This window comes from Parasteatoda tepidariorum, chromosome 2, assembly GCF_982258835.1.
Source record: "Parasteatoda tepidariorum strain Cologne lab strain chromosome 2, Ptep-v5.0, whole genome shotgun sequence".
In the NCBI taxonomy this organism is placed as follows: Eukaryota; Metazoa; Arthropoda; class Arachnida; order Araneae; family Theridiidae; genus Parasteatoda; species Parasteatoda tepidariorum.
The window spans coordinates 66,812,655-66,874,849 of NC_141756.1; the positions used below are offsets into that span (position 1 = coordinate 66,812,655).

The 62,195-nt window shown below is 28.1% G+C and overlaps 2 protein-coding genes across 2 annotated transcripts; one reads left to right on the forward strand and one right to left on the reverse strand.

Moving 5' to 3' along the window:
• Positions 1–11,078: 11,078 nt before the first annotated feature.
• On the reverse strand, positions 11,079–38,600 carry LOC107457451 (glycosylated lysosomal membrane protein). The gene is made up of 7 exons (XM_087157470.1): positions 38,347–38,600; positions 37,995–38,255; positions 36,122–36,319; positions 35,487–35,720; positions 16,410–16,669; positions 14,232–14,415; positions 11,079–11,615 (listed from the first exon to the last, which is right to left on the reverse strand). The coding sequence occupies exons 1-6, from the start codon at positions 38,422–38,424 to the stop codon at positions 14,238–14,240; spliced, it is 1,209 nt and encodes a 402-aa protein (XP_087013596.1). The 5' UTR covers positions 38,425–38,600; the 3' UTR covers positions 11,079–11,615; positions 14,232–14,237.
• Positions 38,601–39,333: 733 nt separating this feature from the next.
• Positions 39,334–55,507, forward strand: LOC107457450 (uncharacterized). The gene is made up of 11 exons (XM_016075610.4): positions 39,334–39,583; positions 41,788–41,886; positions 43,925–43,982; positions 46,780–46,858; positions 49,521–49,695; positions 50,394–50,454; positions 50,542–50,627; positions 51,436–51,495; positions 51,575–51,679; positions 53,636–53,748; positions 54,646–55,507. Exons 2-11 carry the CDS (start codon positions 41,800–41,802, stop codon positions 55,457–55,459), a joined length of 1,638 nt encoding a protein of 545 aa, XP_015931096.2. The 5' UTR covers positions 39,334–39,583; positions 41,788–41,799; the 3' UTR covers positions 55,460–55,507.
• The last annotated feature ends 6,688 nt before the right edge of the window (positions 55,508–62,195 follow it).

Genomic DNA, 62,195 nt, shown 5'->3' on the forward strand with positions numbered 1-62,195 from the left:
GAAATGCATAATCCAAAACTTATTAGTTTTTAACGAAATGATTTTTTTTTTCCAGCTAAAGTAACTTGTGAAGAATTTCCTTGTTTAAATGGTGCTGAATGCGAAGATACGGATGATGATTATTTTGTTTGTCTTTGTTCGCTAGGATTCATGGGACGTCTTTGTGACATACGTATGCTTAAAAACATTCAACATATTTTTTATGAAGTTTGTTTTTGTTCAGAACTTAAAAAATTCTGTCATCTTATTTCACTGGCAATATAGTTTATTATCTTAATAGCTTTATAAAGTTCTGAATTAGCATAAAATGCGGTGTTAAATTTTTATAAAGAGCAGTACCTCGTCTAAATTTCATAAAATGTCATTGATTTAAAGAGGCAAATGTCGTAACATAACTAATTGAAATAAACATAAATATAATATTTCTGAAATTACTAGTGGGCAAAGCAAAGTTCAGCTGATCCCTCTGTAAAATTCATTTACTAAAAAATAAAAGCTTGAAATTGTGTATAAATTCTCTAAAAAAGTTAAATTTTCCAATTCTCTTGTGTATAAATTCTCTATCTAAATTCTTCTTTTTGAAAGCCTAAGAAATCAGAAAAAAACTTTCACTTCTAAGCGACAGCAAAAAATAAATTAAAACTGGTTAAAAAATAATAATAAAAAATTATAAAAACTTATTTTTTATTATTTTGCGAAGTAAAATTCAGTACCAATTATCATACTTTCATTTTTACTTTCTAAATAATGTTAGCAATCAAATACTAATTATTAAATAATTTAACTTCCCGATTTCTAGTAAAATATTTTTCGAAACTAATGACACAGAACTGTAATAAGATGAGGTGAAAGTTACATAACCATCAAACATGTAAACTAACAAGCAAATGGTACCAAATGGAAGCAATCTTAATATCAAGCAAAAAAAAAATTAACTTTTGAGATATTGTTACCGCCATTTCAGAAATTTCTTAAGTCTTTCCAAAAAAAACATCCTGCATTAAAATATCAAATATTTCACCAAACCTATAATCTCTCAGTGGTACCAAAGAAAGGAATGCGCTTCTTTTTGTCGAAGCTGAGTAAGACCATAAATTTATTGTAAGCTTTTAAAGTGATTTATATTAATAATTTAAAGTTTTTCCCTTTCTTTTTTACTTTTTTTTGTAAAAATATGTAATAATTATTTTTTATTAAATATTTTAATCATATTTGCTTATTAGCATTCTAACTCTTTATTTTCAATTTTTATTTTTCAAATGCTTCATTCACCACAGATCGTAATTTTAACTTGAACCAGAGTACGATCAATCTCCAATCTAGTACCCCTAGAAGCATAATTTGTTATGGGAACATGGAGGACTTTGTGCCCGGACAGATTCAAAGTTCACCAATCACCATTTTACTACACGGGAAACCTTCGGCCGGCTGGATTCGCCCTGCCAACCAGGCTATCCTTGCCATGTGTTTGTATATTAAAACACACAATAGAATCAGAAAAGTAAAAGAAAATAAAAAATTTTAATAAGAGAACGTAAGGTTCTCATTAGGGTTCATTCCTTTACGATGGAGAATAGCGACATTTCAAAATAAAGAATAATTATCATAAGATAAAAAGTCATTCTTTATAATGCGTCTATGTCCTTAAAAAATCGGGAAAAAATGCAATTGAAAATAATTTTATGATATCCTAATTTCAATAGAAATACAATAGTTTTTAACAGCTTAAATAACATTTTAGAAACTATAAAGCTATCTGGCTATCGAATAACATTTATAGAAATAGAATAACATTTTTAGAAATAGAATAACATTTTTAGAAATAGAATAACATTTTTAGAAATATCTTAAATATCATGCAAATGGCACTTAAAATAAAAAAAAAAATAATTTTCAAGAAAATTAAACTTAATTAGAAAAACTTGAAAATTTTAAATACATTTTTTTATATTTTGTCATATAACCCAAATGATTTCAAATATGTAATATATTTAAAAGATAAAAATGTCATAATGATAATAAAAATGACATTTAAAATAAAAAAGTAATCTGAAAGCTGCCTTTTTTATACCATTATAACTTATAATCTGAATATCTCATTTCCTACACTGCAAAAACAATATCGTTTAAAAAGTGTCTTTGCCCATTAAAATTCACGAGCAATCACATTACTTTGCAAAATTATACGAAAACTCATAAGTTAACTGGCATGTTCATTTTGGCTGACTGTGGATTTTAAGCAGTTATATGTAGGCAACAGACAAAACTCAAATTAATTATTTAATTTTTGCATTTTGTTAAATGTGTCTTATTGACTTACTAGAATGAAAATGCTTTCTATCAAAACAAAAGTTGACAAGAAAAATTTAAAAGAAGTTTTAAAATAATACGTAATATTTGTTTTAATTCTTTTTTCTTTTTTTTTATTAAATAACATCAGGCATTAGATGACACTGGTAGAAAGAACATTAATTATTTGACAAAATGTTTTAAAAAAAAGTAATAAATATTTTTTTTTTTTTTAAAAAGTCTCAGCGGAACTTTGATTTCTCTTTCTTTAACCATTTATGTTCTTAATTAGCAGGTTGTAATGAATTTCGAGAAGTAAAATTAAATCCGTTCTTTCTTAAAATCTCGTTAATTAGCTCCACCATTTCTTTTCAGAATGTTTCAAATACTTTTTTTTAATGGAATGTTAAAATTAAAAAGGATGTTATTTAAAGTTTAGAGTTTGTAGGAAAGTAAAACTAACTTTCTATTCCAGCTGAAATAGACATTTTCGTTTAAACAATTTTTATTATGAGGAAGAAAATATATAAAAATTCTGCTTTATGCTGTGTTCCTTTTCTTTGTTCCATCCTAATTATAAGGTGAAAAGCTAAAGAAAATTTTAAATTGAACACTGAACAGTAATGATTATCATTTAAATCATAAACAACGACTTCAATGAAAGGTTTACTTTCTGTCAACAAGCAATAACGCAACTGTTTCTGGGTCTATTTCTAAAAAAAAATTTGAGGAAAGAAACTTCAAAGAGAGAACATAAAAAAAAGAAAATTAGGAGTGTTGTGGAACAAATAACTAAGAAAATGCAGTCTTTTATAACAGTCACCCTTAATACATATTTTTCGAATCAATGTTGGAAAAAGTTAAAAAAAAACATGCCTCTCAGGATATAAGTTAATATTAAAGCAAGGGAAAAAAAACTACCGAAATCTAACGAATCACTACTGAAAAAGGTAGTACTGAAAATATCAAAACCCTTTTGATTGCTGGAAAAAGAAGAAAGAAGTTACGCAATTATTAAAAGCATTTCCAGGTTTCATCAGACAATCAAGCTGGTTTTGATGTTTATCACCTCGATGCTCATTTTTAAATTTATAAGTAGAATTTTCTACTAAAGAAAAAGTATTTTTAAGTATGTCTGTCGTGAAAATAAATATTTGTTAAATTTCAACACAATCTGGAAATCTCAAAAAAGAAAGAAAAAAAAAAAAATTTAAAAAAAAAAAAAAAAAATATTTATATATATATATATATATATATATATATATATATATATATATATATATATATATATATATATATATATATATATATATATATATATATATATATATATATATATATATATATATATATATATATACAAGCTTCAATTAATCTTTTTATGTTATTTCTTTTCTGTAAATTCTTTTCTATTTTATTTTATTATTCTAATCGAAATACTTTCTCGCACTTTTAAATTCACATCCTGTCCTTAAATCTATTTTTTGCTCAAGCATGCATTAAAAGTAAGACATTTTTCCCTTTACTCTTTCGTGGGAATCGCGACCTTTTTAATAAACCAATTGTAATTACTAAGATTTCCCTCTTTAAATTGAGATATTTATGGATTTTCTTTGCAAGATTTTCCCTAACATATAGGCTGAAGCACGTTGAAATCTTCTTCTCTGGTTATTCATCTGAAAATGATTAAATAAAATTAAATTGCTCATTTTTGAAATTCTGTGCCTGTTTTCCTGCTCGCCCGACTGTCTTTCACTATATCTACCACTACCTCGTAATAACAACCGAATGAGATCTACACATTTTCTAAGACGAAACTAAAGATGCCGAGGAAAGAGAGAATGCATGTGTCCACTCTGTTTTAATATAGAGAGGCTATTCAAATATTACACGAGCACATAAAGGGGAGGAGCTTGTGATTTGCTTATTTTTTGATGACAAAGGGAGAAGGAGGGGTATGAGCAAATGCTTCATCAGACATTAAAATCTCCTTACATAAAAAATTTTCTTAGAAAGCAAAATAAAAAATTTAACCAAAAAAATTACAAGTGGAAAACTTTCAAATTTAGTATGAAAGTTAAATTTGGGGGAAGAAAAAAAAATTTCTTCGAAAAGTTTCAGAGGTCAACAATTTTGAACACAAAAAAAAAAAAACAGGAAAGATTCCTAAATAATATTCGACTCAAAATATTGTAATGGGAATTAAATAATAATTAATAATATGAATTAATTAATAAATAATAATATGAATTAATTAAATTACATAAATGTAATTTGTTTTATGCAAAAACTTTATAATATCTTTAATAAAATGATTTGCTGAATTCCCAGCTCTCAAGAGCCTATCAGGTACATGTTGTTTCCAATTAGTCATAAAATTAAAAATATAGAACTATTTTAATGACATTTTATTTAGATTTTAACCCACTTTTAAGAAAATGTTTTGTGTTCTCAAAATATAATTTTTTTGATGACCAGTTTATTTTTGAAATTTATGCTCGATACAGGTGTGCCAGAGTGTGAAGATTCATCGTGCACCAAAGAAGAAATTTGCGTCTCAACGATTACTGGATATAAATGCATCAAAGCTGAAGAAATTGAAGAATTGGAGCTAATGTGATCAGTTTACTGCCGAAATTAGTTAATCCTAATTAGGAATAAACTACAGATATCTATAAATTAAACTTATCTCAATGAGTTGCTTTTAGTCTTACGTTGCAGATTATTATATGGAAACAACTTTTTTAAACCTGTCTTTTACTGTTAAGCACAATTACACAAAGTAATGAAGCTTTATATTTTACTTCCAGGAAATGTACAGAGGGAAATAATTAAATACATATCATACCCTAAATAACTTTTGAATTGATGATCAGATTTTTATGTACTAGCGAAGTATTGGCACCAATTAAAATGTAAAATCTTTATCAAGTAAACTTTTAGGTATACATTTTGAAGAACGGAGTCCCTATTATGTTATCCGTTTTTAGGTGACTTGAATAGTTTCCTCCACAGGAAGAAGGCGCATTCATGAGAACTTCAGTTCAAAACCTACATCGAGCAAGAAAATATTCTGTATTTCAAACTATTAAAAACTTGAGGCAATATAGTGATAAGCCTTTTTCTAAAGGTAACATTTTTTTAACCAAACTGCTCTTTAGTAATTTTCCAAACGTTCGCTTTTCTACTTTTCTATCAAAATACATTAGAAACGAAATAAAAAAGAATACATAAAAAGAGCTAATTTGTTTAGCTTGAAGTGTTAATTTGAAAAAAATATGAATATTCAAGATGAGTAGGTTTTTATGTTGTCATTTTCCTGGCTTCTTGAAACCATTAATAACATAAACTGCATAGATTTATCTGAGTTATTTTAAGAAATCCTGTTGTTTTCTGCAGAATGTAAACGTCTTAGGCCAAAATATTAAATTAAAATAAAGTTATATGCTATAAAATGGCGAATTGGTCATTATCCTGGCTTATGAATTCCAGGACATTGAAGTGTTACCAAAAATGTTTTTTAACTGCTAATACTGTAAGGAGGGAAAGCAAATATTAACCTAATACGAAGTTTACGTATGATTGTAATATGGTTGGATGTAATCAAAGTTATTTATTTATTTAATGATTGATTGTTATACGCAATTTTACTCTGTACATATCAGCAACAACAAAAAAATTTGATTCCTTACACAGTGGATAAAAAGAATTAATTTAAGCAATTCATGGTCCATCTAACATAAAGGCTTAAGTTGATTACTTACTGTTAGCTTAAAATGACTGTTTTTTAAACTTCTAAGCTAATATGTCATTTTCCTGGCATTCAAGATTTGGTGAATCTCTATTTTATTTTTTCTCTCGTGCAAATGTCAATAAACTACACTGCTGTCCAGGGTTTAAGCTGAGTCTAAAAATTCATTAGCAAAAAAGCTAAAATCTGAAAAAAAATTTTAGCAAAATGCTAAAATGCCATTAGGCTTATAAAATTACTTTATATCAAACAAGTACTGTAAGTGTGTAAGTTATCTGACAAAGAATAGCTTAATGTACAAGAATATCAAAAAGAATACCTACAACAAAAAAAAAACACATTTATTATTTATCAAAACATTTTGGTTTATAATTAACAATCTTCCTTTCTTTCATGTTTGCCCATTTTACAAATGCTTCTTGAAAGTTAAATGCACTTTCAGGGCCCTCAATATTAATCATTAACAAATTGTTTACATGGTTGATTAACAACCTGTTTCGAATATTAGTTTTAATCAAATTAAGGCAGCTAAAGCCCCTTTCACAGTCAACAGTGTGCATTGGTATTGTTGCACAATACTCTATAACAGACGTTATTAATGGGTACTGGTTCAGACACATCATTGGTATATAAAATCTTGTCTGATCAATCCTTCTTGTTTGATCAAGTTTTTTTCATGGATGTTAGCGTCATGGTTTTTCGCGAAAGCTTTTTTTTAAATGGAATTTAGTAAAATCCTTTAGCAAAAATGCGAAAATGCTTTGTTGAATTTTAGCATTTTTGAGGGGTCTTTTCGCATTTTGCGAAAAAAGCTACCGTAGCGGAAACCCTGCTGCTGTCTGTGAGATATTAATAAATGTAACTAAAGAAGTATACAAAAAAATTTTAGATTATTTTGAAGACTTTAAATTTGAAGAAATTTTTTGGTCCGAATTGTCATGTTTAAAAAGAATCACCCATATACCATGTATACACTCTTCTAAAAATGATCACAATTCAAAAAAAATAGCAAGCCATTTTTTGTAGTGATCGATAGTTATTCGGCAATTTTTTCTACGAATTTTCATATGATGTTTTTAAGTCCCGACATTTTTAATACATAGAACATGACACGCGAATATGAAATCACTTCTTCGAACAATCGCTTTTTGATAACAGGGTGCGTAGGCAAATTATACAACAAAAAAATAAGCACTTTTTAAGCACTCAAAAAATACTTTTAAGCACTTTAAAAAATATCATAACTGGGCAGGGTTTTAAAGTTTTTGACAATTGACAGTTTTATCTTGTTTTAACCGCCATGTCAAAAAAAAAAAAACTTTTAGCATTGTTTTTGACAATTGTCAAAAATCATTAAATTTTGAATCATGTAAAACGAATGGCGTTTTCATACGCTATGGACTGACAATACGCCGAAATAGATTGAAGTTGAATTAATTGTGAAAACGTTGAATAGAACAATGAGAACCGTGTCTTTTTGCATAATTCGTAGCTAAAATCAACATGGTAAAGGAAAAATCTCATTTTGGGAAAAGGGAAAATTAAGCACTTTTTAAAAACAACCAATGAAAAAAACAGCCTTAAGGGCTTTTAAAAAACGAAAATTAGCACCTTTAAGCACTTCTTAAAAACGCTACGCACCCTGGATAAATACGAAGTGTTGTTACTAAATTTTTTGAGGATTACGAGCACAGATTTTCTCGTGGTTTATAAAATCTCCATATTTTTTATTACGATAAGCGAATTTCAAATTTCGCATCGAAATAATCAATTTTTGATGGACTTGATTCGCAACAATTCCACCATAAATTCAAACAGTCTTGTCAATCACTTTTTCGAGAATTATTAAAAAAAGAATTTAGAAATTAGTTAGAAAGAGTTATTAATTTCAGTTATTTATTTTTTGGGTCTTTTATGTGTATTTTTTTAGAGAAATACAAATTATTAACCACTGAGTTGTAAAATATACAGTTCATACGAGTATATTTTTTAAGTAAATCATTAAATTTAAAAAAACTGATTTACATCAAACATATTGATTTTTATTCTCAAAAGAATTTATTAGATCAACAACCCCGATGCTGTGAATACAGTAATCTACAGACGTGCCAACCTAGCAAAATTAACATTCAGGAGTTTCCCTAACAAGAATTCAGGAGGGGTAAAAAAAGGTGCATGGTATGCAACATTTGGCACTTCTAAGGAATTTTAAGTAAAAAATTTATTAAATATAAGAATGCAAGAAATTTTACACACTAATAGAGCAATAATTGTTTAAAAATATTAAATGGAAATAAAATAATTAAACACAGATTTAGCAACACAAAACTATATTAGGTAGATACTCTTTAAATAAATACCATTTCCTTAATAAAACATTATTCAAAAACCCGACACTGTAATAAAAATACACAAAAACTTTTAAAAAATAAACAAATTGAATAAGTATTTTATTTTAAAAAACCAATTCAATACTAATGTCTGTACAATAAAGAACCAATTATCCGGGATGCTCGGGACCATCGCTATCCCGGATGTCTTAATTTCCCGGTTTCCTGGATCGACAAAAAAGTGTCGTTAATCGATGTTTTATCAAACCCAAATTACAAGGAAAAAATGTAAACACATTTTAAAGTAAGAGAAAAAAGAAAAGCACTCCTAAATCTAAAAAGGAAAAAAATTGTAGAAAAATAAAATTTAAAAGAATAAAAAAATTTGCAAGTTTAGACAAGAAAAACAAGTTTAAAAAATAATTACGATTCCTAAATCAACTAATAAACAAAACCAATGATTAAATAACGCAATATATTTCATGGGGGGGGGCGAAAATAAAAGGAAAACCTATTAATCTAAATAAAAACAACACTTGAAAATTATCGAACCGAAACGATAGTTAAAAAACGGCACTAGCATAAATATTAAAACCTAGAACAAGGCAAGATCAACGGACTTTAAAAAAAAAAAAAAAAACTAATGAAAAAATTTGGTAATACAAATAATTTTATTGAGTGCAAAATTTATCATGAAAAAGAAAAAAAAAACGTAGTGGAATCAGAAAAACGAAACTGCAATCTGCTTCATAAAATAATTGTATGCTTAAATTAATAAACAATTCTCCTTTTTTTTTTTTTATAAAAACGCGATTTTTAATTAAAGCAGGTGTGATTCCACATCAAGAAAAACTTGCGAATGATACCGCACTTCCAAAGAATCAGAATTTATTCAAAAGAAAATCATTTTATTTTTATTAATCGATGTCAAATAGATAAATATATTTTTCTCTTTCATCTTCTGTTCACTGATATGCATGTGCAATGCATTTTCCCCACCCCCTCGTAAATCAAACTAGCAAACGAAATCATCATGCCACTCCTTTGAGTTTAACGACCTAAAAGAGAATAAAGATCTAAAATCTTCAAGGTCGCGGAAGAAATGACGTTTCTCTGGGTAAACGGGGAAAAAAATTCTTCCCTTCCTCACATTTTCCTCTACTCAACTTCAAGGATTAGTCCAGTTTCCGCTTTTTTTTTTTCATATCGTTTTAGTTCAAAATGGCGGGAGAACCGAGCAAATTTTTTTTCCGGATTATCTGGATACCAGATAAATGGTTCTCTACTGTATGCATGAAAAAAAGAGTTGCAGACTTAGCTCTCCGCAATTAAGTCTTGCTAAAGTCATTGGTACATGATTTGTTGAAATTGATCCATACTTCCGTTTCGACTTAAGACATCCTTGAATTTTTTTTTTTTTTTTTAAATATACGAAGACTAAACGAATAATTGATATCACGTTGCTAGTTTACGAGCTTGTTGCCAACCGTGGAAAAATACGCATTAAAAACTATAAAAACAGCAAGATACAATATCAATTCCAACTATCGAGAGTACGAGTTTCCCGACTCCTGAACGGACGTCACTCGATAACGACATGTGACGTCATTGCATTGAACTCCACACGAAAGAAGAGGAAGATTTCACCCGCCCACAGTGGAAGGGGGCGGGTGAAATAGGAGTGTTTTTAGAGGTAACGTTGAAGAGGGGGGAAAATAAAGCATGTTCAGCTACGCTTCAGGCAGATGGTAGTTTGATAAGAGGGGATGGAATTCAAGCTGAAAGAAAAACTTACCTTCGCACTCGCGGAAAAATTAGGTAATTTTGAGTTTGGCCGTCGATCGCAGTAAAATTCGGGAGTTTTTCAAATCAATTCCGGAGGGCGGGAGAATAACTCAAAATTCGGGAGACTCCCGCAAAATGCGGGAGAGTTGGCACGTCTGAATCTAAAAGTGGCTACTGTTCGCAATTTGGTTATCTATAAGATCCTTACTAGCCTGAAAGCTTTGAATTCTACACCAGACCAATGGGTAACAATCATTTTTATATCAATTGGCAAATCTGAGAAAGTGATACAAAATCACAAACAATGAATTTTAGCTTTTTGTTGGTCTGAAAGCTTTAGTTTGGAGAAACATGAAATCAACGTTTGCAAATATCATAAAAGATGAAGAAATTAATTTGTTCTTAGTGTGGTGCAGATGTCAAAGCTTCTAGATCAACAGAAAACTTCAAAGGCCAACATGAGCATCTTAATTGAATCATTGGCAGCATAAATTTCTTGAAGAGAACATTTTAAAGTCATATGTAACTAATCAAACATATGAATTTTTATGACAGTATTGTCAGATAGTATCTATAATGAAGTATTGATAGTAAATTCTTTTTGTCCTTTTGAAGCATGAATGATAAAATAACATGCATTATTAATGAGCAAATATTTCTGCCAATTTTAAAAAAGTAATTGCTAATTTTTAGCAACAATTAATGAAAAAATTTTTTAAAAATTTCTTTTTTTTTTAATAAAAAAAAAATTTTTTTTTTGCTTAAAATAAATTTTATTCCAAAATATTTATTTTTTTAATAAATTGTTTTATTATTATTATATATAAATATATATACACACAAAATATTCTGACCTCTCTTAATATGTATTTTGGCAAATCTTTGATAGAAATTATGTTTAAAAAGTATGAAAACATTAGGTCTTTTATTTCTATAAATATTTTATTTGTTATAAAAATACATACTTTATAGTATTAACAGAAAAGATCTTAAATTAAAAAAAAATTATCACTTATACAATTTATTTACAAAACTGCACAATAAGTCACAAGTGGTTTTACAGAAGAAAAATAAATAAATTAAAAACATAAATATGTTTCCCAAGAAAAATTGTGTATAAATAAAATTTTTCCCTGGAGAACTAAATGTATTATTCCAAAAATAATTTATGTTGCACAAAAAAAAACATCCATATAGTCAGTCAAATCATTAAATAACAGTAGTTTAAATTCAATAATTTTAATTTAATTCAATAATAATAAATTTATCAGCATTTTTTTAATTCACTATTCACAGTTAAATCCAACCATTGGCTTATTTTTTGAAGAACAAATCATGCACTTATTGAAAATATTATGAGACTTTTTTTCAAAAAAAAAAATTTTTTTCAAAGGAAACACACATCTAGTGTAGACTTTTTATTTTTAAGTCTAACTCTCAAAATCTGCTTCTTGTTATATCTAGAAGAAAAGTTATAAGTTTACTAAATGATTTAGTACTTAGTAAATATTTTAGTAAATATCTTTACAAAAAGGTTTATTTTTTCCTTGGAATCCTACAATATTTTTTGGATTTATTGACATTGCATTAGCCTTTAGTATTTTACTTGAATTTATGTTCAAATTAAAAAGATTTTCACTCATAACTTTATTTTTAAATATTTCAATTGTTTTAACAGCTTTTTATAAAATAAAAGATAACTGAAAAATTGCACTATTGAAAATTGGACATTAGTGGATTACTTTTTTCACAACGATTTAAAGTGTAAAAATTTAAAAAACATCAAATATCTCAAAAAATATAGATCGGATTGAAAAAGTAACATTGGCGCATTTAATTTTTAAAAGCTATCCAATGATATCAAAACTCAATATACGAACCCCAACCCCTGGTGCAATTTTTGAAATCTTAAATATGAAACTCTGTTTTCTTTTATTTTAGATTTAGATTCTCCAGAAAAAAGTAACATTATTTGAGTTTAGTATATGCATTTTTTTTCACATATAGTACTTTAACTGGGAAAATTAAAATATGGTACAAACTGTTTAGAAGGGCAAATTTCGGGACTCATCAGATTAAGAATATAAAAATAGACATGTTTCAAATTTTTTTTTCTAATTTTTTTACATCTGTTTAAAAAAAAAAAGATCATGTACCCTATTTTAATTTCCTTGGTTGCAGCACCATCTATGAACAAAATGCATAAACCTATAACTCAAACAGGATTACTTTATTCTGGAGAACTCAAATCTGCAATAAAAAATAGGAATCCATACTTAAGATTTCAAAGTTACCCCAAAGCATGTATATTTTAACTTTTTTTATCCCATGTATATTGGAGATATTTGACCGCATCCACACTTTTTTTTTACACCTCGTATAAACATTTATACACAAAGTGAGCTGCCATTCATCATGAATAATGCCAAATGTTGTGATAACAAATTATGTCAATAAAATTGATACTTTGAAATTCAAAGCAAGATGTTGTAATTCTGCATGAATATATTTTTTCTTTAAATCATAACTGCCTACAGACAACTACAATATAAGTTATGAATTTAAGTAATTGCTACACCATTTAACTATTAAATTTTTCTTAAGATTGAGACAAACAAATTATTGCTACTAAAAAGATAATTAAAAGATAATAATAACATAATAAAGACAATAAAAGATAAATATTTTCTATGAACCATTTCTCATAAATTTAGAAAAATGAAGGTCTGTGATATATAATTAACCCTTTGATGGTTATAAACAGGTTCAGATCACAATCGAATCGTGCTTCATAATGTGCGCAAACGAGTTCCGCTCGGGAGCAAGATTTTGACCGAAATGGTTAGAAACGAGCACTACTCGCATAGTGAAATTTCTCCCCAATGCACGCTGACGAGCTGAGCTCGTACGCCATTATTATTCTGCATTGATTATGTTACAAATGAATCCTACTCGCGAAATTTAGTTAGTTTTACTTTCTACAGATGGCAGTATGGGTTCCGTGAATTTTTTTCATAATGAAGGGGGAATTTTTTTTTTTACCTTGTTTTTATTTTATTTTGGCGTGTTTTTAGGGTGTTTATAAAGTAAAATGGCTCAAAAGCAGAAGTTAGATAATTATGATGCTGATTCTGTTGTGGATACAGAAGGATTATCAAGCTTTGAGTCTGACTGAAGTGTTTTTTAGGTAATTACTGTATTTAAATGCTTCATAAAGTTTTACACTAGTTGTATTTATTTAGACAATTTAATATTTGCCTTATATTTATAATGAACTATTATTATTTATATATTTGATTATACTCATTTATAATTTACTATTTAATAATTCTTATTTATTAATTGTTTTAAAGTACGTAAAAACTGTTATTTATGAACTGCAAATACTTTAAGAAATTTTTAAAATATGTGAGGCGAGCTATCTACAGAATCGCCAGAGAAGGGTGACGTTTTCGGAAGAATGGCAGGGGAAAACAGCTGCCACTTTCGACTACTATTTACTCATAATATTGCGCGAATTAAGTAAACGAAAACTGCATATTTATTATTAGCAAAGGGTTAATAGAAGCCTATAACTATAAACACCAAAAATATCTCAAGTCTAACTATTAAATACTATTAGAAATATAAGACAAAACAATTATAAATTATTGATGTCCTTTATTCTTAATTTTTTCAGTTTAAGAAAAATTCTATGAGTGAGAATCAAATAAAAAAAAATCATATTAATTTTCATAACACTCGAATACACAGAATGGTAAATTCAACACAGAAAATGAAAGCCTTGAGATTGAGCAACATTCAACTAAATGTTAATTATCGGAAAAAATTAAAACAGTTTAACACCAAAAAAGCCTTCAAGTTTCTATATTTATAGCAATAAAGAAAGCACATTCTTATTTAATATGAAACAAATCAAATGTCATTAAATTATTATTATTCATAATATAAATACTGACATGGAAAAAAATTATTAAATATTAATTACATCCTTAATTATATTACAAATAAATAACACATTATATACATATTATTTAAATAAAAAGGGCAAAATCTTAAGTAATAAATCCCTTTACTTTAAATTAGTTGACAGCATCACTCAAAAGTAATTCATCTTTTCTTCGACATTTTTTAACTGCTGTGAAAATCAATCCAGAGATAAGAAAGACAGAAAGAGCTCCAAGACCTACACATAGGAAAATTAATGCAGTAGCTGATAACTTAAATCCTACACTAGATCCAACTCCTGCCATGAATGACCTAAAAATATTAGAATCAAAATGTTAAACAGCAATGCAAATCAAATACTTATATTTGAATTGAATTAATATTAAAATAGTTATTGTACATATTTTCGAATAAAAGTAGAGTATTTTTAGAAAAGTTTCAGAAGCTTAAGTTGTGGGGTCAAATTATAATTGGATCAAGAATATTCTCGGAGGGCATCACCAATAGAAATTAAATAATTCTCTTTCAGCTAAGCATTGTCAATAATCATTAAATATCACAAAACATACATAAAAAACAATAAAAGACATAAAATAATAGTTGAAAACGAAATGCCTAAATATAAAAATTGAAAAAAAAAACACATAAAAAGGCTTTGAATTACAAATTTTTAATTCTCTAATTACAAATTCGGAAAATTCATATTTCTTTTACCCACTATGTAACCGTTACTACAAGAGAGGAAGTAAATTTTTATTTCCAAGTGCAGCATGCCTTATTTTTTTATTTATAACAACTTACATACAAATTTTGAATTTTGGATGAATTCTCAAATAAAAAGCGTGCTTTTCCACTTTAACATGGATTCTGAAATAATATAGTTATTTTGTTTATTGTAATTTTTCAGTAACACTTTCCTCCTTTTATTCATTTTTTTATTTTATTTGCATACATACAAGAAGGCTTGTATGCTTATTACAAAGAGCAACTTAAAAATCTAAAACAGAAAAAAAAAATAGAATAAGATATAGTACCAATTAGAAAAGGTTATCACAAAGATACATTCAGGGCTACACTCTCTATGCTTCCTAGTGGTTTACTAACTGGTGATACGGCCCAGCCCCATAGCCGCTTTATCCTTTTATCACATCAATAACTCTTTTTAAAACATCACTGACTTTTCTAGATTACAGCTTGATTTACTCAGTATTGAGATTCATTTGAAGTTTATAGCAAGTTTTTAATAGTTATTTATTTTTAGTTGCCTTTGTCAAGTTAGCACAAGTAAAATCTAGCTGGACAATTTTCGCACTGCATGAAATTTGTTGATATGAAAAACTTTTAAAATGTCCTTCTTTAACCTAAGCAATGTTAAATAATCAGTAGATAATGAAATTTTCTCAATAAATTTGTATTTATAGGAAAAAAATTTTGAGTGTAGAAAATCTTAGTGGTTGACAACAAACCAGTAACATTACTTTTGGAGGTGAAGAATACTATGCATTAACTTTTCATTTAATAAGTTAAAATTTAAAATCAGATTTTATGCTTATAATGATGTTAAGTTACTAGGAAAGGGAACTATTAAAAAAATAGAAATGAAGTAGTATAAAAGTCAATTCAGCAGAAAAATTATAATTAGGGCTAAAAGAATAAATTTGTAAAATCTTTCTTGAAAAAGAAATCTGTATAAAACAAAACTCAGTACAAAAAACTGGTAACAATTTAACTAGCAACAGTTGTTTATTTCTAATGAATACCCACAAAACATTTATGCTTATATACATTCTTGTTGCAGAGCATTAGACATATTTCTACTCGGTCTATTTTGTTTGCAAAAAATCATTACTTGCAGCAATTACATACTGTTAATGATAATTAATAAATCAAAATGTGTTTTTTAGCCAGAACAAAACCAAGTTCAAAAGCTAATAAATAGTAAAAACAACAATCAGTTTCTTCAAGAGTGATCTGTAAACAGACTGATTTAATCAATTACACAATTAGTTACCTGTTACAGAATTAGTATAATGTCATTAATAATTGTGTAGTATAATGTTACACAATTAGTTACATTAGAGAATATAATCAAATTGTGTTCTGTCTGACTATGTGTATTCAGAATTTTTTGGCCTCAAAACTTTAACATGCAGATTCAAATAAATTGTCTGCTGCAGACCAGCTGGTAACTATAGGCAGCTATTAAAAAATATATACACATCTAAACAATTAGTACTACTATATATAGTTAATATTGTTATTTTCAATGTTAATTAATAATTAACCATGAGAATCAAAAAACTCACCACATTGTGTATTCAGTTTTAGAGTAAAATCCATCTCCTTTGGTTCCAAAAGTCATATTAAACTTGCTTACAGAACTATTTCCAAGATCATTAAAAAATAGTTCGGCAATGCTTTGGATATGACGTTCAACAGATTTAGAGCACTTTGATGTAATTTTAGCATCAGTTGAGTTAGCAACAGACGGTTCATTACTTGTATAAGCAACAGGACGCCACGAAAGAAAAGAATCTTGAGAACATGGTGGTAAAAGTGTAATATCCTATAACAAAAATGAATGAAATATAATATGCAATAACATTTAAAAACATTTGGTTATAATTTATAATAAAATTACTACCTACAAAAATATATAAAGAAAAAATTAATTTTCTTTTAAAGTTAAAAAGTTGTATTGCAAAAAATGGAAATAATCTGTCATGTAAAGTACATATTTTTTGAGAATATTGTGTCATTACTGTACAAAAATAATGCAACACTTGATATAAGTTTACAAAATGTTAGTATAAATTTTAAAAATACTTAAATTGACAGATTTATTACAAACATTACTGTCTGCTTTATTTCAGTTAAATATAATGCATCATTTGTTTAAAAAAAAACTTTTAAACGAAAAAATAATGGATGCGAATAAAAGAAAATGACTTTTAAATGTAGTTATAATTTAAAGTTATGAGTTAGTGTAGTTATAATTTTCATTAAATCTATTAAACTAAGTAGAATGAAATGGGCCGGGCATGTAGTGAGAATGGGCCCAGAACAAACAGCATTAAGAGTTTTTAATGCAACCCCCTCCAACAAAAGGTCAAAAGGAAGACCCAAAAAGAGATGGAAAGACTGTGTGGATGAGGATTTTGCCATCCTAAAATTAAAGAGCTGGAAATCAATTGCTGGGAGAAGGGCAGAATGGGAAAAGCTTCTGAGGAAGGTCCATGCTCACAAAGGGCAGTCACAACAATGCTGATGATGATTTAAAGAAGAAAAAATATTGCATTTAACTCTTAAATAAACAGCAAAAATAAATAAGAAAGGACATGAATAATAAATATAATTCACAGACAAACCTTCCAATCAGGATTAACATTTCACAAAAAAAAAAAAAGTAAGGAAAATCAACTTAGACATAATTATAAACATTAAAATAACATTGTATCCAGGGTATTGTTAATAAGATACTTAATTTAGGTATCGACCATTGTATGTAAAGTAGCATTTTTATTTTATTTTATAACTGTCGTTGAACAAACGAGCCAATTTAGGGTTTACAGCTACTAATGTTCAACTCCGTAACGTTCCCAGGCCATCTTAAGTGTTTAAGGTTTCAAAATGAGGAGAAGACTTTCCAACCTAGTTCCTGCTCACAACCTGCTAGTCCTGATCACCTTTTTTGCCGTGGCGCTTCTTTTAAGTAGCTGCTGGTTGATCAGGACTTTCTGCAGATATATGGGGAACTGACGCGGCCTTCTGGACCTGGTTCAGGTTTTCCTTCTCCAAGGGGATGTTTAACAACAACTCCTGGATCAAGTATTGGGTGAAATTTGCTTTTGTGGAGGACTATTTGAAGAAACTAACCCGCATTTGCGTTAAATGGAGAGAGAAACCACAAAAACCTTGGTTAGCCTAACAGCAAGGGGACTCTAACCCATGATATGTCTACTACTGAGGAAATTTTATGTCATTTATACTGTGGTCGGTGCAAACCGGGGGTGGAATTTGAATTGACCAGCTATTGGGAGATGAGTGCTCTATCCCCTGTCTATCACTCTAGCAGTGGATACCCCATGCCAAGCTCTCTATCGCATGAGCCACTATGGCTCAAGTATTACTTTTAGAAAGTAATTTACAATATAATTAATATGTTGCAATCATTATGCATCTGAAATCTCAAGTAAATGAGAAGGAAAATATTTATGTAGGCTCTATTATATTTTCTGAATTTGTACATCATTAATTTTTCTCTTTTTAAAAATAAAAGAAAAATAAAAGACTTTAATTAAGCAACCTTAGAAAAACATTTAAGCTATTTTTACAATCTTTATAAAATTAATATAAAATAAATTATTACTTTTAAGTTTCCGGTTTATTTTAGATCAATAATAATAATCTTGTAGCTACTTAAAAATCTTTTACTTGAAAATAGATCGATTATTGCTAAACAATAAAAGACAGTAGGGAACCGATTATCCGGAACGGTCGGGACCATTGCAGTAGTATATGGGGGGGGGGCTACAGGACACTTTTGCCCTTCCCTATATACTACTATTAATTTCCCATTTTTAATATTAAAAAAATTTAAAATAGACCAATATTTTACATTTTTATACGAAATATCAGTATATTTAAAAATTCTTATTTTTATATTAATAATTTTTATTTTATTAAAAATCCTGTATTTTATTGAAAATATCGTTTTTTATTTTACATGTAATTCATAATCGTAATATTTATTTTTACCTTTAAAATCAAAAATATATTTTCCACTATTAATTTTTCTTATAGCTTTATCAGATAATTCACCATGACATTTCGAGAGATAAAAATCTTTCTCATCATTGTCTACTTCTAATCTAGCTATAATAGAGTCACCGTATTTTGTATTTATTTTTCTCAGTGATATTAAATTATATTTACCTATCTCGAGTTCATTTAATTTGTATGTTTCAGGAAATCGTTTGAGGTCATTAAATTCTTCCATTTATTTAAGAACATTTTTTGTAATATAATTTCTATAATACATACACTTGTATAATGAACATTTTACTACCTATAAATGGAAAGTATTGAAAAAGAGAGAAATAAAAAGTTGTTAGAGCAATTAAAAAATGATCTAAGATTAGTTAAACTACAATCAGAAATTAGGAAAAATAATGAAATAAAATTAGAAGAAGATATAGGAATACAAAAATCATTGGCCGATTTCCACGAACCTGTACTTCATCAAATGGAAAAACTAGAAACTTCTAGACAACAAAACTTGCTAGGTATAAAAGATGCTGTTGATAATTTATCTTTCACTATGAATGAGACCTATAGATCTTTACCTCAGATAGAGAATCAGTCAGAGGAAGATTATACTGAAGATGTAGGAAGTATGTTTTTAAAAATAGATATAGACAAAAATTTAGATAAAGAATTATTAGAAGAATTAGAATTTGAATTACCTTCAATAATGTGGAATAAAACTGATGAAGATATTGAAGAAGTTATTAAAAGGGCAAAAGCAAAAAGAGATCAATTTAAAAGAGAAAAAGGAAATGAAACCAAAAATAGAAATTTAACAAACAACAAAGATGAGTATCAGAAAAGGATTGATAATGCTGATTATAAAATGAATATGATGAAAAGATATTTAGAAGCTTTATCAGCTATTAAACAAGGTAGACATTACACAGGAAAAGGTTTAGAAGATAAACTGACCATCTTAGTTGATCTGACAGATAAAATTTGTAAAGGTTCTAAAAGTAAAAAATTGTATAATAAAACTGTAGATTTGTTGGATTTACTTTTAAGAGAGGGAACTATGACAAACGATCAGGTAAAGGAATACTATGGAAAATTTCTTAGTATATAAATGAGTAATTATATTGTAAAAAAAGTATACTTGAGCGACAGTCAGATTTCTAAATTGAAATCAGCTTATAAAAATGGTGAAGAACTTAGTTTACAAATAGATAAAAGTAAAACACCCAATTTTGATTTACATTTAACAGCTACACAAATTAACCAAATTGATAAAGGTAAAAGAATTAAAATATCAAAGACTCAACTGAAAAAGAATGGAGGGTTTTTACCATTTTTAGTACCTTTACTTTCTACTTTAGCATTAGGAGCAGCTAGTGGAGCAGCTGGTTGGGGTACTAAAAAAGTATTGGACAAAATTTCTGGATCAGGTAAAAAAAAAAAACCTTGTGGAAAGGGAGTCTATCAGCCATGGGAATATCCAACAAAATGATTGAAAACAATATGAAAAATGAAAAAGGATTTAGAGGTATATTTACTATAGATATGTTACCTAAAAAGATAAGAAAATTTGAAAACGGAATTATAAATTTAGATGTATCTACAGGTCCTGGAACTCATTGGGTTTGTTATTATAATGATCCAAAATATAATTTTGTTGAATATTTTGATCCTTTTGGAGAATATAAATATAACAATAGAATAATAAAAAATGATTTTCTTCCTCAAAACATACTAAGTTATTTAAATACTTCTGGAAAAGAAATTAGATATAACGATAGTTTTTTACAAAGTCCGAGTTCTGTAAGATGTGGTTTCTATTGTATGAAATATATAACTGAAAGAAATAAAAATAAATCTCCTATTGAAATTTTATATTCATTTACTCAAGAACCTAGTAAATTAAATGAAAAAATTGTTCTTTATAAATGAAGTATATTATATTAGATTCGAAAAACGTAGATAAATCTGAAGATTTCACCATTGAGTATTCGAGACCTTTTCATTTTACAGAGATAGCTCTTCAGTCTTTTTCAATGTATATTTCATGGAATAATATTACGGAGAAAAACAATAAATTTTCATATTTTGATGGAGTCAAATGGACAGATTTCATTATTCCTCATGGTCATTACAATATAAGAGGTTTGAATCGTTATATGGTAAAATATTTTGGAAATGATTCACCTATATTATTTGGAATAATAGAAGAAAGACAAAGGTTTAGTATTAAACTCGAGAAGAATTATAAAATTGATTTATCTAAAAGTGAATTGTACAAAATTTTAGGCTTTGAACCTAAAATATATGAAGAGGAAGAGCAAGAAGGTAAATTTATTGCGGATATAGCTAATGGTAATGATAATATTTATATTCACTGTGATATAGTGGATGGTGCTTATATAAATCAGTTTCAATCTCAAGTTATTTATTCTTTTACATCATCAAATCCTCCTGGAAGTTTATATGCTAAAGAATTTGATAAACTAATATTTTTTCCGGTTAAATCTGATTCTATTAATCGAATTAGAATGAGAATTACAAATCATAGAGGTGAACTAATTGATTTAAATAAACAAGAAGTACAGTACAAATTTATTGCTAAATAAATGAATAAACAAAGATTGTACAGAAAGAGTAAAAAAATACAAGGAAGAGGCTTCTTTTCAGACTTTATAAGTCCTATTGTAGAAGATAAATCTAAGGAATTTGTGAGAGAAAAATTGAATGAAATATTTTCTAAAAATAAAAAACATGGTACTGGATTGAAATTTTTTATTCCTAAATAAATGGATAAAATTTACGATTTGAAAGACACTAGTTATTATTATAATAACGACGTTGAAAGTTTTGAATATAGAGAATTAAAAAGTGAAAATAGAAATAATATTCATGAAAATGCTACATATAATTTCTTTATCAATGATACAAATGCTAATATTTTATATTCTGCGGGATATCTGCAACAAGAATTAAAAATTGTAAAAGGAGATGGAGGTGTAATAAGTAATGAAAATGTTACTCTAGTGAATGGAGGAGGTCTCATAAATTCAAACAGGTTGATTATAGGAAATACTGAAGTTGAATCCACTATAAATTATAAAGCCATTATGAATCAAGTATTAGGGATGATACACTTCACCCCTGATTATTCAACATCGGAAGCTACTAACATGTTCTTTTATGTAGATACAACTGATTCTGTAGATAGAAACAATTTCAAATATAATGGAACTCTGATAGATACTACCAAAATAACTGATTTTTTTAAAAACCTTAAACTAAATGAAAGTTTTAATGAAGGATTTTCAAAAAGATGTAAATTTACTAAAAATAGTTAAACAGTAAAAATATGGATTCCTTTAAAGTATATATTTGATTTCTTTAACGAATATAAAAAAGTAATGACAGGTTTCCAAGTTAAAATAGAAATTCAGAGAAATGATAGTAAAAATATGTTGTACACAGATATTCAAAATCCAGATTTTAAGGTTCTTGTTGAAGATTTATCACTTTGGTTACCTTATGTTAGATTTAAAAATTCCGCATCTGTAAAATTCAATGAATTAAAATTATCAAATACTCCTATAGAAATAAATTGGGATCATTATAACATTATCAAATCAAATGTATTTTATAAAAATTCCAGTGGGTCTTATTCTATTCCTGCTACATCTGATGAAGTTTTGAGTTTATATGTCATTCCTCAATATGATGAAAGAAATGAAAACATGAATCAAAATAATATGATGTTTGATCACTTGGATATGATAGAATGTTGGTTAATGATTAATAACATTAAAGTTCCCACTGTAAGTTATATGATGGACTTTAATAAAAATGATTATAATCGATTATATTATGCTCTTTTAGAATCAGGAATGAATAATATAAATTCTGAAACAGGTTGTATGATAAACTATTCAAATTTCAGTAAGTATCCTATAATTTGTTTTAACTTGGCAAACCATGAAAATTATACGAACTTGAGTAATTTAATGATTGAATTCAATTGGAGATTGAGAAATAATACTACTAAAAATTATGTTTTTTACTTTATTTTGAAAGAAAGAAACAAATGCTCCTTGAATATGTCAACTCAGGATATAAAAATGATTAAAACTCTGAAAACATAAAGGATTTTTTCTATTTTAATAAATGGCTGCTTATTATCCACTTTACGACGATGAAATAAAAGAAGGACCTTTAGGACCACCAGGTGTAGGATTTAAATTAACGAATGATGGTAATTATGATATGGAAAGTAAACTTTTAAAAAATGTTTTACATCCTCAAGAAGATAATGATTCTTCAACTAAAAAATATGTAGATGATTTAAAAAATAAGTGTTTGATTCGTAATAACGGTTATTTTAATGCTAAAAATAAATGTATTAGAAATATAGCTACTCCTCTAGAGGACAATGATGCTTCAACTAAAAAATATGTCGATGAATTAAAAGACAAAAGTTTAATACATGATGAAAATAATTTTGATGCTAAAAATAAAATCATATCAAATGTAAAAGAACCTGAAAAAGAAGGCGATGTGGTTACCAAAAAACATCTTGATTATTATTGCATACTGTGGGATAAAATTAATAGAAGTTATTATGCTCACAACGAAAGAATATCGAGTGTAAAATGGCCCATAAATGATACTGACGTTGCCAATAAATATTACGTTGATAATAAAACTTTTTGCGCTACCACAGATAGACTTGTTCAGTTTACAGGTGTGGGTTACAAGACTTTTGAATTCAACGAAACTACTTCAAAACTTTTAGATTCAAACTTAAAATTATCACAAAACATGTATATGAAAATTACAATTTTTTTAGCCTGTGACAAAATGAATGAAAAGCCAAAAATACGTTTAGAAAAAGTGAAAGAAGTACTTCTTGATAAAGAGATAAATGTTAATGAAGATTCAATAACTATGTTTGCGTATGGAAAGTTAAATGAAGTTTTAACATTATCAGTGCTAACAGGAGGAGGCTGTAAATTAAAGCCTTATTTACATATTGAAAAGATAAATTTTTCTTCTTAATAAATGGCCAATGAAATTAATTGGAACGACTTTTCTAGAAAGAAACTTACAGAAGATGTAATTATAAGTTTAGCCGATTATTTAAATTGGGAATATGTGTTTCAATTTTCTGAATTATCTGAAGTTTTAATCGAACGATATGTGCAGCCAAATGATTGGTATATTATTTCTCAATATCAAAAACTCAATGAACCTTTTATTGAAAAACATGCCTCTGATGTAGATTGGGAAAAAATATGTAGATACCAAACCTTATCTATCCGTTTTATTGAGAGACATTTAGATAAAGTGACTTGGTATGAAATATCAAGATTCCAAAAATTGGATTTAAGATTTATAGAAAATTATTCTGACCGTTTAAATATGAATGTTGTATCTAGATATCAAAAATTATCAATGAACCTTATAAGAAAATTTCAAGATTATGTAAATTGGGATTATATTATACAGTATCAAGATATTGATAAAGACTTTGTAATAGAATTTGTTTCTAAAATAGATTTCTGTCTTTTAATAAAAAATAAAAGTAATATATTACCAGAAGAATTTTATAATTCAAACAAAGAAAAGATAGTTTGTATACTTCTTGCTGAAATTTGTCATAATACACGAGTACCGCTATATGAACCATTAAAAGAATAAATTATTTAAAAAAAAATATTTTTATTTTAATAATAGTTTTTACTCGTAGTAGATTATTTTTTACTCGTAGTAGATTATTTTTTAATTAATAAATGTATTCTAAAATTGTAATTAAAGACTATAATGAACCAGATGAATTTAAAGATCCAAATCAACATCCTCTATTGCCTATACATCCCTTTAGATTAATCATAAATGGTTCTTCCAACAGTGGAAAATCGAACTTATTAATCAATTTAATTTATGACTATTTACACTTTGATAGACTTTACATGTGTACAAAAGACATATTTGAATCTAAGTATGAAAAATTACAAGAAAAATACATTCAATTTACAGATGTAGAATTAGAAGATATTCAAAAATGTAAAGGCTTAAAGAATAAAAAAGAAGTTTTGAAAGAATATAAAAAATTTAAAAAAGATCAAGTTTTGTTTTCTTCCAAACTAGATGATTTTATTACCGTAGATGACTTGGATTCTTCCTATATGAATTTAGTTGTATTTGATGATTGTATATGTGAAAAAGATCAACAATCTATAGAAGAATTTTTTATACGAGGAAGAAAGAAAAATACATCCCTTATCTATATAAGTCAGTACTATTATAAAATACCTATAACCATCAGAAGTAACAGCAATTATTTTATATTTTTCGATATGAAACAAAAAGAAATTAAACAAATAATACGAGAAATAGATGGTCAATTAACAAAAGAAGAATTTAATAAAATGTATAAGAACTGTATCAAAAAACCATATGATTTTTTAGTTTTAGATTTAGTCAATCCTAATATGAGGTACCGAAATAAAGAATTTATGTATATATAAATGGAAGAATATTTAGAGAAAAGAATTTTTATTCACAGAAAAAGTTATAATTTCTATCAAAAGATTAGTATCGCACTATCTATGAGTAAGTTTTTATTTAGTGCGTCTGGCTTATCTGGTTTTATTTTAATCCCTTTATCAGCTTTGAGTTTAGGAGCTGGTGTGATTGAAGTGGTTGACAGATCTTTAAATATATCCGAAAGAAAAGAAGAATATAAATATACTTACAAATTTTATAAACAACTACTGAATTTGTTTAAAGCCAATACATTAACTGAAGAAGAAATTCATAAAAAAGAGGCTGAATTTATTCAAAGTTTGAAATATTTTCCTTTAGAGAAATACGTTAAAAAAACTCAATTGAATGGCTATAAATACATATAATTTTTATTGCCTATAAATGACGTGTAAAAGTAATATATTCAAAGTTGGAAAATTAAGTAAAGACGGAAAGTTCAAATTTTGTTGTAAAGAATGTGGTCAAAAAGGATCTGGCTTTATCAATTCAACAATTAATAATTTACCCTTTGAAATGCATTTACCAGGACATCAATTTACAGGACCTGGAACACAATTATTACATGGAAAGAAAAGATTAAACGATGATTTAACATATAAAGAATGGAGTAAGCCCATTAACAGAGTAGATGAAATAGCATATAAACATGATGTTTGTTACCTTAAAAATAAAGATACTAAAACTAGAAATGATGTATGTGATAAAAATATGATAGAAGAGTTAAATACAATTCCAAATCCTACAATCAGGGAAAGAATAGAAAGAGGAATTGTTAAACCTATTATCAAAGCCAAAAGAACATTTGGTATGGGTATGATTTATTGTTTAAAATGTAAAAATTTTACTAATACTAAAGATGTTTATGAAGAAACTTCTAAAAATGGAAGATTGACGAGGAAAGGTATATGTGAAGTTTGTGGATCTAAAAAAAGTACTTTTTTAAAGAAAACGGGGTCATAAAAACAGTTTATTATGATCCCGAAAAAGGTTATTGTGGTATCAATGAATTAAAAAGAAAAACAGGTTTATCTCAAAAACAAATTACAGATTTTTTACATGAACAAGATGTTTATACTAGACATAAACCAATTATTCGTAAATTTAGAAGAAGGAGATGTTACGTTTCACATATTGATGATCAATGGCAAGCCGATTTATTATTTATAAAGCCATTTAGTAAATATAATAGTGGAGTTAATTATATTTTAACAGTTATTGATATGTTTAGTAAATATGCTTGGGCTATTCCAATAAAAAGAAAAACAGGCGAAGAAGTATCAAATGCTTTCAAGTTAATATTTAAAGAACGAATTCCAGAGAAACTACAAACGGATAAAGGTACGGAATTTATTAATAAAGATACTCAAAAATTATTCAAAGATAATAATATTCATTGGTTTACTACTGAAAATGTTGAAATAAAATGTTCTATTGTTGAAAGATTTAATCAAACAATTAATGGAAAAATAAGAAAATATATGGCAGCAAATAATACAAATAAATACTTAGAAGTACTAGATAAATTAGTTTATAATTATAATAATTCTTATCATCGATCTATTAAAATGACACCCTCACAAGCCAGTCGGACAGAAAATGAAAGTATCGTATACAATAATTTATTTTCTAAAAAAGAAATAAAGAAACCAAAGTTTAAAATAGGCGATAAAGTTAGAATTTCAAAATATAAAGAAACATTTACCAGAGGTTATCATCCTACATTTACAGAAGAAATTTTTATAATATCTGAAATATTGAAAACAGATCCTATAACTTATAGAGTGAAAGACTTAAATGGTGAAGAAATTAAAGGAACTTATTATGAAAAAGAATTAGTAAAATATAATAAGAAAAATGAAACATATAAGATTGAAAAAGTAATAAGAAGGAAAGGAAATAAATTATTAGTGAAATGGGTTGGTTACCCTGAAGAATTTAATAGTTGGATAGATGAAAAAAATATTATTCTAATTTAGGAATCAATTGAATTATATCATTTTTAAATCTTTCCATATCATAATCTTTTAATTTTAAATGATTAAATTTAGTTTCTATATAAGAAATATTTTCTTTTATTCTGTTAAATAAATTAATAGCATTCGGATTATATTGAATTTCATGAGCTATTTTTATCTAAATTTTAAATCTCGTATAGTTTTATTATATAAACCTCTAATAACATAATAATGATAATCAGAATCATTTTTATTCTTTTCTATTATTGTAAACATTGTTTTTCATTTTTTATTTTTAAGTCATTCATTTTAATTTTTATTATATCTAATTTCTTTTGAAGTTTATCATTATCATTAAATTTATTAGCATAATAATTAATTACAACATCGTTTACTTTTTTAGAAAATTCAGGTGAAATCCAACATTGTAATTAAATCCTTAGAAATCCCATTATATTTTAATTCTTCTACCTTTAATTTCATAGTCTCTAGAGGGCCCAAATTCGGGCCTTCTAGGAATTTAGCTAAATATAAAATTAACTCTTTAGATTCTTTATTTTCTAACCACTTTTTAAATCTTTTACCTCCTGATTTACATAATTTAGAAGCATTGAAATATCCAGTATTTTTATCTATTATTAATTTAAAATCTCCAAACAATCCATAATAATAACTATCTTTAATTTCGTAACTAAAGAGCTTATAAAGAAGATTATTATCAGATAAAAAATCACACCACTCTGCGGTTGGAATCCCACGAAGCGGTCAATTTTTATCGCAAAGTGGCATGAAAAAAGTTTCTTCGATTTTCCTCCCGCTGATAAGGTCAGAGAGGAAAGTGTTTTAATTATTATTATGTAAATAAATGGAAAGTCATTATTTCGAAATATTTAATCAGATTAAAAGGAATAGCCATTCAAATTTAAAAATTACATTTGATAAGGAGGAAGAAAAATATTATTATGATACGAAAGACTTTGACCAATATTTAAAACAGAGATACAATTCGAGAATTAGTTTTTTTAAAAAGTTAAAAAGAAAATTGAACTTGATTTTTACAGTTGAAGCAGATGAAATGTTTTTAAACTTTTTAGATTATATGTATTTTAAAAAGAGTTTAAATTATAAATATTTTATGAAAAAGATATGTGATTATTATAATATTCCTAATAATATTAAGTTAGGTAGTCCGAAAAAACAAAACATTTATGATGAAATTTGGAATTCGTTTCTTAAAGAGACAGAAAAGTATTTATAAAAACTCCATTTAATAAATGGAAGATAAATTTTGTTGCGATTGTAAGACTTTGAAATCAGCTGACGAATTTTACAAATATAAAAAATATTTATTTAAAAGATGTATAGATTGTGATCTTAAAAGAAAATATATATATTATGAATGCGATTGTGGTAAAAATTATACTTATTCGCATAAACAAAGACATTTTAGAAGTAATTTTCATATAAAACGTATGAACTCCTTTTTATAAAAGTATTTATAAATTTTCTTCCTTATAAATGAGTAACATGACAAAGGAGTTCAAACACTTGAGTAATGTACTCTCAACTTTCAGTATTAAAAAACTAAGAGAATTGATAACTAAACTTAAAATTCCTGTCCTGACTGATAAGAGATTAAAATCAAATATTATTGAATCAGTAGTTTCTTATATCAAAAGTACAGGAAATTATAAATCTGTTTTATCAGATTATTTAGGATTGGATGCTTCTTATTATATGAAACTATTTAATAAATATCCTAAGTATAGAAATGAATTAAAAAAAGTTTTTGATTCTTATAATTTAAAATATAAAGATGGTAAATTTATACCTAAAGAAGAAAAAAATATAATAACTGAAACTAATTTAAATGCTTTGTATAGGCCTCAAAAAATAAAAGATAAGGTAAAAGTAGAGGTAAATCTTAAAAATTTCTTTAAACCAGATTATAAAATTATTGAATTCAGAGGTCAATATATTGAAAAATATAAAGTTTATAGAAAACAATATAGAGTGGCAGGATCTAAAATTTTACCTGAACAATATTATAATATTTTAAGAAATATATTTAAAAGGGCTATTGGAAATATTACAGGAAAAGTAGATGTAATTATACATAATCCTAAATTAAATGTACCTTTTCATGATAAAATGATGTCAACTAAAACTGCTTTTAATGAATACATTGATAAATTATCCAACCAAATTGAATATAAAGAACTCGATATAACAGAGTGTATATTTGATTTTAATGTCATCGAATTACCTCATGGTGGTAGACACAAGGCTTTAAAAATGTATTCTGAAACAGATCCAGCAAAAAAGAAAAGTATTTGTCAAATAAAAAATGATGATAATATATGTTTGGCTAGATCAATTGTAACAGCTTTAGCTATCCAAAATCCTGAACTGTTAAGTGATAAATTATGTACTGAAAAATTATCAAGTAATGAAATAATTTATATTAAAAAAGGTCGTGTTTTACAAAAAACATTAGCTATAAAATTACATGATGTATGTAAAATTCCTTTAGAAGTGTGTAGTTTAGAAGAAGTTAAAATATTTGAAAAATGTTTAGACATTCAGATCAATATAGTTTGTAGAGAAAATGGTAATGAAATTATATATAATGGTGATTATAAATCAACATGTATTTTTATATATAAGAATAGAAATCATTTCGATGTCATTACATCAATGACAGGATTTTTAGGTAAGAATAATTATTGTAATTATTGTAAAGTGGGTTATAAACGTTCAAATCAACATAAATGCCCTTTAAAATGTGATAGGTGTTTTGTTGAAGAATCTAATTGTGAAGGAGAGGAAATATTTTGTAAAAAATGTAATCGGAAATTCTTAGGAGAAAATTGTTTTGATAATCATAACAAGAAAAATTCAGAAGGTTTTACTGTTTGCAAATTACTATGGAAATGTCTAAAATGTAAAAGAAATATTAATAGAAATGAAAGGAAAACAGAAGAACATATATGTGGTGAATATCGTTGTAATAATTGTTGGAAATGGGTTATGAAAGGTCATGAGTGTTTCATGAAATATGAAAACAGTAAAGGAGGTGTATGTGAAGATAATTGTGTAAAAAATAAATGTAATAAATTAGATTGGTGTAAGAAATGTAAAACAGGAAAATACTTATTTTTTGATGTTGAAACCAAGCAAGATACAGGAATTCATGAAGTGAATCTAGTTATATGTCATGATTTTGATGGAAATGAAACAGAATTTAAAAATGAAAACGATTTTTGTGAATGGTTATTTTGCGAGGAACACGAAGGATATACAGTTATAGCTCATTATGGAAAAGGATTTGATTTTCAATTTTTAGCTAAATATTGTTTCAAAAAGCATATTAAAGTATTTACAATTTACCAAGGAAATAAACTAACATATATGAATGCTTATGGTTACTATATAAGATTTATTGATTCTATTAATTTTACAATGTGTGCACTCAAGAAATTTCCAAAAACATTCAATTTAAATGAACTGGTCAAGGGTTATTTTCCTCATTTATTCAACAAACAAAAGAATCAAAATTATATTGGTAAATATCCAGATAAATATTACTATGGATATAATTATATGGTTGATGAAGACAGGAAAAAATTTGATAAATGGTATGATTCCATTAAACATGAAACTTTTGATTTCCAAAAGGAATTTATAAAATACTGTAGATCTGATGTAGATATTTTAAGAAAAGGTTGTTTAGAATTAAGAAGATTATTCTTAGTAACTGTGAATATAGATCCGTTTAAATATGTAACTTTAGCTGGTCTATGTATGGCCATTTACAGAGATAAATTCTTGAAAGAAAACACAATAGCTATTGACGAAATTGTCATTCAAAAAGATCAGTACAGTAAAAAATCAATAGCTTGGTTAGATTACATATCAAAAAAGGAAAATATTAATATACGCCATGCTTTGAATGGAGGAGAGAAAAAATTACAATTAGGTGAAAAATGTTATAAGGTAGATGGATTTTATAAAAATACAGTATTTCAATTTAATGGATGTTTCTGGCATGGATGTACCAAATGTTTCACTAGAACAAAAGTAAACACTGTTAATCAATTGCTCATGGAAGATTTATATAAACAAACTAAGAAGATCAATAAAAATATAATTGAAGCAGGTTATGAATTGGTAAATATCTGGGAGTGTGATTTTGATAATAATAAGGATATGAAAAATTACATGAAAAAAGAATGGAAGAGAGATTTTATAGAACCTTTGAATCCTAGAGATGCTTTTTATGGTGGAAGATGTGAACCTACCAAATTAAAATATGAAATGAAAAGTAATGAAAAAGGCAGATATATTGACGTATGTTCTTTATATCCTACTGTAAATTATTTTGATAACTATCCAGAAGGTCATCCAATCAAAATATTTAATCCTAAAAAATACGATGAAAATTGGTATGGATTAATAAAATGTAAAGTACTTCCACCTAGAAAATTATATCATCCAGTATTACCTTATAAAGAAGAAAAATTAATATTTTCATTATGTAGAACTTGTTCTGAAACAATAAAATGTAATCATTTCAAAACCACTTTAGAAAAGAAAAAATGTAAGCAGTGTTATGAGATAAGAAATTCTGAGTGTAAACACACTGATAACGAAAGATGTCTAATAGGAACGTGGACTACCGATGAGATCAGATTAGCTGTTAAAAAAGGATATAAAATATTGAATATATATGAGGTTTGGCATTTTGAAAATAAAACAAATGAATTGTTTAAAGAATATGTTAAAACGTTTTTAAAGATTAAACTAGAAACATGCGATAAATGGAAAAACAATTTCAAAAATGAAGAAGAATACAGACAAATAGTTAAAGAAAAATTAGATATAGAATTAGATAAAATTGAAGAAAATCCAGGTTTGAGATTCATAGCTAAAATATGTTTAAATTCTTTATGGGGTAAGTTTGGTCAAAGAAATAACATGAAACAAACTGAATATGTGATGGAAATTGAAGATTTTTATAGAATTATTCTAAATGATACTATTAAAGATTTGAATATGAATTTTTTGAATGACGATTGTGTGGAAATGAGTTATAAAATGAAAGATATATTTGAAAAAAATAACTTCAATACTAATATATATATAGCTGCTTTTACAACTAGTTCTGCCAGAATTAGATTATATGAAATGTTAGATAAATTAGGAGATAAAGTACTTTATTATGATACAGATAGTGTAGTATATATAGACGACGGAACCAATAAAATTGAAACGGGATGCATGTTAGGAGAATGGACTGATGAATTGGGAAATGATAAATATATTACATCTTGGATAGCTGGAGCCTCTAAAGATTATGGGTATAAATTAAATGATAAATCTGTATATGGAAAAGTAAAAGGATTTAAAATGTCTTATCAGAGTGAAACCATATTAGACTTTGATAATAGGGCTAAAATAATAACAGGTGAAACAGATTATTTGGATGTAGAAATCAATCAGTTTAAAATCGAAAAAGATAGAAATATTTCAAGTATTAAAACAAATAAACGTTATACCTTTGGATACGATAAACGTAGACTTTTAGATAATTATGATACTGTACCTTTTGGCTTTTAAAAAAATGTTTCTTAATAAATGGATAAGATTACAGTCATCCTAAACATTCAGGGATTTATTTTTCCCAATCGTAAGATTGTAAGAGAGATAGGATGGGTTCATTTAAATTTACCAATCGGTGAATATATTGGCGTATTTACACCTAATTGTGAATTGAATGATCAAGAATTGAAGATTGTACGTAAATGTACTTCAGAAGTACACGGATTAAGATTTAATAGAAATAAGAATAGTTTATGGATAAATCATCAAGATGTAAAAAATTATATAAATAACCTATATCAACTATATGGTGGTACATTTGCTTATAAAGGAGGTATTTTAGAAAAAGAGATATTAGATGAATTGCATATACCATCTATTGACATTGATGTACCTAAATGTACTAAAATTTTAGGACCTGGATGTTCGTTATACAAGTGTATGTATTACAGAAATTATATTACAAAAAATGTTTCTAAATAAATGGAAGAATTTAATGACCTCAAACGATTTCCTGAAACATACAAATTAAATGAACTCGAGATAGGTAAATATAATTTAATATCACTGAGAAAAATAAATACAAAATACGGTGACTCTATTATAGCTAGATTAGAAGTAGACAATGATGAGAAAGATTTTTATCTCTCGAAATGTCATGGTGAATTATCTGATAAAGCTATAAGAAAAATTAATAGTGGAAAATATATTTTTGATTTTAAAGGTAAAAATAAATATTACGATTATGAATTACATGTAAAATAAAAAACGATATTTTCAATAAAATACAGGATTTTTAATAAAATAAAAATTATTAATATAAAAATAAGAATTTTTAAATATACTGATATTTCGTATAAAAATGTAAAATATTGGTCTATTTTAAATTTTTTTAATATTAAAAATGGGAAATTAATAGTAGTATATAGGGAAGGGCAAAAGTGTCCTGTAGCCCCCCCCCCATATACTACTCATTGCTATTCCGGATAACTGATTTTTCCGGTTTTCTGAATCGCTACAAAAAGCTGTTTCTTTTTACTGTTAAACCCAACTTAAAAAAATAAAAATTGAAAATAATCTAAAAAGAAGAAAAAACAATGAATTAATACACTAATGATTATTTCCAAAATTATGGTAAGGTAAACATCTTTCAAAATCGAAAGAAAAATCCTAAAATCCTATGAGGAAAAAAAAAAAATTTTAAATGGCGGGAAAATTTATCGAATTTTGTTCCGGTTTTATGGTTTTCCGGTTTTCTGATTTCCGGATAACGGGTTCTGTACTGTATATTATTTTAATAAAATACGCTTATTTTACTGAAGTAATGTTGTTGCCAGATATTCATGTCAGAAAAAATTAAAAATATTAAATTTTTAAACATGTAATTAATCAACAACTTTAATCGAGAAAAAAAAATTTAAAAAAATTTTTTTTTTAAATACATATTAAATTTGGATATATTATTATAGATTCATTTTTATATTTTCTTTTTTAATATTTCGAAGTTAAATTTAAAATTATATCACTTTTCAAAATAAGGCAGCTTCAATTATTTTCCTTAAAAATGATCCTTTTAAAGTAATTTTAAAAAAAATTATAAAATACAATGTACATTCCAAATATAAATAAGAATAACCAAATTAATAGAAACATGAAAAAAATAAACTTTAAAAATACATTCATTACATGAGGTAAAAAATATAGATAAAATATAATCACTTAAATTGTCAAATTAAATATAAATTAATAATTAAAAGTTATATAACTTAAGAGATGTCTTCACTCGCAACCAAATTCAACCATTACGAAACTTAGTGCAGGAAGGGGTGACATTACATATGCTTTTATCATTGATATTTAATTTCCATAAATGAATTAATAACTGTTATTTATTCTATTTGCTAAACTAAGCATCCTTCAAAACAGGCAAAATACAAAATGGCAATTAGAATAAATGAAACATAGTGTGCTAAAATTTCAACGAATTTTATGACAAAATTATATTAATACAATTCTTCAATCAGTATTTTTAGAAAGTAACCTAGTAATTTATTTTTGTCTATTTTCAGTTTTTAAAATTTTTTTATTTATTTATTTGGAAAAATATTATTGTTTTTGTTTAAGTCAAAATAATTCTTCTCCACTATATCTAAATTCCTTTTCATCAATTTAAACCAAAATACAAGCATAAAATACAAGTTCTCAAAAAAAATTCACAGACAATTGTTAAGATACCTATTCTAAATTACTCTATGCACAATTTTACTTGCTATTAGAATCCATAGAAATTTTAAAAACAATTAAATGCTATTTTTTCCAATCTAACAAAGCTAAACTCTAATTTCCTACTTTTTAAAAGATATTGTGCAATGTAATGATTCTCTACCATCAAAATTTTGCTAAGAACAAAAATGCACCTAGAAAACAATTAAAATTTTAACCCAAAATCTTAGGATGGTGAAGGTGGAAGGCTCTTTATAATACTTAAGACAGATACAAAATTTCAAATCATTTCTCACTTACAGAAAAAATGCCAGGTGAAAACTCATCACTGACAGACTTTGTGACAACAGGTTCACAATCATCTTGATCACATGTTTTGGCTAAAGGTGAAAAAACAGATACTTCCATAGCATATCGTATTCTAGAGGAATTTGAGTAAAATTTGTTGAAGACAATTTTAAGTTGAGTTGAGTTTCCAGAATAAATCAGGTGAGGATAATTAGATGCAGCTTCTTCTTTACCAGAAATTGAAAACTAACAATAAAGTAAAAGAAAACATTTTAATAGTTCTTTTTGAAAATTCTTATAAGAAAAGTTTATTATTGTCAGTTGAAATAACATGTTAAAACAAAGAAAACTAAATGACATTATTAAATACAGTAAAGTCTAAGACAGAATCATTTAATGTCTCATTCTTAAAAACACAAAGTTTAAGAATTTATCACATTATTGCTATCCTTTTCTACTTGGACAGTGTTTTCACATGAACATTTAAAATTGAGTAAAGCAACCCCATTATAATATTTTCAAACATGCACTTATAATTTGGTTTTAAAGTATTTAAAAAAATATGGAAACAAATATAATAAGGAGCCATTATTACTCATCATATGATAAAAATCTTATACATATAATAAATATTTTTGAATACTTACCTCAATTTCAAATGTCCCTCCTTTCGAAAAAACTGTTTCATCACCAGAAGAAACTAAATTTATATGAGCAAATGTTTCAGAACAGCTTATAGAACTATTTGTTACATTGTTCCATTGAAAATTTTCCAAAGCTAAGGGAACTACTTCACTTATTTCATTTATATCTGAAGAATCTTTTTCATAAGAATTTTGCCACAGCTAAAATATAATTAGTAAACTATTTTATCTAATAACACAAACAACAATTTAATTAAAGTAATATTATGTACAGAAATGCATGGTATACATCACGATTGATCACTAATCATTAAATGGTTGCCAAGCTCTGTAGACAACGACACAATAGTATATAAAAAAAACTAAGAAACTAATTAAACAGAGCCATCTCCAGACAAGCCACAATATATATTTAAACTTATGGCTAGTACAAGAAACATGTATTAACACCTAAACAATAGCAGTTGGTACAAACAGGCACCAATATGAAAATATTATTGGGTAACAAGATCTGTATTTTATGCTATTATTTAGAGATACAATGAATAAACAAGAAACTTTCTTCAAATTTAACAATTTGCTAAACCAAATGCATAGGTTAAGTTTAAAAAATTTTCTGGAAAACTTAGCCTATGATTTGTAGCACTTGACCTATGATTGATTTGATAAGTTCCTAAAACAAATCAATACCTCAGGGGGTGCTGAATCGGAGATTGATTATTCTCTGGTTTAGGTCAAAATTATGATTTGTGGATAAATGAATGGATGTTTGAACGAGTCTGTTCTTTAAAATGGGCTGTGACGTGTGTTTGTGGGTGAAGTAAATTTCTTGGTAATAGATGACGCCACTGAAAAGCAAGAAACAGACTCTCTGCCTTAAATTTGCTTGGTTTCACCAAGCAGGCTTACTGGTATAGGCAAATAGCATAAGAAACAACATCAATTTTATAGAATGAATTTCCCCCCTGCTTTCAATTCCACTTATATAAAGAAAAATGCAGCTTTGAATTAACAAAGCTCTTATTTAAATTAACAAAGCTTTTATTTATTAACTAATCATACAGTACACTGAAATAAAATTAAACGAAAAAGAGTTACTTCTTTATAAGTACAAAACAAAGAATTCCACTGTGTCTCACATAATGCACAGTGCTCCAAAACAAAAGTATATATTTTAAAATAAAAATGCACGTTTAGAAGTTAAGGTTGACATATCAACCTGAGTACTTTCAATATCAAGGTTACCGTTCCGGTTTTTTGGTTTTCCTGTTTTCTGATTTCCGGATAACGGGTTCTGTACTGTATATATATATATGTAGAGGCTTTCCTGGGAGTAACTATGGATTATAATCCTTCAAGTTGATTCTCTTTCATGATGATTTTTTTAGTTTTGTGGGCTACTGCTTGGATTTATGCAAAATTTGATAATTATATATATATATATATATATATATATATATATATATATATATATATATATATATATTAATTTTTACAAGTTAGAAATCCCCTTAGCACCTTGGTGATTACAGTTTGCATGAACAGATATCGATATGTTAATATCCCTAAACTCTATGTAAAACAAATGGAATTTAGTTAAATAAGTTATACAAAGAATTTATCTTAATATTTTAATGAAAAGAGTTCCTTTATTGTCCTAGATAAAGAGTTAAAATAATAACAAAGTTTTCAAATCTTCTACTATATTAATAGACAGTTCATTAAGGGATAGATATAAGAGAAAATTATTGGAATATTAAATATACAGCAATGTAAATAGACAGTTTATTAATGGATATATGAGAGAAAACATGAAACATCAATAATTTAATTTTAAATCATTTATTTTACAACAGTTACTTAAAAATCATTTTACCTCGGATATTGTAAAACCTGTTGAGGCGAGGGGATTCTTACTAAATTGGATAGCACCACTTTGAAATAAACGGAGCTTTTCAAAGTCAATTTTTTCAAGTGTAGTATCTTTTGAAGTTCTAGAAATAATTACACTAGGAACAACATAAGAGCTCCATAAATAATGGATTTTATCGTGATCATCTGTAGCAGTAACGTAGATGACATTCAAATTATGTTTATTCTCTTGATCAACTGAATCTGCATAAACAGTACACTCAATCTAAAAAAAATAGAAAAAAAATCAGATTAAATTAAATAAATTAAAGCTTGCGAGTCAATTTTAATACGAGGCAATGTTATCGCTTACTCACATGTCGATTTATTTCACAAAAACAGGACAATATTGTGGTAGCTAATACTAATGTAATAAGTGATATTTTAAGGCACATGTTATAAAATTAATTTGATATCAATGAAAAATCAAAGATTATATACTAAATCATCACAATAGATCACAGCACGACTATACAGTATGAGTGATAAAATGAAAATTAATTATATGGCATAATTAATTACAGAATCTACAAGCTTTGACAAATTTATTTATCAACCATCACAACATCTTGTGAGATAAACAAATCAAATACTTATAGTGCTCACTGGAAAACTGATAAAACTTATACAACTCATTGAGTTGAAAAAGTATAATTTAGTTTATCTCTTCAGATACAAGTTTTAATTTTATGAAAGTAAACTTGTTCAACCGATTAAGCTGACTCACCCAGTTCAGTATTACGTTTGTGGGGAGAGTAGTTACAGACCATGTCAACCGTCATCTATGAAAAGGTACCCCGACATAGAGTCGAGTTAACATGTCTTATATACTAGTGAATTGTAGTTGTAATTTTGTAGTGGTAGATACGCTACAGTACTCCCCCACTAGAATTATATCTGTGATAGAATTCGATGAACGAATACCACTAGTTGATTCATTGCTGTTTTTGTGAGAAGCCGGGAGAGCTGTATTAAGATCACCGTATTTTTTGAGTGCTGAATGTGAGAGGTGTATTAACTTCACGGTCGTAGTCGCTCCTATGTTGCCGTTAGCAGTCGAGTAATCACAAGTATGCAAGCCGACGTTGTGTGTGATCGAGACGAGACTCAGTAGCAGCAGTGCGAGGAGGTGGATTTTGTCGCAGTCACAAGTAGCAAGTCAACTGTTCAATCTGGATCACTGATCGAAGTAGGCGTGTTCATATCGAAGTAGGCGTTACTGCCAAGGTAGGCGTGTTCACATCACGTCCGGAGGTCACCAATGTGGGGGAAGGTAGTTACAGACCATGTCAACCGTCATCTATGAAAAGGTACCCCGACATAGAGTCGAGTTAACATGTCTTATATACTAGTGAATTGTAGTTGTAATTTTGTAGTGGTAGATACGCTACACGTTCACATGATTTGGAACAAATTACGAAATTAAATGTTTCCCTTAAATTCAGATTTACCAATTGGCAACAATTGGTTTTATTTACTGTTTACATTTTAAAGATTTTAAACTACGAGCCATCGTGTGCTTAAGTTATATATACGGAATTCTGCTTAAATAAGGTTATTATAATTAAAATTTACTTTCTAAGCAAAAAGCATCAAATGTTTCTTGTGCATATTTTTTTCCGTTTTGTTTTAATTGTTAATTTTTATATATCATAAGAAATAAATTGATAATAAATTTGATGGTTGTTTTTATAATGAAATTCTATTCCTTAGATTTTTTTACTAAGACTGAATCTATTTTTCGAAATTATTTTGTTATATAGATACACTACAAAAGTACTAACTATGTATTATAAATATTTAAGGAAATCGAACATACCCAAAACAATAGAAATTCTTCAAAAAAGTGCTATTTTACGCACTTTAATTTATGATGTAAAAATATTTGTTGGAACATGCGTACATTCTTACATGACATGCGTCTTTTAGTAAAATTCTATGCTTACATTTATGTTTTTATCTGTTATATTCTATGAGACAATGTTTACATTTATGTAGTAGGTAGATTTTTTAGATTAAAGATTTGAAAATTAAAATTCTGTTTCAATTTTATGTTTAACATGTACTTTAGAAACTTTGGCCGATAATTAGTAATGAACTTAGTTAGGGTGAAAAATAAATCAAGTCTTTAATCGTCATCAAATTATTAAGAGGAAATTTTATTTTAACCTAGAGGTGCACAACCTTTTTCAGTGAAAGGCCACCTGCACAGCAGGTTGATTAACGAAGGGCCACTTGCATAGGTTGACCAACTAAGAGCGGTTCACTTATTTAGGCACATCAACAGCAAATATGACAATATTTATGTGTATATAATACCGTATTTCGATAACTTCTAATTTATTCATTTGTTGTCATTTTTTTTTTCTGTGCAGAATGTAGTTAAGCATGCGGATATCCATTGCAATAACTTTTGAAAAAAAGATCAAGAAACAACACAGATTTACAATAAAATCTGAACAAATTAAGCGTGTCAAGAAGTGATGACTTGAAAGTGCAATTTACAATTTTCGACATTCCTTTTATTTTTGGATTATTATCAATTATTAAACACTTGCACTTTTGCTAATTCACATTGAATTCACAATTACAGTAAAAAAAAATATAAAAAAATTTTTTAATCCTACACCAGGACAGATGCCATATCTGCCATGAGCTCTCTACGAGCTGAATAAAAATTATCCTTGTATTGAAAGTTGTGTGGAGATCAGTTTCAAAAAGAAAAACACGAAGCAACTTTTCAAATGAATAAAGCCCATAAAAGCTCCTGAAGGACACAAGATGCAGTTAGGTACAATGAAAACACCAATATGGTATAAGTGTGCTCATATGGTATAGTTTACTAAACTATCTAAAGTTAGCAGTGAAGATTGAGCATGGAAGGCTTATTGGGAGTGGAGAGTGTTACAATAATTTTCAGCATGTCTATTTCGGAAAACCTTTTGAAATTTATTATTTATCATATAACAGATTTGTTTTTGTGAAAGTAAAGTGTGGCTGCTGTAATTTGTATTCATTTTTTTCGCCAGGATATCTACTTTACATATAGTCTACTAATTTGTATAATCAAAGTATACTCTTAAATATGAATACTTATGTTGTCTTTTAAGTAATATGTTTTTTGTTTTTTTTAAATTCTGTGTAAAACTACTAACTCTGTATAAATATAAAACTAAGATAAATAATATGAAAAGATATAGATTTTTTTGTTTACAGAGTTGGTAAGAAAAACTTTTAATTTTCTGGTGCTAAATTAAATTTAATTTGTTTATATTTAAGTTACTTTTATAATAACTGGTAAACTGTAATGGTTATTTTTAGTCTCTTCCCATTTTTACACTGTCCTGAAGAAATAGATTTCTTCTTGAAAAAATGTCAATTCTGCTTATTTATTAGTCACTGACCACTATGATTTTTTTTTCCTTTCGTTAAATAAATCTGATTTCTTGAATACAGCACTGAAAAGAAGTTAATTTACCCTGCTAAACATGCTGATCACTTATTCAGATAACACACTAAATCTCAAAAGATGACAGCAAACTTTAAATATATGTAAAAAAATTAATTAAAAAAAAACATTTAATTTCTTTGACATCCCTGTTTACTTTCCTTCCCAAACAATCAATTTTAATAATTTTATGCTGTAAAAGTTCCCATTTTTAACTTTATTACAAAATTCTTAGAGCTTCTATATTTTAAAAAAATATATGATTTGGCTTATTCTGTAACCTATTAGTTAATATTCTTTTATTTTTCAGAAAAGTTGTATCATGGGTAGAGATAATCGTCGTGTTGCTCCTCCAGACAATTGTATGTCACCAAATTTCTTTAAAAGTAGTAAAAAACAAGAAAGCATTGTAAGTTTTTATTTATATCTTCATGTTTTATTCTTTATAGATAGAATGGAATTTTAACCATAATCATCATTTTTGTTTGACACAAGTATAAAATAATATGGCTGCAAAAAATTACTATTCTTCGATTAATTTTAGCTTTAGAAAATATTTGTATTTCTAAGTTCAAAAAAATTTAACGTAGAAATTCATCACAAAAAAAATTAAAAAACCAAAGTGTATTGTGCATGCTTAGATATAAGAACATATCGCTGGTTCAAAATTAAAACGACACTTCTGCACTCACTTCTCATTCAAACAACACTAATCATGTTTTCAGAAGCGCCGTTTTAATTTTGAACCAGCGATATGACTGCAAAAACCATGTTCCTTAACTAATATTTTTCATAAAGCTAAATAAAAGCAGTTTAAAAAAAAAAAAACCTTCAACTTTGTTAAATCTTGTTTTAAAATAATATTCATAAAATGTCATATTCAAAAAATGATTCGGAAATTAATGACCTCATTATCATCAATAACTTTTTCCTGCATGAATATTCCTGAAATATTTCTCTAAAAAAGTACAAAATATCTTATTTTGCCAGCCAATGAAAGAATAAATAATACGAGAAAATCTAAATAGTGTTAAGAGAGTGAAAAGCATACATAGTGAAACTTTTCTGTAACAGTAGTGATGACATCTGTTATTTTTTTTTTTAATCTAGTGTGATTATACTTTTAATGTGTCTAAATGATTTGTATTCAAGTACTTGACAGTAAGAGTTTGGCAAACTGGAATTCAACTAACCAAAAAGATTAATTAACTGGAATTTCCGGAAGTTTCATAATTTTTCTATGCAAAATATTGAGTATAACATTCTAAAATCTATGATAAATACAAGGGAATCAAGTCAAATTAATGCTTTCCTTCAGTCTTGCTCTAATTTAAATAAGACACTAACCCTGAAAGAGCCCTTATTTCATCCTTAAACCAAGACTGAAAAAGTTCAAACTTGAATCAACACACAGCTTCATCAAGATCAAGTTAAAATAGAATGAGAAATTTCTCCCACCTTTGTTTGTGGAGGAAGGGGGAAAAAACAGCAAATGTGAAAAATCATTAATGTAAGAGAATTATGTGAAAAAAGTCAAACTTGCAAAGGATAATGTTGAATTCCTGTAGCATAAATGAAGAAAAAGAGAATTTAACATTGTGTTTTGATTGGTGTTCATTTAAAGTTTCTTTCAGTTGTAATCAATACCGTATAATCATTGATATCTTGCTGGAAAAAGAAACAAAAGCAGGAATAATAAATACCAGACTGTATATTAGACATTGGATAACAGATGTTTATGAATAATAAGTATTGGAATGTTAGATTGTATTGAATAGTTTATTGGACAAAATACAGTTTTTTTCTTTAATCTTTTATTTTTATGATGCTACATTTCTTCTAAAAAATATGATATTGTGAATTTTCCACCCATTTTTCTGTTTGTCTTTATTATTATTTTCCTTTCCATAACAGCTCATAGATTTGAATTTTAAAAACATTTTTGCTATACAGACAACTTTTCCACAAAAAAAAAAAGGAAGAACTGCATAAAATGTTAAAGGCATTGGTTTAAAGTTTTATTTTAAAAATTAAAAGCAACGAAGTTTTATTTTAAAAAATAAAAGAAAATTCTTTTGAATAATTTTTTTTTTTCAATTTTCCATTTTTTGTTGTATTTCTCTTATATACACACATGCAATTATATTATAAAGTTTTATTATCCTTTATTTTTCTTACTTCTCTGTAAGTGGAAATTCTGAGCAACCTTTGTTTTCCTCTGACATTTTTATTATTGATCTTCATTTTTCCAGTTGATATGGAACACTGAGAATTTTGGCGTTATATTTTTAAAGCAGAGGGTAATTTAGTAACAGTTAAAAACTACTTTTTTTTTCTGTTGTGTTTCTTTCCATTTTGCAATTTTATATTTTTTATTGATTTTTTTAATCAATTTTATGGACAAGTAACTAAAACTAGTACAATTAAATTCCTATTTTCATTTTCAGGTAAATGAGAAAGGAGAGAGAAGAGATGGAAGGAAACCAGATGACATTAGGCCAATGTGTAATAATATTTTGCTTTTAAACTCTAATGTAATATTTATCCTCAGCAGCTATCTTTCTTTTTAAAAAAGAAACACTAATTTCTGAATATAAAATTATTAGAATTAAAAACCATATTTTCTTATATTGCAGGTTTTTTTTTAAATATTCTTTTAAAACAACAATGCAGAAGCTCTAATTTCTTTTTTGGCTATTCATGTACATGTTAAAATTTTTCATTGACTACGTCAAATTATTATAGTATTGTTAACAGGGTTGGGTTTTGACGTCAAAAACTGGTTTTTGACGTGGCAGTGGTAAAAACCGTCAAAAACCTACTGTTTTCTTTCATTTATGGCATATAGCGAGCAATATACTATTTTCACATAATTGCCTTTATAAATGAATGTTGTAAATGATTGCTATTGATTTTGCAACTATGTACATGTATTCTTATAGAAGGATAAACATTCATATAGAAATATTGTTATATACTTATTAAAAATAGTGATACTTTTATCATTATAGCTTGATTTGCAAAGGATTCAAAATGTTGCACTTCTTAATTGTTGGAAATAAACAAACAAACGAAAAAGCTTCGAACTATTAATAAATTCAAGAACTAAAAAGAAGAATTTAAAATTTGGCATTTCTTAAATATTAGAAATAAGCTAAACAAAACTTGTAACTACTAACAAATTCTAAGTCAAGAATGACTTGACATTCTTCAGTAATGTAATATGCCAAACAAAATGATGCTTGGAAATGTTTAAAATTTTGTCTGGTATCCTAATATTTTACTTCAAATAGTATGTTTTGATATAATCATGTTGGGAAAATGCAAGAATCTGTTCTTAAGTATCTTTTAACAACTTTTTTTCTAATTTTATTGCCCAAAAATGAATTAATTTTAAATTATAAGCAGTTAAACTCAAATAAAAATACAGTTTTGCCAAAACTATGGGTTTTTGACATGACGGTAAAAACCATGGTATAAACCGGTGAAAACTGTCATGTGTCAAAAACTTGCCAACCCTGATTATTAAATTGTACAAACAATTAAGAATGAAAGTATTTATTTTCTTCATAACATTATTAGAGTGAAACCTCAGTTATGAGTGGGACCCAAAATATTGTCCGTTTACAAGAGTTGTTTCTTTGAGGGGGAAGGTAAACTAATAGCAAAGGCTCACACCATAATTTTTTTTCCTTTGTTTGCTATGAAGAAATAATTAAACAGTCTGTAACAAGTATTTACATTGGTATTTATTTAAACTTAACGAAAGTTGAATATTTACAGTCCAAGAAATGTAGCTTGAGAATTTGTAGATTAAAGAATTTGATGCATTCCTTTGTTTTACATTTATCCCGCGGAAAAAAAATGTGATGAAAGTTTGTTTAAAACGGCTGTGACGTACCATATCTTCATGGTACATTTTTAAATCATCTAGCATTTTTACACCAATGTCATCGTTTATGGATTGATAAAAATTTTACAGTTCTTGAATACAAGTTTAAGCATCACTTAAAGTTCTCACTTTTGGTGCAGAAAGCCTCAATTGAGTAGTATCTGTTTCTAATACTTCCTTAAAAACAAACCTAGAAATAAGAAGCATGACAATATTCCATAGGGCCTGATGTCTTACAGGCCCTATGGAGTTGTATTCAGAATAGATCACTTAACAAATATGTTTGATTGTTTAAATGTTTGATTTATGTGAATATCGTTTTGATTAATTTCCCATTCTTTTTTTTTTAACCCAACTGTGTTAAGGACAGGAGCAATTTGGTTAGAAATGAAAAGGAAATTTTATTGAGGAAGAGGAATTGAGATCATTTATTGTATCATTTCAACTCGTGAGGTCTCAAAACTGAGCATGTGGGGTTTCTTAATTCAACTGTGGGGTCATCTGCATCATCCAGGTAAAAAGACCAAAACAGGGTTGCCACTCCACAGGGAAGACCTGGAAAATACAGGGAATTTAAAAATCACCTAAAATAGCTGAGAATTTTGATTTTTTTCTTTACAAACTGGGAAAATACAGGGAATTTTGTTTCTTACTTTTGCCTTTTAAAAAATGGTGACCACTCAAAGCATAATCTATGGGATATTTAACCAAGATATTTCAGCTACACTAAACTATTTAATTTACTATACCATTATTTAAGTATGTTCAGCAGTTAAAACTTATAGAGTTAGCCCAATATAGCTCACACAAGAGCACAGTAATTGTTGTTTCCTCTTAATATATTGCGCATAATATATACAATGAAAACACAGGGAATTTTTTTTCCAGATTTGAGTGGCAACCCTGCAAAAGATGCTGCTGTGCAAAATATTTCACATGAGCAGTATCATTTTCTCTTCCTTCTTATCAAAGATAAAGAAAGGTGACCGGAGATTGATTGATTCTCTAGTACTGAAATAGCTTAAAAATATTTTTAGTTATAGATAAGATAATAAAATTTACATTCTTTAAAAAATGCTGGAAAGATTTTTTTTTTTTTAATTGAATTGAATTGGAAAGAATTCTTTTTTTTTTTTCACATTTAGAAAAAAAGGGTGTCTATTTTGAAAATAATGTTTTCAAAGCATAAATTACAGTCTGCATCCAGTTATGGGACTGTCTGCTTTGTGGAGAGGGCACATTGTGGTTTTTTCATAGAAGATTTACAGGGAATTAAAAAAAAAATTATGCATTATGAGAAACATTCATTTTATAGGAGTGTACGTAATGTGAGGTTTCACTGTAATTAGCTTTTAATGTAATTATTACATTATAAAATTAACTGTGTTTTTTTTTTTCTTTTCTGTATAGCCCTAAAAGTTGGTCTTATACCTACTGTCACTGGATCTGCTTATCTTGAATGTGGCAATACGAAAGTTATCTGTTCAGTGTAAGTGTGTAATTTCATCAATCCTTCTCATTTTTTTATTCTCATCTCATTTCGTCATTTTATCTATTCTCATCAATCTATTTCTTTCTCATTAAAATTTAAAGTTGAGCTTAAATCATGATTACCTGTTATCTTTAAGTCTTTTTTTTTAATTATTAAATTTAGTTGACCTTTAGGAGAGTCATATTTAGTTGTAAAATAATATGTAATTGTAGTTTGTTTTTTTCTTTTACAAATGAATGATGGCTAAATAATATAATTTTGGCAAAATTTAAAAATAAATTCGGCATTTATTGTGCAAAAAAACGCTGTTGGTATATGATTATTTGACTAATCAAATCTTATTACTGCTTTTCTTTTTTAATACAATGTAAAAAAAAAATTTAAATTTTAAATGAGTTTTTTTTTTCAGAGTTTTTATTATTTAGATTTAAAAAGATTTTTTTTTTGTTTATTCATTTATTCTTAATGAAAGATATTAAGAAAAGTATTGCAAGTGTTTTTCTACAAACTTAGAAACTACAACTTCAAACTTAGAAAAAGAATTTTATAATTGATCTCTTACAAGAATTTACTGTTTTAACTTGAAAGCACTTAACATATTGAAGGTTTGTATGAGTGGCCCAGGAGAGATATTTAAGTCTGTTTGCATATTTAAGTTTATTTAATTATTCAGTGCAAAAAAGGTGTGAGTGATAATTAGTTGAATTTAGAAACATTAATGTAAAAAAAAATTGCAATAATAAGGAATATTTTTACAAGACAAAACCTTTTATTCAATGACCTAATAAAAGTTCTATTGCAGCATTAACATTTCTATTGCTAATTAAAGTTATCAACCTTATTTGACAATCCAAATCACATTCAAACCCGAATCACCTGTTGTTTCCTAATGTTTAAGTATACGTATACATACATACTACTGCTGATTAATGTTTGTTTTCTTCATAGTTTCTTATCAAAATGTACTTTGTTTTATTTAATCAGCATTAAAAGTTTAAAAATTAAAAAATGCTTCTTGACATATGTTTACAGAATTGTGAATGAAAATCAGTATAAAAACGATAATATATTCACTAGTGCTAAGACCTAGGCTTTATTTATAAGGATTGTAGTCATTTTAAAAAAAATTCCTATTTTCATGAACTTAGTGCTACATTAAGAATCATTTTGCTTTCTCTTTAAGGTATTATGAGTATTTTGTATCTTTTTTTCGCACTAGCTAGCTCATTATATTTATATATGACTCTTTTCAAATGCTTACATGAATGAGTTAGATGCAAATTTGTACAATCATTGAAAAAAAAATCTTAATCATTTTAATTTATATATTAATTTTTAAAGTTTAATCTTGAATTATTTAAACTACCATAACAAATCAATCATTCAAATATTTGTATTTAGGATATCTTAGACAATTATGCTTTTAAGTCTTGGCAAAGTAGTTTAATTTTTAAAAAACTCTACTACTTGAAAAAATACTTTTATTATTATTTTCTACTTTGTTAAGCCTTTCTAAATTCACTCTCAAGTAGGCAGCTATTATGTCAGCATTCAAAATCCTTGGTGGTTTACTGGTCCGAGATCGCTAAATCCTTTTTGGACCATTGTGGGAAAAAATTATCACTGTTTTGTAAGACCACCAATGCATCTGCCATTAATTGATCATAGAATGATGGAAAGTTTATTTGATTAGAATGGTATGATAATAATTAGAGCATAATGGAAATTTGATTTAGCTTTTCTTTGACAAACCTTAGTTAATTTTTTTTTTTCATTTTTGAGGTTTATGCTTATCATAGAATTATTTATTTTATTTGAAGTTACAAAATGTGATTTTAAGAAAAACTGGAAGATACATTGAATGAAGAATACCCGTGTGAGAAAATTAAGTAAACTCATGTGTCAGAATCAGTGGTTGACAAATTACAAATGGCCAGAACTTGATGCGGAAAATAACAAAGTATATTAACAATATACATTATTATTTAATGCTGGTGTTTATTTTTCTGAATTTTATTTAGATAATTGCACCAATTTTAGGCATTTATTTTTTATATGAGACATTTTAGTATTTTTTTAAATTGTTAAATCAATTTATTATAATTAACCAGTTTTCTTTCAAAATGAAGATTATGAACATATTTAAATGATGTACAAATAGAGAGATTTTGGGTGGACCAGAAGTATTGTTTGTGGGCCAGTATACAATGAAGCTTATTGGTCTTTCGAACCAGTACATTTTTTTTAGAATTTCTATTGCTATGTGAGATGTGTCACTTATTGTGAGTTCTTAGAACAAATTTCAATTAATCATAACTAAAATGTTCAATTTCATCATTTATTATGTGTTTCTCTTGGTTATTATTTTGTAAGATTTTCTCAGGTTGTAAATCTTTGCTGGTATCAGATATTTGACCTTGTCAATTTGATGACCTTTGGAATGAGGCATATTAAGATACTTTTTAATGACAAATTATTTTGTAGAAAACATTAATTTTTCCATATTTTTTATTGAAAATATGAATTGAGAATTTTGTTGTTTTTTAATATCAAATAACAATAGTTTTTAATTTATGTTACGTGAAATAATTTATCTTTTTAATACATTATTTATGTATTACTTTTTTACTTCTTCAATTATACCTTTTTAAATTTTCAGTATTGGTCCTCGTGATGTTTTGACCAAAAGTGATTCTGCGACGAAAGGCCAGCTTAGCTGTGAATTTAAGTACAATATGTTTTCTTGTAGAGAACGTCAGCCATATGTTCCATCTGATGAAGAAATGGCTACAGCTAAAGCAATTCAAGATGCATTAGAGCCTGTAATTTTACTTGTAAGTAATTGTAGTCAATAATATACAGGGTATCTAAAAAATGCTGCAATAAAATTGCCAGAATTGCTAGAAATTACATCATAAGAATCGCATAACCTTTCATGACCAAAAACATCAGAGTAAAATGGTAGAAGATCTGAAAGAACGTAGGAAAATGAATATTTTAAAACATTTATAAGATATCATGAGTACCAAATGATATATTAATTGTATAAAATTTATAATGAAGCAACAAATGTTTAAAGTTTATGTCATTTCACACTATTCATGTTGAACACCAATAGTTTGACTACCTGGTGCTGTCTAACACGCTGATTTCTTTGAAGGGCAAATGTTGTTGATGTCGTTACCACAGAATGTTGTTGCTAACTTCTAAGATTTAGGATATGTGATAATTTTAAGAACTCCCCACATAAAGAAATTAAGGCTCCGCAATTTATGTGATTGGTAAGGACTTAGCAGTACGCACATAGTGCTCTTAAGTGCATGGTAGTATTATAGTAATGGGATATAATGCATCACAATACAATAACATTTTTGTTCATATGTTGCTATACAATTCTGAATCCTTATGATGTGCCCTACCTGCCTTAAAAGCTTGTTGCAGCATTTTTGAAACCCCCTGTAAATAAGAAATCATTACTATTAAAAAAATTTATTTAATTAATATTAAATCATTGTAAACTCTTTTAATTTAGCATAAATTTCCCAAGTCACGTCTGGATATTACTATTTATGTATTGCAAGATGATGGGGGAGGTAACAATATTTTTTTTTTATATAAAATCTTTTAAATGTTTTCATCATGTGGTTTACATATTTCAAAAATTTGATATATTCTTATAGCTGCCGGTGCTGCTATAACATGTGCTGGAGCTGCTTTATCTAATGCTGGGGTTGAAATGTATGATTTGCCTGTTGGGTGTACTTTGGTTTGTATAATTTTCTGCTTTTTTTTAAAAAAAAATTTCTTCATGTGCAAAAATAAAAGTATTACCTTGTAATTGTCTTTGAATTTAAGTATATGTATGTTTGTTCGTTTGTTTTTAATACATAATGTGAGCTAATATTATTTTGTATGACTGATTTAATGAATATACAGTGGTATCTCTAAGCTGAGGACAGAATCGTATACTTTATTCATTATCAGGAGATGCCTTGCATGAGAAAAATATTTTTTTTTAATGGAAGTGTTTGGCATAAAAAAATTATACTAGCCCATTATATTGCCCATATTCCTTGTCATTTTATAATGATAATTATAAATGTAGAGAACATTATCCAGACTTAGATAAAATAAAAAAACTTTCTCCAAACTTTCTAATCACTAAAAAATTTCTGCAAGCAATTTATTGACACTTGTAACTAGTTTCAACCTTTTCTTTGTCACCTAATTTTGATGAAATTTAATCAAAAATTACTAATTAGCTTTGCCTTTTTATAATAAAACTCTATGCTTTATTGATTATCATATTTACCTTGACTTACTGTCTTACTTATTGATTCCACTTACTGATTACTTATTCTATATCTAAAATCTAAGTCGTTCAGAAACATTTCAATGCAAGCATTTAGTAATTTTTTTCATAATAAATAATGTTAAAAAATTGTACGCAAACCATGTTTGTGCATATTATGCATATCTGATATCAATCTTTATTTATTCTGTTAGTAAATTTTCTAAAATGACCTATTTTACTACTGAAAGTTTTACAACACTTCCATTATTATATTTTGCAGATATACTGTAATTCTCAATTTTTAATTGATCCAACTGCTGAAGAAGAAAATTACTCTGAAGTTAGTACTTTAAATACAATAGAATTTTAGTTAGTTGTCTTTTCATATTTTAATTGCTTAATCCTTTCTTATGTTTTAGGTTAAAGATTTTACAAAAATTAGTATGGCAATGATGGTAGAATATCAGAGTCAAGTTATATATATGGATAGCAGTGGATATGTAAATCCTTCTCTTTTGACTGAGGTATGAATTTTCTGTCTGGTATGAATTTTATTTTAATACAGTAAAACCTTTCTGGAGCGACTACTCTCTGTTCCGCAGTAAAATGGTCATTGATGGAGATAGCTCATTCTTAGAGGTTTCCTCCATTGACTTCAAAGTTGTTATCAAAGGTGCATGATTTTTCGCAAAAGATTTTAATTTTAGTCAGTGTCCTTTTCTTGATGCAGAAATGCCACTTCTGTTGGCGTAATGAAAAGATGTATTGATGAATAAAATTTAGCTTCTATGAAAATGATCCCAACTAATATAATTATGTGTAAAAACAAATTTACCAATTATGAATCATAAAGCTATTTCAAATAAATAAGCAGTTATGTTTTTAGTTTAAGTTTGCATTTAATTTTATATCATAAAAATTAGTTAGCTTTAGGTGGTGAGAAAAGATTTGTCTGTTTTAGATGCTTGTTTTTTTTAAAAATAACTTTTTTTTCTAATTTAACTTTCAACTCTAAAAGTAAATCTGATGGCATCGTCTTTAGTGCCCTCTGACTGCAACATGAGGTTGTATCATCAAATAGAGCTCTCTAAAGGTGAGCCTCACATAAATATTTTGAATACATTTTATTCTACATATTTGTTTTGTTAAATTTTTTGTTTTGATATTTTTTCGTGTTTTATTTATTCGAGCTTTTCTGCATTAGGTGCAGATGTTTGCTTAGGTTTTAATGGTCTCTCCTATAGGTTTACTTCAACTCAAAATCTATAGAAAAAATTCCCTGCCTCCCTAAAGTGGCCGTAAATAGAAATGGTCTTTCCTTAAGGTTTCACTGTTGTTCATTTTGTAAAGGTGCACAACCCACAGTTCTCCAATAACCAATTCCACAATCTCTGTCCTCTAATCAATCAATTATGGGGGGAGGACTACATGGCTAACATAGGAAACTTCATAGCTATCTATCAAACTAACTTTAATCAATTTTCAAGAAGAAGAAAAATCGTGTGTGACATTTAAATTTGGAAATGTAAATATGCTATTTTAAAGTATAAAAAAGCTTTTAATAATTGGACATTTATTTTTTTAAACAAAATGTTCTTTAACTAAAACAAATATGGTTTGATGATTTGTAGCAAAACTATGTATGTAAATAGTTTATAAGCAATAAAAGTAATAACTAATAAAATTTCAAATGATTTTTCATTCAAAAATATTATGGATATACCTTCTCTTTTAATTTATAAGCTAAATTGATATCGTTCTTATTACTCTAAAGAATAATTGAGTTATTATCAACTAATGCAAAATTTGAATTGTTTGCACACCCCAAGAAACAGAATATATTTTTTTGTGTCTTTCCAAAAAATATTGTGCAACCAAATAAATGTACTGAAAATACTAGGATTCAATATCTTTTCAAACATGGACGCCATAACGTTGAATTCAGTCATCTTTTCTCTTTTTTTATCAGACTTAAAATACAATGCTTAATTTTCTTCATCTTATTGCTGTTTAAAATTGATTCAGTATAACTGGTTTTTTGTGTTATACTACTCTACATCAATCCTATCCTAATCCAAGTCTTCATTCATATCTTATATTAAAAAAAAATTCTAAACAGTTTAAATCTAATATTTTGTAAATTTTCATAATTTTTTGCAATGCGATCTATTTTCTATTATAAAAGCATTTTTATTCATGATTCTATGGAATACTATTTTCCACATTAATTTTATAGTCATTATGAATTTGTTTTTGTTTGTATTTACAGTGTGGAAAGAGAAATGGAACTCGTTGATAACTTTTATCTAATGTTCAAAATGCTACATACTAAATTGCAATCTTAATGGTTCAAGAAGCTAATATTAAATAGACCAATTAATTTATTCTGAAGATAATTTAATTTATTAAATCATACTCAAAACCAATTACATTTAAACAATTATTACTAAAGAATTTTAATTTATTTTTCATTTTATTAGAGCTTGAAGATGCTTCAATCTTCATGCCATCAAGTTGTTACAGCTGTGAAATTGTGTTTAAAAAAGCATGTTAAAGAAATGAATGAAGAATTGCAAGATGAATTAAATAAAGGGTCTGTATTCAATATTTTGTGTTTATTGGCTTCAAGTAGTCAAAACGTTACAGTGTTGTATAAGAACATACCAACATTAAACTTGTGACTAAAAAAATATTCTTACTTTTATATTACAGAATTAAACAGAATGTTTCAGCCTTATACATAATTAGCACTGCTTTAAATATTAATGAAAATAAAGCTGTATAAAATGTATCCTAAATGTAATTTTTTTTTTTTAAGTTTAATGGTGAATTATTTTTATCTACTTACCAATAAAACAAATGTTTCAGTATTTATTTATTAAATTTTGTGACAAATTTGTGTTTTAATTTTGAAATTGTCTTTTTTTTTTCCATTCTTATCATTTTAGAAAGGCAATATATTGAAATTTAAGAAATAAAAATTGTCAATTCCAAAGAATCAAAAGTACATTTTTTATATTACTAGTATTAGTATTACTGTGCAATAGAACCTTGATCTTCTGAAATAATTAAGACCGATTCCTTTCTAGATAATCTAAATTTTTACGTAGACAAGTTATGAGTAAAACCCTGAAAAGTCATCACTGAATAAAAATAGAAACCGTTTTTTTTTTTTTTTGCTGGCATTAGCTTAATAAGTTTTATGTAAGCAATATTTATTAATCGTATTTATATGTATGAGTTAATAATACGAAATATCATTTTGTGAATATAGTATCATAAAAAATATAAACGTGTTTAAAAAGATCTCTTCACTTATAATTTCATTGAGCTATTTTTTATTACCTAAAATTGTTATTTCTAAAACAATTTAGAATAGTTACTTCAGTAGTCCGCAATACCAATGCTTAGTTTATTGTATTTATATTCACTTTCAAACTAATATTATCAACTGTCTGGTTCTACTTATAAAAGTAAATTATCTTTTCAGGAGTGTAGATAGAAAGGGAATTTTACAAGCAAAACTTCTGCAGCCTCAGACATATTTAAAAACTTTTCTTGAAAACAATATTCGAGAAGATTCAAGAAATTTACCTGAATTTAGAGCGGTGTTGATAGATGTTGGGACTATTGATACAGCAAATGGTTCTGCTCTTGTGAGGCTTGGCAGCACAGCTGTTTTGTGTGGCATTAAAGCTGAATTAACCAATCCCCTTCCTGCTCATCCCGATAAGGGATTCTTTGTTCCGAATGTTACCTTAACTCCCATTTGCTCCAATCGTTTTGTACCTGGACCTCCAACAGAGCAAGCTCAAGTATACTCCCAAATGATTATGGACTTGTGGAAAAATTCACTTTTCATAGATCCTGCAAAATTGTGCATCGTTCCAAAAAATTTAGCATGGTGTGTGTTTGCAGACATCATGTGTCTCAGTTACGATGGTAACATTTTTGATGCTTGCGTATTGGCTCTGATGTCCGCTCTCAGAAACACAAAACTACCAGAAGTATCTGTGAATGACGAAACCAGTAAGATTGAAGTAACGGATAATTTTGTTGACTTAAATGTGGACTCTTTTGTATCCTCTGCTACCTTTGCTGTCTTTAATGAAAGTGTAGTTGCTGATCCTTCTTTGGAAGAAGAGTCTTTATCTAATAGCTCAGTCACAGTGATTCTCAATCCAAATCTTGAAATGAGTATTCATTCCGATGGTCCTATAACTGAAAAGGTTTTAGACCATTGTATTGACTCTGCGAAGGAAAGATATTCTGAAATGAAGGAACTGATTGAAAATTTAAGCTAGTTTTTATTGATTGTGTAAATAAAATATTTTAAATATGACCTATTTAAACCTGCTTTGTGATTTGCTTTTTTTTTTTTAATTTTGACTTTTATTTTTTATGTACTTAAAAAAAAGATATGAATATCCTGAAGTGTAGTTTTAATTTTTTAAAAAAAGAAGCTAAATCAAAATTATAAGTTTTCAGCAAAATATTTATTTTTCAGCAGCTGTTTATTGTGCATTACATCAAGGATATTATTATATTAAGACCAATAACTATTATATTCCATTTGAGAATATGTCCCAGATTAAAAGAAAAATCATAGTATAGCTAGAGATTTTTAATGTAATTTTCTTTTAATCTGCTAATTGTATTACTTTTCAATGAGCAATGAAACAAGAATTCTTGAAAACAATATTTTTTTACTTCCAATGCTTCTTTTTAATTATTTTTTCAGATTAATATCATTGTAGCATTTTAGTTGAAAACTGCTTTTTATATAAATATTTGAAATAAAATATGATGAAAGTGACAAAATTTTTAAATAAGCAAAGAAAAGAAAATAATTCTATTTGTGTCACATCTCTGATACGAAATATGTACGGTGTACTTTTCGCACATGTGGGGAATTTACAGTGGTGATATAGAAATTTGTAGCAAAGATAAGTCCTATGCTTTTTTTGTTTTAAGTGTGACGAAAATCTTTTTTCTCTTTTTATAGTCCACTTGAAAAACGTTTTTACATTTTATTATTTTGAATCATATGTTGTTGTTTTTTTTTTCATATCATGAAGTGGCCGTAATTTCGATTGGCAATAAATAAAAAAATTTAAATTTTAGCTTTCTTTGTAAACCAGTGAAGATGAGATGTCAGCCAATGCAGTTGATATATTGAGAGTAGAAATTAGTTCGGTCTGTTTTTAAGAGATGGCTCTGCTGTTATGAATGTTTCATCGTGACAGCTGCTTTCAGAGTGGTTAAACATCTGTCAATAATATTCAGTTTATATCGCTTTGATTTTTCTGCAAAAAATCCTGTTTTTTACTTTGTTGAGTATGTCGAGTTTTGTGGTAACTAAGCACCATTTGCAGGAGGTTTTATGTTTCTGCTTTAATTGGAAGAAAAGTGCTGCTGAAGCGCATCGAATTCTTGTAGAAGTTTACAATGACAATGGTGACGATGCTCTAACTGATAAATGATGTAGGGAATGCTTTTGACTTTTCAAGAATGGTGGAAAGTTTTGTATACTATGAGCTGCTACAACCTGGTGATTCCGTAAAGGGTGATTGCTATAGGCTACAATTTATTCGTTTGAGCCGTGCATTACGAGAAAAACGGCCGGAATACGAGCAAAGACAAGACAAAGTTATTCTTCTGCCTAATTACGGTCGGCCTGATGTCGTAAATAATTATTTGGAAACGCTTAAGTTGGATATTTTACCACATCCACTGTATTCGCAAGACATTGCTCCTTCTGATTACTAGTTGTTCCGACGGATGCAGCACGATTTGGCAGAAATCGAAAGTTGACTCCCTACTTGGATTACCACAAAAGAAGAGACATTTTTTCGAGATGGAATTCGAAAATTGCCTGAGAGGTGGGAAAAAGTAGTAGCCAGCGATTGACAATACTTTGATTAATCTGTTCATTCATTTTGTTCTGAAATAAATGCATTTTTGATCACACAAAAAAACTGACCGAACTAATTTGTACACCCAATATGAACACTCTGGCTAGTCTGAAAGTGGTCAAATTTTTACTGAACCATAAATTTCATTTATCAATAAAATAAAATGTGCTTGCAGTGGTCAGAACACAATTAAATAATATTGTTATCTGTGACTCTAGCTAGCTGGAATTTAGTTGAAATTTTGACTGGTGATAAGTTTTGCCAGTAACCATCATGAAATTCACATTGTTATCAGACACAGAACTGCAGTTAAAATGTGTGAACTCCAGCTATTAGAAAAAGGTCTTAATTTGTATTGACAATAATTCTCTTTTTATGATATAATGGAAATAAGTTCTATTTTTAATGATCAGGAAGCAAATTAAAACTTGTATTGTCATTTCGCAAGGAACACCAAATTTCTGTCATGTCAGAAGTTTAATTGATGACATATGCAATGAATTTTTTTTCATTCTTATCTTTATAGATTGCGTTTTAATAAATAAAATATTTATAAATTTAAAACTATGGATGTTGCGCAATAAATATTAATTTTAAGGTATTTATCAATAATTTAAAACTGAAGGTAGTTTCTTAGTTACCTTTTTTTAAGTTTTCATACTGAATATTAAGGAAAATTAACATGTTCAATTTAAGCTCTCCCCCCCCCCCCTCCGAATCAATTTGTGGCTAGACGACTGTAAGAAATTAAATTGAAAATAAATATACTTCCCGAAACAAAAAGGACATTGCATATGAGTTTTTTTAAATTACAAGATTACCTAATCAAAATTGAAAGAATTGCAAATTCATATTGAGGCTTAGGCGAAAAAACTTACATATAGTAAATCTGGGCCGGGATAGCCTAGTTGGTAGGGTAGTGGGCCCAAGTCCAAGAGTTCGTGGGCTTGATCCCAGGCCGACCGAAGTGTAGTAAATGGTGACTGATGCACGTTAAGTCAAAGTCCTCCATGCTCCCATAACAAATCAATACCTCCGGGGGTACTGATCCAGGAGTTTCCTTGTCTTCTAGATGGTTCACGTAACACGTGCGACTTACCGTCTCGCGGGTTAGCGCTCAAAAACGAGTATACTCCGAGAAAGGCAGATAAATGGAAGTGGCTGATAGAAAACCGTTGGATGGAATTTTTCCGAAGTCTAAATAAGTAATCAACGATCCCTATGTAGAAAAATAGTAGTTATAGGCCGTTTTTTAACCACACCTGCTTTTTCCAACCAACCCTGTGGTTATAAATGGTTATTGGATAATAATTTGCAGTTGTAAAACGTTTGATATTGCGTTTAATAATATTTTAATTGATTTTGATAAAAACTATGGGGAGGGAGTTTATGTTGAATTCCGCAAAACATGGCGTCGTTGACAGGTGACGTGGTTAGATGACCCCCTTAATAATCAGAAATCTCTAAAAGTCCCCCTCAATATTCATGAATAATCATCGATTTAAATTCATCAAAGTTGACAAGAAAGACATAAAAAAGCAAATTTCTTTTTCCAGGTCCCGCAGTGGACTGATCGTTAAGACATTGTTCCCAGCAGATCACCGAAGTCAAGCATCAGTGGCTGTGGTCAGTGTGCGAGTGGGTGACCACTTAGATCAGTCTGCGTAGGGACCGAGGGTGTGTGGTGTTGGGCCTCGTTAAACTGTTCTACCGTAAAGTGCTCGACTTCGCGGGCAGGTCGTCGGGCTACCGAAGCAGGGGCACCATCCCCTCTGCAGAGAATCAAAATTGTGATGGCATGTCTTCGGATCATTCTCAGGGATGCTTCCCAGACCGTCGCCAATAGCCCATTGTGCAGCTCTAGTGCGACGTAAATGAACAAATCAATCAATCTTTTTCCAGATATAAGAATTTTTTTTCTTCTTACGTCTGAAATTTAGAGAACTTTTGTGACTGTGTATTTTATCATCTTCCCCCTGAAAAATTAGACCAATGTCCTGCGGCGTTCATGCCTCAAAATAAAGGAATTTTCATGTGCATGTTAACAAAATCACACTTCCTAGTCTTAGAAAGCAATGCATAATTTTAATTTTCATCATATATATTTTTAATTATTATTTTCATCTTATATTCTTTCTTATAAAGTACCTAAAAACTGCACATTTTCTTCTATCGGGTATTGTTTTCGAAATTCAAAATTTTAAGCTCGTTCACAAATTTTAACTGTACAGCGTAGTGAATAAAAATCAATTAGTCTCTTTCATGATGTTCAACGGAATCTTGTTGTGTGTGTGCCCAGTTACTGTAATAACACAACTAAATCGACTAAACTCGGTAGCTATTCAACTTGCGGTCCCAAGTGGCCCCAGATATGCTCGTTCCGAGACAAATTTTGTGATCGAGTTGTGAGGCGGACGCATTCTTGTGACACTCTTGCTGTGTGTAACTAAGCATTGCTTATTAAAAAATGAATCCTGATATATCTGCCATACGTTGCAACTTTTGGGACCTGGATAGCCTGGTTGGTAGGGCATTTGGCCCATGTCCAAGAGGTCGTGGGTTCGATTCCCACCGGCCGAAGACTCTCCATATAGTAAATGGTGACTGATGCAAGCTAAACCTGTCGAGCCACAAAGCCATCCATGTTCCCGTAACAAATCATACCTCTGGGGTTACTGATTCAGGGGTTTTCTTGTCTTCTGGTTTGGTTCGAAAATACAAAGCTACGGACTTGAACATTAGTACTCGTAAACCTAAATTGGATCGGCTGTTCAACGACGGTTGTAAGAAAAAGGAAAGACTTTTGTGTCTAAAGAATGTTATGAACATATCGCTTTGCTGTCATGGCTCAGTGAATCAATATTAAGGGTTATCGTGTGTCGTAAGCAATGGCATCCCATACCACCTCACCAGCTCACGACTTCTACAGCTGGTGTAATGGTATAGAGTGCCATCGGATACTTCAGATGATCACCCCTAATATTGATTTACAGTACCATTAGAGGGAAGCATTGTTATCTAGACTGGTAAATATATGGTGTTAGTATTGGAATGTCTCCCAGGAGCTCATTTTTCAACAAACACAATGCTTGGCCACATAGAGCAAGGGTCTCACATAAGTGCCCAGATTTGTCAAAGAACCAGCATATTTGGAATGAATGGCAAGATGAAAAAGTCTCCGATTTTAGTTGATTTAGCAGTGTTTTGCAGCAACTGTGAAACGAGATGCCGTAGTACAGTACGGAAAAAAAAACAGACCAATATGAATAATTTCCGATCTAATGATTGAATCGACGCAAACACACTTTCTTTGAATAAAAAAATCTTTCTTCCGACTGATTTCTGATCCCCAAGATATAAGGGGTAGCAGCAATTTGGTAAATATGGTCCCAATAATTTGGTAAGGAGAGTCGGACAAAATTTCGGTCCCTTAATGTTAATTTTACTTTTTGCTTATTTCGCTATATCTTGAGAACTTTTTAAGCGAATTGTAAAATTTTTGAAAACAATCATTGGCGATCACAACTCTCGAATACGCCATCTGGGGAGAGACCGGTTTCATGCCTTTGGCCCTTCTCCTTTCCCTCTCATCCGCTTTTCAGTTGTATAGGAATGTACTACGATATTCTCCGTTCTCTTAATATTTTTCCTTTTTATGAAATAAAATTATTTTTAAAAATTTTCGCGATGCTTTTCTTTAGAACTATGTTTAATGTAATTTTCAGTTCCATATAGTTTTCCAACTTCGAAAGATTTTAATCTATATGAAAATCAAGAGAGAAACTGACGTACTTCCTTCCTCTAAGACTCTCCACACGCTAATGGGGAAAGCATGCGAAGTGTTGCCATAGGCAGAGAGTTCTGCTATATGTTACCTGTAGCCCAGTTCAATCGCCAATAAACTTCGCTTACTCAAAAATAATTGTCCCGCAGTGGACTGATCCTTAAGACACGGTTCCCAGCAGATCACCGAAGTCAAGCATCACTGGCTGCGGTCAATGTGCGGGTGGGTGACCACTTGGATCAGTTTGCGTAGGGACAGAGGGTGTGCGGTATTGGTCCTCGTTAAACTGTTCTACCGTAAAGTGCTCGACTTCGCGCGTAGGTCGTCGGGCTACCGAAGCGGGGGTGCCATCCCCTCCGCAAAGGATCAAAATTGTGATGGCATGTCTTCGGATCATCCTCCGGCATATTTCCCAGACCGTCGCCAATAGCCCATTGCGCAGCTCTAGTGCGACATAAATTAACAACAACAACAACAAAAATAATTCCAAGCGAAAAATAACTCATAATAAATATTTATTATTTTTAATTATTTTATTTAATAACTGTCGAAAATTTTGTATTTTCCTTAAAAAGTTCTCGAGATATAGCGAAATACGCAAAAAGCGAAATACGCGCGCTTCTGATTAAAATACTTAGGACCATATTTCCAAAATCCATATTCGTCAGAAAAAGGTATGTTTATTTTGAGAAAGTACACTTTTTTTGCCTGATTTCGTAGCTTAAAATATCGTCTGTACTAATTAATTAGCATATTTAGGGTCACTACCTTGAGCCATTAAGACTAAATCCTAGAACGTGAAGATCCGATCATTAGATCAAAAGTTACTCAGGGTAGTTGATTTTTTTTTGACGTACTGTACAACGAGCTAAGAAATAGATGGATCACCCTGTTCCTAAAAAAGATTAACGAACACTCTGTTGCACAAAAAAAATAAACGGAGTTCCCTTGTCCTCTTGATTGGGTTCGAAACCACAACACTACGGTGTTGAACATAGGCAGTCGTAAACTAAAATTTGGGTTGGTTGTTCAACGGTGGTTATAAAATAGATTAAAATTCATGCTATATTACTACTAGGCCGTTATTGAACTCAGAATATTGTGACTTTATTAAATGGTATGTATACAAAGTGTAAATCGAGGGCCTCCTCTTTTATACACTTGTTGTTGATTTACGTCACACTAGAGCTGCACAATGGGCTATTGGCGACGGTCTGGGAAACATCCCGGAGGATTATCCGAAGACATGCCATCACAATTTTGATCCTCTGCGGAGGGGATGGCACCCCCGCTTCGGTAGCTCGACGACCTGCACGCGAAGTCGAGCACTTTACGGTAGCA

Bases quoted from the DNA above. Each gene is read 5' to 3' on its own strand.
- LOC107457450 (XM_016075610.4), top strand. From the start codon at position 41,800: ATGGGTAGAGATAATCGTCGTGTTGCTCCTCCAGACAATTGTATGTCA. The intron at 43,983-46,779 runs GTAATAATATTT...TTTTCTGTATAG, and splicing joins AGATGACATTAGGCCAATGT to CCCTAAAAGTTGGTCTTATA. The intron at 46,859-49,520 runs GTAAGTGTGTAA...TTAAATTTTCAG, and splicing joins ACGAAAGTTATCTGTTCAGT to TATTGGTCCTCGTGATGTTT.
- LOC107457451 (XM_087157470.1), bottom strand. From the start codon at position 38,424: ATGTGCCTTAAAATATCACTTATTACATTAGTATTAGCTACCACAATA. The intron at 38,256-38,346 runs GTGAGTAAGCGA...TATTTTTTTTAG, and splicing joins TTTGTGAAATAAATCGACAT to ATTGAGTGTACTGTTTATGC. The intron at 14,416-16,409 runs GTGAGTTTTTTG...TAATATTTTTAG, and splicing joins AAAACTGAATACACAATGTG to GTCATTCATGGCAGGAGTTG.